At 38.2% G+C, this 71,839-nt stretch overlaps 4 protein-coding genes and 1 long non-coding RNA gene across 5 annotated transcripts; 1 reads left to right on the plus strand and 4 right to left on the minus strand.

The window, feature by feature from the left end:
* Positions 1–867: 867 nt before the first annotated feature.
* LOC137402478 (mucin-2-like) lies at positions 868–20,377 on the minus strand. Its single transcript, XM_068088979.1, has 10 exons — positions 19,959–20,377; positions 14,527–17,560; positions 7,720–8,039; positions 6,558–6,641; positions 5,660–5,808; positions 4,206–4,329; positions 2,652–2,799; positions 1,487–1,539; positions 1,059–1,214; positions 868–907 (listed from the first exon to the last, which is right to left on the minus strand). Exons 1-10 carry the CDS (start codon positions 20,375–20,377, stop codon positions 868–870), a joined length of 4,527 nt encoding a protein of 1,508 aa, XP_067945080.1.
* Positions 20,378–20,397: 20 nt separating this feature from the next.
* Positions 20,398–23,025, minus strand: LOC137402479 (mucin-2-like). The gene has a single exon (XM_068088980.1). It carries the CDS (start codon positions 23,023–23,025, stop codon positions 20,398–20,400), a length of 2,628 nt encoding a protein of 875 aa, XP_067945081.1.
* A 3,088-nt stretch (positions 23,026–26,113) lies between these two features.
* Positions 26,114–30,048, minus strand: LOC137402480 (mucin-2-like). The gene is made up of 2 exons (XM_068088981.1): positions 27,425–30,048; positions 26,114–27,299 (listed from the first exon to the last, which is right to left on the minus strand). The coding sequence occupies exons 1-2, from the start codon at positions 30,046–30,048 to the stop codon at positions 26,114–26,116; spliced, it is 3,810 nt and encodes a 1,269-aa protein (XP_067945082.1).
* Positions 30,049–33,566: 3,518 nt separating this feature from the next.
* LOC137402481 (mucin-2-like) lies at positions 33,567–35,438 on the minus strand. Its single transcript, XM_068088983.1, has one exon. It carries the CDS (start codon positions 35,436–35,438, stop codon positions 33,567–33,569), a length of 1,872 nt encoding a protein of 623 aa, XP_067945084.1.
* A 19,636-nt stretch (positions 35,439–55,074) lies between these two features.
* LOC137401680 (uncharacterized) lies at positions 55,075–58,876 on the plus strand. Its single transcript, XR_010979372.1, has 3 exons — positions 55,075–55,103; positions 55,652–55,725; positions 58,555–58,876. It is a non-coding gene; the product is annotated as an uncharacterized lncRNA (long non-coding RNA).
* Positions 58,877–71,839: the final 12,963 nt, after the last annotated feature.

Consider the following 71,839-nt stretch of genomic DNA (forward strand, 5'->3'; position numbering starts at 1 on the left):
ATGCTTTCTCACCCTGACCGACATGACTGCTGGCTCTTAATGGACAGCAGGTAGCCACAGTCAGTGCAGCAGCACAAGGCTTCATTGGAAGGGAAGTCGACTATCCCATAACCTACAGAGGCAGAAGTCACTTGGCTTCGTCTATTAGAAAGACAAAATCTCCACATTTGCCATCATCGCATGTCCTCTGGCATGTCATCACCTGGTCACGGGGAAGGTGTTGCCAGTAGTAGTACAAGTACAGGCACATGTGAATGGGAATTGTAGAAAAACAGCTTTTTTTTGTGGGGGCCAGTGGTCACTCTATGCAAGCAACAGTTGCTGGGCCTGTGCATCGCCTCGATTACTTTCAACCAGGTATCGCCACTGACATATCGCTCTCACTAGACTGTTTATTTCTTTGACTCGGCAGGCAGCTTTTATATTTTGAATCATAACCTCAGCCTCAGCGCTTCTGTCGGGATCAGTTTCGTAACGGGCTCAGTCTCAGATATACAAAAGACCCGGTCCTGCTCTCTTGGACTCTTCCGCCCAATCCAGATGTTTTTGAATTTTGGGGAATGCTTCACTCAATTCTTCACTTAGTCGGCTGTTTGGCATTTCTTTTCAGGAGTGGTTCTAAGAAGGTCTCGACTGCTCGCATGGAAATAAAATACCAATTTGAGGTGACTTTACACGAGTTATTTTGTGTGAAACAGATTTGCCCATGGAAGCAGCCTAGCTAGAACACTCACTTTCTAATAATATTAGCAAATATTAAACATATTATGTTTAAGGTCCCACTACCTCACTCGAGTTAGCCGAGCCCATGCTTTTAAAAGCAGAGCAAGACTCTTGGTTTGAGTTTAGCAGCCAGCCAAGCATATTTCATGTCCTGTTTCTATTGACTCTGGCAGGCCCAACATATCTGTAAGAGAGTTTACTGTCTCACTTAATTGAGTCAGATTGACAGGTTTGTTAGAAGTTAGATTAGTGTTCATAGTGTGCATACCGGCATATTTCAGAGAATGTTTTTGCTCACTTTAAGGTGCTGAAGCAAATGACCCTGTTCCACTAACCTCCCGAGATTGTGGTATTTTCTCGGCCCCTGTAGTTCTGTGCCAGAGTTGTTCAGGTTTGTCTGCCATTGTCGATAGCTATACCTACTCTCCATGCCGACCTGGTTGCTGAGTGATCTGAGCAGGTCGGGGTTGGGCTGAGTTTCACCAGTTTCCCTTCAACACAGGCTCAAAGGCAGGACCCGAACTGGCTTTTCTGGAACATCGCATTTCTGCCTATTCAACTGGCTCCAGATTTCCTTTAGTTGGGCCTTGTGTTCTTGGCTAACCTTTATATCCTTTGTAGCTTCAGCCATGTTGTTTGCCAGCTTCAACTTAGCCCTCAACTTAATTTGAGCTTTGTACTTTCTGGTTCTGGCCCCTTTTATGTTAGGGCCTCTACAAGCTTCAATAGTAGCTAGCATTCATCCTAGCTCCTTTGGCCAGACCTGAAAGGGTTCAAGCTGGCTGTCACTTTGCGCAGAGGGTTTCTCTTGGAACTCTAATATGCAAGCGTGGGAGACTTTAATGACCTCGTGTAACCCACCAATTTTGCATAAAGTTTTGGGTTATCTCCTTGCTTTCGCCTTCTATTCATGTGCCAAACTCAGGTTCCCGAAGTGTATAGTGAGTGTTTTAATCAGTCTTTCTTGTGGAGGGTTGCATGCACTTCCTTCAGATTATTCAGTGTTTCTACCACATATTTGTATAAGAGCTAGTCTCTGTGGGTGGTGCGCCAAACTTCAGCTGGTCTGTCAGGTGAAACTTTGAGCTGGGCATCAAAAGATTAGTCGTCTCTTCGGTGCCCGAGTGAGGTGTACTCAGGTACACTTTCATCAACTGGGGAAGTAACCTGTCTCACTCCGCTTAACCTCAGGTCAGCAGTAGTGCTCGCGAAAATTCATTCAGCTGTATTGTAATTACATTTAACCATATCATTAGCTTGAAGGTGCTAGAGAGTGGTCTGACCTTTTGGACTTGCTAGAGCTGGCAGAGCTTCATCATTAGTTGACTTTCGAACACTGTCATGTAGTCGTCGTAAATTGTTTTATGGGCCTCTAGCAGGTCCGTAAAACAGAATTAAAGTGATGGTCCATATTAAAGTGACATGCTAATAACAGGACCTACTTACTGTCTCTCTGCGTTACCAACATTGGTCTCACCAGCTCCATGGAACTAACTTCTGCCAGGAGCATCCACTATAAAGCCTATGCCTATCCCCGGCTGTTTTGGTGCCACCACGATATCCTCGTTGGCAGTATTCACAGTTTTTAATTAGTCTCCTTATTGTGGCTGTCATTCCTGACCAGTACCAGGTCAGTAGCAGCTGGCTGGTTGATTTATCTACTCCAGAGTGAGACAGGATGTAAGGCTTCCAAAATATTGGTTCCTTTATGGCCGGCAGCAAGACATCATTGACGTGGGCCATATGAAGATATTCAAATCTGAAAAATGGTCGGATCCGGTATAGTGGTCAGAGTTCCTGACTTCTCAACAGCTGATGTCGAGTCAATTTTTCTGCTGGAGTGATTGCGTCATTTCAATGACAGCTAGACGCTGGCCAGCCGTTTGTATCTGGACCAGCTTCTTGTCACCATGCCCTCAAGTCATTACCAGAGCGGTGTCACAGAGTCCTAGGACAGCCTCGGTCAATTCTGGGTTGGCTCCCCAGCTGTCGTAGTGGCAGCAAATGAGTCCATGCAACGGACTGTTGTGCGCGGCCTTGGTGACCCCTGAGATAGCTGTTGAGCTTTCCTCAAGTCTTTATGACAAGATTTTTTTTCTATGACAAGTTCCTTGTGAGCTAGTTTTTTGTCTCTTAGCTTGATGAGCTTGCATCCTGGCAGGTTTGCCTGCTGAGCCAATCAGTGTTCTTGAGACGTGTCAGTGTTCGTGTTCAGGTTTCGGCTCAGTATTTCAGAGTATAGTGAAACACTGCTAGGATTTATAGACACCAGCCTATCTGGTCTGAAGATTCATTCTTATTGCATTGGATAGATTAGCCATTTGAGAGATTAGCCATTAGAAAGAAGCGTGGTCTTGGAAGAAAAAATCTGCCATCCAAAAAATAGAACCGAAAATGTTTCACAGTTTTTCCTACAGCCAACAGCTTTTTCCGGGTAGCACAGTAGCTCTTCCATGTCGGTGCTAAAATCCTACTGAAAAAAATGTTGACTCTTTTGGTCCTGCACTTGTGGGAAATGCAGGAGACTGCCATGACCTCTGCTCTCTTGTCTCTCCAGTTCTTCTTTTATATCATTGTGTCTTCTGCTGGCTTCTTTCCATTGGTCGCTCAGTCTTCTCTCAGCCTCGGCTACCTTCTCTCAGCCAACCGGGTTCTTATTGATGATCCTGTCTTTTGCTGAGCCGTCGCTTGGTCCAGTCATATCGTCAGCCTTGGATTCGACTAGGCAGATGGCCTATGAACACTATATATACTGTCTGTAAGTGTGTTACTAACATTGTTAGTAGCATATGTCTAATAACACTATAATTGTTGTCTGTATGTTACTAAAATTGCTAGTAACGCATGTGTACTAACACTATATATACTGTATTTAACTATGTTACTAACATTGCTATTAATACATGTCTACTAACACTATACAGGGTGTCTGTCAATCACAGCTACTCTAACAATTAAATGAATCAGTTTGTACATTAGGATATGCACTGCATGACAAATTGTAGTATTTATATGTCTGAATAGCATTTGTGTGCAGAAAGCCATTTATTTTTAGGTAGGTTTATGAACTATATATGTACAACTCCAATCTGCCTGTTACTTCAATCTCACGTCTTTAAAGGAAGTCATGAGTTTCTGCGATTATTAAGGGTTGCAAGTAGTTGATTGAATACAGCTTGTCATTTCATTGTCTCTCAGCTGTTGAACACATATTAATTGAAACTGTTGCGATATCTCTGTCTACCCAAATTAGGTTTTATTAAAAACTTTGCTATTATATGTCAAAGTTACACACAAGATCTCCAACAGCAAGTGCTTTCTTTAGTAAACTAGACTGTTTAACTATTGTCACCTTTAAGTATGAAGACTTATATTAGGTGTATGCTTTACAGTCTCAAGTTCAAGTTGTATTCATTTAACTGACATTCCCATTGAACATATCATTCGAAGATGCCACTGTTGATATAATTATAGTAAGTCACCTTACCACATCAAGGTCAGAAGGAAACATCATGCTGATCCTTTTAGCATTTGCAGCCTCTGCTTCATCAGCTTCTGTACGTTCGAACAAGCTTTTTGATCCAACTTCTGCATCCGTACTCTTTTCTAAAGAAGGTACACAAGTCTTAAATTTTTTGGCTAACCAATAAGCAAGCTGCAAGATTGGCCTATTTCTAATACTGCTCCAATCCTTTTTTGACTAATTTGTTTTAATTTTGTTTTGCATTCAACTCATCTTTTTATATCACTTTTACATTTATCACATCAAGTTCAAATGTTGTTTTAGCTTTTAGACCAGATGTTATTCAACTAAAATATACCAATATTCATTAATGCATTGAAACAGATTAAACATATTTCAAGTTTAGAGTGACACATTTTTTATCTATTGCAGCACTAAAAAGTTACGAAAAAATTTGAGCAAGTTATTAACCGGTCTGGATATTATCGCAAAATATCCCGAAAAATGCTCAAAAATTAGAATAGAATCTTTCAGTGGTAAAGCGAGTTATATCTTTAGATATAAATTTAGCACAATTGGACATAAGCATTGCATGTTTATGTTTATATCAGTATTTTAGGGAAATAATTGTGCTATACAATCATCTACTAAGAAAGGTTGGTGTGATAAAAAAAGTAAATTGTTTTTTGTAGCTTAAATTCAGGCACCTAAATTCTTGAAAAGTGAGTAAGTGAATTTCTAATTATTTTGTATAACTGAAATCAAATTACTTGCAGTATGATTATTTTCTTTCAATCTTATTAATTGCATGTTCATATACTTGTGACTTGTGACCGATATATAGTTATTTTAGAGCACCTTCGTTAAATGCTGTTACTTGAGTAAGTTTCTAAAGGTAGAACAGGGTAAACCATGTTTCAAGACATAGAAGACACTCTTTGTAAGTATTTAACTATTTCTCCTTACAACGCAATCCAATATCCCATCTACTGTTTTCAGGTTACCACATTTGATTTGAGGTACCCTCTCCACCTCTTCAATCCTTTTCACTTTGTGCTTATCAAACCTTTATTTTTGATAATTTTTGAATAAAATGTTGTACTATGCAAATATTTTACATAGCTCCATGAATTAATTTTGAACTGGCTTTTATAATACCAAAGAATACATTATTTGAGCTAATGTCGATGTGAAAGCATTTTTAATTTGAAAGTAAAATTTAACCACCCAACATAATGTTATGCATCGTCAGTACAGCAATTTGAGAGCTTTATAACTGTCAAGCAAGTCATTTGGAAAAACTACTATATAACGATCTCACAACCTTAACTGGCTACAGGAATATTAGACACACTTGCAAAAATGTTTAAAAATCACAAGAACCTGTTGCATGGTTGTACTAGCCCTTGATCAGAAAGAATTATAATTTGTCTTAGCTACAAAAGCAACAAGATATGTTTTATTTCATCCTACCATTTGATTTTCCTTTGTTGCATTGATAGGCATATATGATAGCACTTGCTATGAGTAGAACTGCCACTCCGCCACCTACAATGGTTCCAATGACCTCGGGGGTATTATTCAGCTGGTTGCACTCAGGTCCTTTAAGCCCCCAAGCGCACCTGAAACATGATACAATCAGTACTACATAGAGTCAAAGCAGTCTTGTTTTGCAACTATATAACCTAAATACCGCTAGAAGAAAGGCTGTAGAGGTCACTGTGTAGTAGTGAATCAGTTGCTACTTGTTTCTTAGAGCAGCCAAACAAGCTCAATGGTGCTTATGCTTTGTTTGAAGGCTTTTGTACTGTCCATGGTTTATTGGGCAGTAGTTATGCATGAATTGTTTTTAGTGGTTGAGACCAGTGTCGCTTTTGTAAAATGTTGGTAAAAATATTAATTTATGGATGTAGTTTTTATGTAGCTAACAACAATAAAACTATAGATTGATATGTAGTCTAAAACAATGTCTATGCCTTATCAGTCACACTCAACTACCTTTTATAGTAGTACAGCTTTGAAATATATATTGAAATAAACTTTGAAGATACAGCTTTGAAATAAACATATTTAGCCACTACTTATAGCTCTGATGCAGTTTTGCCATGAAATACTTTAAATAAGCATATGAATGGTTATCATGACATAGAGCTCTGCTGATTTTACAAAAAACTGGCCAGTTGACAACTTAACATAATATTTTCAAATGCACCAAGGTTACTGATTTCAAAACCTACTGAAGTGCAGTAGGGTTGCTAGTGCCACTGAAACCTGACCTTGATATTTTTCTAAAATATTTTTTACAAAAACCGGCTCTTTTTGGTTTCAAATACTGATTTATTATATGTTTCCACATAGTGCAGAAATATACCAGTGGTGGTCTTGTTGGTTGGTGGCTGTAGTGAAGGTGATGGCAACGTCCTGAGTAGTAGGGCTAGCTGTTGCTGTCATAGCCCTGCAATACATATAACAATTACTTACATGTATTTTCGTGCAAAAACAAACCAAAAAGCTCAATTTCGGTATTTAAGTTGAACCAATGATATACAGCCCCACAAGGATAGCCGACGGCTGTCATATGGGCGGGGTTTAAGGATGGAGCTCTGTTAGGATTATGCTAGCCTGGGTTTCGGAGCTAACACAACTCTTGCGGGGCGATCGCATTGCCTTGTTAGGTTTTGAAAAACGTGACTCGCTGTTATCGTTTCATTAGCTCATTCAGTCAGGAGACCCGCGGTTCACAATAGCAAACCTTGAATTTCTACAATATAGGGGTGATACCTAACCAAAATAATACATCCATACAAAATAAGACATTTCAAATTACCTACTTTTAGTAATTTTAAAATTTGTAAAGGTTGTAGTATATGCCTAAAGTTGAATATAATTTACCCGAACAACGGCTTTTTTTCCTAGTATTTGATTAATATTTTGCCACCCCTAATAAAAAATGACAAAGTCTTTCATCGTTTTCACATTGTTTTACCTGACCAATGAGATAGGACAGCAGGCAAAGCTGTGCAGTGTAGTTTTCATACTCAAAATCTAAATAAAAAACCGAATTTGAGCTATTTTACCATAGTGACTATTAATATTACGAATGCTTGCAAATGGCAACTGACTGATCATAATGGTGACAATATTGGGATACTATATTTATTTGACAACAAAGTGAATTCACCAGATAAGTAAAATAATCACTATAGTTCATAATATTTGTAAATTTACAAGGGGCTTTATTCAGCATATTTGTTTGTTCGGGTGCCGTGTTCGGATTCATCCCAATAGAGCTCCATCATTAAACCCCGCCCATATGAGGGCCATCGGCTATCCTTGGGGGCAGTATACCATTGGTTGAACCAAGTCAATATGTTTTTTTCAAGCAGACTGTATTATCTGATCTCAAGCAAAGCTCCAACTTTAATCTTGAAATACAAAGTAAAACTTGTAATTTTGATCATAGAACAGACTGACCAATTACAACCATAAAACCTTCAATAAATAATTATGCTTTTAAATTATATGGTTCTCACCGCTTAGAGTTATATTCAAATTTGCTCAAATCTGTGAAAGACTGAGTGTTCAAAATGATATTAGGTATGTCTGTGACATTGACAGAAATGCTGGTTTTCCATCCCTCTATACGATCCTTGTATGCACTAATTTCGCCAAAAGTAGTAGAGTTGAGCTGGTCTGCCAAATCGGTTTGCAGTGCTATAGCCATATAGCTCTTCATGCTGTGGTCATTTTTGCCAATCAAAGTGGAATTAGTTTTACATTCATACTTGGTTCCGGTAAGTGAGCAGCAAGTCACATTGCTCATAGCAGAAAAGTTGTTAAATGCTAATTCCATCTATAAAAAGTGAGATAAATCATAAAAATCATTATTTATATAGAAGGTACCTGTATACAGTGACAAGAAAGCAAAATATGATATAAAATTTATATATATATATATATATATATATATATATTTCATATTATATGCTATAGAAATAATATGTACACGTGTATACGTGTATACTTATATACAGTGAAACATGGATAACTCGCCCTCGGATATAGCGAACACATGGTTAACTCGACTGGATTTGCTTGGTCCGTTCCCACGTAATGATAAATGGCTCTATATAACTCGAATTCAACACTGTTATAACGAACTGTTTTTTGCCCAAAGGCTACCGAAACGGTTGCTATCGCTTTAGAAAATCACTTTATTCCAAGCCATAGAGGTAAACCTCAACTTTTCGTAATTCATAAGCGTCGTTATTACCTCCATCAGCAAAATATTTTTGTCAACGACTGTTCTAAAGGTTTGGTGAAATTTGATTTATACTGCTATACGATGAATAGAATGGGCTAGCCGGGTCACGGGCGCAAGGATTTTCGCCATGCACATACAAAACAAAAACAGCATGTTGTTTTTGTTTTGTATTTGCGTGGCGAAAATCCTTCGAGTGCGTGACCCGGCTAGCCCGTGATGAATAGTTTTCCGACGTTGATTCCGTGTTGAATTAACGTCGGAATGTTGAATGTTTAAAACGTCTTAAGAATTGTTGTAGTCAAACGTATACGTTGTCTTAGCTAAAAAAACTATTCACCATTTGACCTAAACACAAAATACGTGTGTACATTCAATAAGTATCCATTCAAAAAGCGTGAGTGATATACAATGTACCGTAAAACCTCGTAAAACTTTTAATTGAACTGCCTCGGAGTGTTGCTCTTAACGAATCCCACGTAAAGTAAGGTAATCTTTCCATCAACTTCAAGAAAGATCGGCAAAATTGATCGTGGGTAAAACGCTCAAAAGAAAAAGATGTCTTTTTTTTGAGCATTTCAGCAACGATCAAGTTTTGCCAATGTCAATCTAAAAAACGTCCTGGCAATAACATCACCTCAAACAACAAACCAATCTCAAGTGATAGAAAAATCTCTATACTTTTTGATAAAAACGTTTTAAACTTTACATTAGAAGCATTTAATTTGAAACAAGCCATTTGTGCTTTTGATTGATATTATAGTTTGTATATGTTCATGTATCTACTAATAAATAAGTAAATACATGGACTTGTGACAGTGCTCTGATAACTTGAACACTCTGATAATTCAAACACTTTTGCTCGGTCCCTTGAAGTTTGAGTTATCCGAGTTTCACTGTATATATATATATATATATATATATATATATATATATATATGCATATATATATGTATATATATACTTGTCAAAGTAAGCCGTTTGTTTGGCGTTGTAGATGTCTAGCTATAGCTATTACAATCTTGAAATAAAGAATCTGCAAAGCAAAAGATTTCACCTCTATAACTTTCATTCACCAGCCCGACACCTGATGATTTGAAATTGATATTTTTGCTAGGCAATATATGTCGGTATATGGGAGCAAATAGGTACAGCTTTCGGTCATGACGCAAAGTGGTGGCGCAACATCATGAGGTAGGTCTTAGTAGTAAGGTTACTGAGGTTATTCATTGGCAAAGGCTAGGCTAATAGCAAGTGGCAGACAACTCTCATTACCTCTCATTGTTTACAAGTTAGTTTTTAATACCTGGCAACGTCGGGTAGCACCGCTAGTATATGTATATTTATATGTATATATGTATATGTGTATAAACGTATATACGTATATACGTATCTACGTATCTACGTATCTACGTATACACGTATACACGTATACAAATATACACGTATACATGTATATATGTATATATGAGTATAGGTGTATATATCTATACATATAAATGTCAAAGTTTGTCTGTCTGTATGTTCATAGCTAATAAAATCTTAGAATTGAAAGCTCACATCCTGCTGAATTGGAACTCTCAAAAATTGAAACCACAACTTTCGAACCATGCGCCTAGCCACCAAGCTGTTATGTTCTTATGATTCAATCACTTTTAGCTTACACCGTATACCCTGTGAACTTTTTTAGCTCAATGAAATATGTTGCTTTTTTGTTGTCACCGTACTAGGGCTAACTTGTTTTCCGCAAAATGGTATTAACAACAATTTCTCTCAAAATTAAAATTTGGCGATTTTATCTCAGTTAAGCGTCCTCCGATATGGTAAAACCGACTTTGCAAACAGATAATTAATAAAATTTTTGGTAAATGTTTAGAGAAATGCACACTGAAACTTCTTTCCTGTACATTTTAGTATGTAAGCTAAATCCATATAATATAGATTCAGCACCTTATGATACACATCTGTCTTGAAGATAAGAACTCTGCATGTGGTACATGGTAGTGTTACATTTTCTTGCAGATCATGGTCACAAAATGCACTAAAGTTATTATCGGTAACTATAGTTACTGGGTAGTTACTACGGTTAACATATTATTTTGTTACTATTATTTATGATGATTTTGATGATTTTTATCCGGCAGGGAATGCATTAGAAAATTATTATGGATTTCTATACCACTTTATACGTATATATAATATTTTAGCTCTATGATGCCAACACTAAAAAAAATAAATTAAATATAATCAAATACCAAGTAGTTTTTCATATTATCGTAGCGATACATACATTTATATGCATACATTTGTTTAGGTATATATTAATATACACATAAATACAAAAAGATAAATAAGTATAAATATTTATATTTTTATAAATATATATATTTATGTTTATAAATATATACTGTATATATTTATATATATATATCTACATAAACATATATGTATACATGTATAATACATGTATATAGATATATATATATATATATATATATATATATATATATATATATATATATATATATATATATATATATATATGCACGCCGGGTGGCACAGCTAGTATGTATATATGTATATATATATATATATAAATATATATATGCTGTATATACTAGCTGTGCCACCCGGCGTTGCCCATGTAATAGAAGAGTCTTTGGACAGAAAATTTATTTGTATTTAACATATAACAACATTTGTCATTATAAGTTTCAAAGTACATATCATGAGAGAAGTGTGTCGTGTAGTTGAAATAAACTAAGAGAAAAATAAAAACAACTGTAAAGGTTTTAAAACTTAGTCAAACAACTGTACCTTTCAAGCTAGTGGCCTGGCATATTGCCAATGGAAACTCCACTAAGTTAGTTAATTAGGTTAGGCTTACAATGATAGTAAGAAATCATTTCCATAAAATTCCATGAATTTGAGTCTTTATTTTTGTCAAGCTCAGCTGTTCTAATAATAGCTATAGCCATACATACAGACATATGGACTTTGAGAAATATATATATAGATATATATATATATGTATATATCTATATATATCGTATTGGTATTGGGATTTGGGTCCCTTGCCTAAGCTCTGAGCCGCACTGATGAGGCTTCAATAGCCGAAACAGAGCTGTTTCTAGCATGAGTATATGCTCCCTCACTTCGGTTTGGTTGAGCACTCTGTGAGAGGTGTGGCACTATTAGCCTTTGTGTAAACCTCATCACCTTTGTGATTTGAGCACTCTGGTGTAAGCAGATTGACTTTTTAAAAGTCTGTGAGACAACTTAGTTGTTTCATGGCAGGAAGTCAACGCTCACCTTTTAATAGGATTTGTGTTCATTGCCCAAGCTCTGAGCTGCGCTGATGAGGCTTCAATGGCCGAAACAGTACTGCCTGTAGCACAAGTGTATATATACATGTATATATATATAGATATCTATATATACCTATATATATACATATATGTATATACATATATGTATATACATATATATATACATATACATACATATACATATATATACATATATATACATATATATATATACATATATATATACATATATATATACATATATATATATATATATATATATATATATATATATATATATATATATATATATATATATATATATATATATATACATAAATATAGTAATGTATATATATATATATATACATATATGATCTCAACATTTTTTACTTTTGTATGTATATATCTAGTCTAAAAAGCTATTTTTCCTTACCGATTTTACGATTGCCACACGAAGTATTACCCATGATTCCTCAGTCAATTGTGAGGCGTCAGTTATAGGTGGTGGTATGGTGATACTGTGATATTTTATTTCAGGAAAATTTGGTCTGGCAGTTATAGCAACATTAGAGGTCGGTATGATAGGTGTTAGCGTGATATTCTCCACTGTTGCTGCTTTCTGGATATTTAATTTTAACTGTTCATTCCAGTACTGGATGAAGCTGTTAGAGGTTGTGGTTGGTCGAAATCTAGTTGTGGGACTCAATTCTGAAGCACTTCTCAGTGTTGAAACAACTTTGCATTCAAAATTTTCGACAGTTAGGCTGATGCAATCAACTTTTTGAAAACTAGGAGCTGTGTTCAATCGAGCAAGATAGTCGTGAAGCTAAAACACAGAAATACAGCATTGCATGTAATCCGTGAAAGCTTTAATGTCTGATATAATAAGTTGCAATCAGAATGAATGTAGTAGTTAGCATTCCACAAAATCTTTAAATTAATTAGAAACCGAAAACGTTTGAGCGTTTTGTTATTAAGAGAACCTCAGAGACAATGATAGTGGGCTTCTTTAGGCTGCTGTGCTCAATGGTAAAAGAAGTAAGTGGAGTAACGATATAAAAGCTGAGCAACTGTTCTAACAAACATTTTACTAGCAAGTGAACTCTTTCATACAGTTGGATAACACTGGTACCACAGATGTAGCTTAATCGTCATTGAAAACTGCAAAATTGAGTTCGTTTCACTTTAGAGAAGCCATATAACTTTGGTTTTTCTCTTTATATCTTCAAACTGAAAAGTGCAAACTTTTACATACTTTCACGATAATTTGGTTTTATTTTGTATCATTTTAAAAACAAATTAATCAAGGTTCACATGACGCAATAACTGACTAAGTTGGTTCCCAAAAAACTGATGTTTATTTTAGATAAAGTAAAATATTGTGAAAAACTGTTTTCTTTTTGAGTGGTAGTGTTTTCATTTAGTCATTTGATTTAGTAAAAGAGCAGTATCTCACAGGTCTAGTTCCTATCATTTTTAGATCCTGTCACTACAATTTTATCCATATGGTTAATATATATTCTACCAAGATGCATTTTGCATTATATTACCGCCATGACCTAGCTGGTTACCTATTCTATTGCTGCACTGACATAGCTTGGTATCTTGGGTTGCACAGCCCTCACCCAGATGAGTATTTTTGTTCCCATAACTAATAACTACTCTGTTCACTTTTCCTGCACAATCACAAAATTGTGATAAACAAAAATTAGTTAAAAAATTTGTTTAGCTGATTACTCAAAAATATCTTGAATTTCAGCGACTTTGAAATATTGAATGCAAATTTTGAAACGCGAAAACTTAATCATTCAATTTTGCAAACATTATTTTACTGAAACTGAATAAGATCAATGTAACAATTACGCAAACAAAACTTTATTTTATCACAATCAGTTATATTTATTCGTTTAATTGTAAACAGTTTTAAAATTTAAGGTATTGAAAAAATATGTTCCAAAATTATTAAACATTTTTTTATGGAAAAAAACCTTTCCAAAGTAAGTTTTGGAGATCGTATCAGACATTCTCCAACACACTTCTTGATAAATACAACATGCCGAAGTTGGCTGTTACACCAACCCAAACATAAAAATGAAGAACAGCATCCATGAAACAAACAATACTTTATAAAGATGTTGAAATCATACTGAAATATTATTACTATATTATATATTACTATATTCCTGATTAAGTTCTTTGCAGTAAATTCACTGTTAAAACACAGAAACTATTTTTTAAGCCAAAATAAAATACGAAACTTTTTTATTGATTTCATATTGTGATAAAACAATTCTTTACTACACAAGCTTATGACACCAATTGAAATCAAGGAGAAAATATTAAATATAGAGCAAATCACCAGGACGGTTGCTCAAATGTTAATACATAGCAACAGTCTCTGATCCAAAAGAAATTTTTAAGTATGAGAAAAACTCTACAACCACCAGACCAAGTATTGCCAGACAAGAACTAAGAGACAGAGTTCATTCGTGACCTGCTGACCACTTTTAACAACTGTTTTATACTATGATTGGCAGACTAAATGAAAAAATGGCTCAACAAAGGGTATTGCGTGTGCAACTTATCACATGCATTATTGCGTTAAACTTTGCCATATGATTTTGATATTTGATAAAGAGATCACAAAAACTTACAGCATAAAAAGCAACTCAAATGCAACTCCTTAAACATAAATAAAATCAATTTTGTATGTATGAGATGTTGGGTAATATAAAAGAAAAATCATACCTTACAGTTAGCTGACTTACGGTTTTTAGAATAACGTTGACATAGACTTTGGTAGCAATATCATTGTTCTCTGCTAATGACAGTGGAATGTTGAATGTGAAGATTTCCGATGCTACTTCTGAGGTTGTTATTGTTGTAGTAGTTGCTGTCGCTGTTGTTTTAACTGTAGTAAAAATTGGCTTAGCAGTTGTGTTATTATTTGAGATAGATGTTGCTGTTGCGGTTGGGGCAGTGAATTGGGTTGGAACATTCACTGAATTGACTTCAGTTGATCTTGGCACAGTTGCAGCAGATCGCCAAAAAAGAGAGTTGGACGGTTTAACTGTATTTGTAGTAAGGTCTACAGCAATGGGTAAAGTAATTTTTGTGGCTGTGTTGGCGGTAAAGGCTGAGTTGGTGGGGAATTTAGTCAAATAGGCAGTCTTTTTAGTCAAAACTTTGGTGGTAGTTTGCGGAGTTGTTGTAATAGGATTGGTAGTGGCTTTGGATTTACGAGAAGCTTTACTTGTAAGTATTGTTGTAATTGGAGTATTTGTTCTTCTCAGTTTAGTTGTTGCTGCTGGTTCAGTAGATGTCATCGTAGAAGTCATTGTAGTCGAGTCAGATGCTAGTGCTTGTTTAGTAGTGACTCCTTTTTTAGGAAGGGTTACACTTGATGGTGATGTTTTTGTCGGATAAGCTGCATTCGTTGATAGGCTAACATTTGTAGGTTGAGGTGAGGTTAAAGTAGTTGTTTCAGCTGGTTCAGTTGTGGTTGTTGGATTAGCATTGGTTTTCGATTTAATTTTGCTCGTGACTGCTGTTGTAGTGTCTGTTATAGTGAAGGTTGTACGTTTAGTATCAGGTGTTAGATTAGCAGTCTTTGTAGTCAAAAATCCAGTGGTAGTTTGAGAAATTGTCGTAATCGGATCAGTAGTGGCTTTGAATTTAGGAGGAGCTTTACTTGAAAGCATGGCTGTAGTTGGAGTTGTTCTTGTTGGTTTAGTAGTAGTTGCTGGTGCTGTAGATGTCATTGCAAAAGTCATTGTAGTCGAGTCAGATGCTATTAATTGTTTAGTAGTGACTCCTTTCTTAGGTAGGGTTACGCTTGATGGTGATGTTTTTGTCGGATTAGCTGCGGTCGTTAATAGGCTAGCATTTGTAGATTGAGGTGAGGTTGAAGTAGTTGTTTTAGCTGGTTCAGTTGTGGTTGTTGGATTAGCATTGGTTTGCGATTTAATGCTGTTTGCGACTGTAGGTGTAGTGTTTGTTATAGTGGTTGTTGTACGTTTAGTATTGGGTGTTAAATTTGCAGTCTTTGTAGTCAAAAATCCAGTGGTAGTTAGCGGAATTGTCATAATCAGATTGGTAGTGGCTTTGGATTTGGGAAGAGTTTTACTTGAAAGCATGGTTGTAGTGGGAGAAGTTGTTCTTGTTGGTTTAGTAGTTGCTGCTGGTGCTGTAGATGTCATCATAAAAGTCATTGTAGTCGAGTCAGATGCTATTGCTTGATTAGTAGTGGCTCTTTTTTTAGGTAGGGCTACACTTGATGGTGATGTATTTGTCGGTTTTGCTGCAGTCGTTGATAGGTTAGCATTTGTTGATTGAGGTGTGGTTAAAGTTGAAGTAGTGATTTCAGCTGGTTCAGTTGTGGTAGCATTGGTTTTCGATTTAATGCTGCTTGTGACTGTTGTTGTAGTGTCTGTTATAGTGGTTGTTGTAAGTTCAGTATCGGGTGTTAGTCTATCAGTCCTTGTAGTCAAAAACCCAGTGGTAGTTAGCGGAATTGTCGTAATCGGATCGGTAGTGACTTTGGACCTAGGAGGAGTTTTACTTGAAAGCATGGTTGTAGTTGGAGTAGTTGTTCTTGTTGGTTTAGTAGTTGTTGCTGGTGCTGTAGATGTCATCATAAAAGTCATTGTAGTCGAGTCAGATGCTATTGATTGATTAGTAGTGGCTCTTTTTTTAGGTAGGGCTACACTTGATGGTGATGTTTTTGTCGGATTAGCTGCAGTTGTAGATAGGCTAGCATTTGTAGATTGAGGTGTGGTTAAAGTTGAAGTAGTGGTTTCAGCTGGTTCAGTTGTGGTAGATGGAATAGCATTGGTTTGCGATTTTATGCTGTTTGTGACTGTTGTTGTAGTGTCTGTTATAGTGGTTGTTGTAAGTTTAGTATCGGGTGTTAGATTAGCAGTCTTTGTTGTCAAAAATCCAGTGGTAGTAGGCGGAAATGTTGTAATCGGATGAGTAATGGCTTTGATTTTAGGGGGAGCTTTACTTGAAAGCATGGTTGTAGTTGGAGTAGTTGTTCTTGTCGGTTTAGTAGTTGCTGCTGGTGCTGTAGATGTCATCATAAAAGTCATTGTAGTCCAGTCAGATGCTATTGCTTGATTAGTGGTGGCACTCTTTTTAGGTAGGGCTACACTTGATGGTGATGTATTTGTCGGTTTTGCTGCAGTCGTTGATAGGTTAGCATTTGTAGATTGAGGTGTGGTTAAGGTTGAAATAGTGATTTCAGCTGGTTCAGTTGTGGTAGCATTGGTTTTCGATTTAATGCTGCTTGTGACTGTTGTTGTAGTGTCTGTTATAGTGGTTGTTGTAAGTTTAGTATCGGGTGTTAAATTAGCAGTCTTTGTTGTCAAAAACCCAGTGGTAGTTAGCGAAATTGTCGTAATCGGATCGGTAGTGGCTTTGGACCTAGGAGGAGTTTTACTTGAAAGCATGATTGTAGTTGGAGTAGTTGTTCTTGTCGGTTTAGTAGTTGCTGCTGGTGCTGTAGATGTCATCATAAAAGTCATTGTAGTCGAGTCAGATGCTATTGCTTGGTTAGTAGTGGCTCTTTTTTTAGGTAGGGCTACACTTGATGGTGATGTATTTGTCGGTTTTGCTGCAGTCGTTGATAGGCTAGCATTTGTAGGTTGAGGTGTGGTTAAAGTTGAAGTAGTGGTTTCAGCTGGTTCAGTTGCGGTTGTTGGACTAGCATTGGTTTTCGATTTAATGCTGCTTGTGACTGTTGTTGTAGTGTCTGTTATAGTGGTTGTTGTAAGTTTAGTATCGGGTGTTAGTCTATCAGTCCTTGTAGTCAAAAACCCAGTGGTAGTTAGCGGAATTGTCGTAATCGGATTGGTAGTGGCTTTGGACCTAGGAGGAGTTTTGCTTGAAAGCGTGGTTGTAGTTGGAGCAGTTGTTCTTGTTGGTTTAGTAGTTGTTGCCGGTGCTGTAGATGTCATCATAAAAGTCATTGTAGTCCAGTCAGATGCTATTACTTGATTAGTAGTGTTTTTTTTTTAGGTAGGGCTACGCTTGATGGTGATGTATTTGTCGGTTTTGCTGCAGTTGTTGATAGGTTAGCATTTGTTGATTGAGGTGTGGTTAAAGTTGAAGTAGTGATTTCAGCTGGTTCAGTTGTGGTAGCATTGGTTTTCGATTTAATGCTGCTTGTGACTGTTGTTGTAGTGTCTGTTATAGTGGTTGTTGTAAGTTTAGTATCGGGTGTTAAATTAGCAGTCTTTGTTGTCAAAAACCCAGTGGTAGTTAGCGAAATTGTCGTAATCGGATCGGTAGTGGCTTTGGACCTAGGAGGAGTTTTGCTTGAAAGCATGGTTGTAGTTGGAGCAGTTGTTCTTGATGGTTTAATAGTTGTTGCCGGTGCTGTAGATGTCATCATAAAAGTCATTGTAGTCGAGTCAGATGCTTTTACTTGATTAGTAGTGGCTCTCTTTTTAGGTAGGGCTACACTTGATGGTGATGTTTTTGTCGGATTAGCTGCAGTTGTTGATAGGTTAGCATTTGTAGATTGAGGTGTGGTTAAAGTTGAAGTAGTGATTTCAGCTGGTTCAGTTGTGGTAGATGGAATAGCATTGGTTTGCGATTCAATGCTGTTTGTGACTGTTGTTGTAGTGTCTGTTATAGTGGTTGTTGTAAGTTTAGTATCGGGTGTTAGATTAGCAGTCTTTGTTGTCAAAAACCCAGTGGTAGTTAGCGGAATTGTCGTAATCGGATCGGTAGTGGCTTTGGACCTAGGAGGAGTTTTGCTTGAAAGCATGGTTGTAGTTGGAGCAGTTGTTCTTGTTGGTTTAATAGTTGTTGCCGGTGCTGTAGATGTCATCATAGAAGTCATTGTAGTCGAGTCAGATGCTTTTACTTGATTAGTAGTTGCCCTCTTTTTAGGTAGGGCTACACTTGATGGTGATGTTTTTGTCGGATTAGCTGCAGTTGTTGATAGGTTAGCATTTGTAGATTGAGGTGTGGTTAAAGTTGAAGTAGTGATTTCAGCTGGTTCAGTTGTGGTAGATGGAATAGCTTTGGTTTGCGATTCAATGCTGTTTGTGACTGTTGTCGTAGTGTCTGTTATAGTGGTTGTTGTAAGTTCAGTATCGGGTGTTAGTCTATCAGTCCTTGTAATCAAAAACCCATTGGTAGTTAGCGGAATTGTCGTAATCGGATTGGTAGTGGCTTTGGACCTAGGATGAGTTTTACTTGAAAGCATGGTTGTAGTTGGAGTAGTTGTTCTTGTTGGTTTAGTAGTTGTTGCCGATGCTGTAGATGTCATCATAAAAGTCATTGTAGTCGAGTCAGATGTTTTTACTTGATTAGTAGTGGCTCTCTTTTTAGGTAGGGCTACACTTGATGGTGATGTTTTTGTCGGATTAGCTGCAGTTGTTGATAGGTTAGCATTTGTAGGTTGAGGTGTGGTTAAAGTTGAAGTAGTGATTTCAGCTGGTTCAGTTGTTGTAGATGGAATAGCATTGGTTTGCGATTTAATGCTGTTTGTGAATGTTGTTGTAGTGTTTGTTATAGTGGTTGTTGTAAGTTTAGTATCGGGCGTTAGATTAGCAGTTTTTGTTGTCAAAAATCCAGTGGTAGTTAGCGAAATTGTCGTAATCGGATCAGTAGTGGCTTTGAATTTAGGAGGAGTTTTACTTGAAAGCATGGTTGTAGTTGGAGTAGTTGTTCTTGTTGGTTAAGTAGTTGTTGCTGGTGCTGTAGATGTCATCATAAAAGTCATTGTAGACCAGTCAGATGCTATTACTTGATTAGTAGTGGTTTTTTTTAGGTAGGGCTACGCTTGATGGTGATGTATTTGTCGGTTTTGCTGCAGTCGTTGATAGGCTAGCATTTGTAGATTGAGGTGTGGTTAAAGTTGAAGTAGTGGTTTCAGCTGGTTCAGTTGTGGTTGTTGGACTAGCATTGGTTTTCGAGTTAATGTTGTTTGTGACTGTTGTTGTAGTGTCTGTTATAGTGGTTGTTTTAAGTTTAGTATCGGGTGTTAGTCTATCAGTCCTTGTAGTCAAAAACCCAGTGGTAGTTAGCGGAATTGCCGTAATCGGATTGGTAGTGGCTTGGGACCTAGGAGGAGTTTTACTTGAAAGCATGGTTGTAGTTGGAGTAGTTGTTCTTGTTGGTTTAGTAGTTGTTGCTGGTGCTGTAGATGTCATCATAAATTCATTGTAGTCCAGTCAGATGCTATTACTTGATTAGTAGTGGTTTTTTTTTAGGTAGGGCTACGCTTGATGGTGATGTATTTGTCGGTTTTGCTGCAGTCGTTGATAGGTTAGCATTTGTAGATTGAGGTGTGGTTAAAGTTGAAGTAGTGGTTTCAGCTGGTTCAGTTGTGGTTGTTGGACTAGCATTGGTTTTCGATTTAATGCTGCTTGTGACTGTTGTTGTAGTGTCTGTTATAGTGGTTGTTGTAAGTTTAGTATCGGGTGTTAGTCTATCAGTCCTTGTAGTCCAAAACCCAGTGGTAGTTAGCGGAATTGTCGTAATCGGAATGGTAGTGGCTTTGGACCTAGGAGGAGTTTTGCTTGAAAGCGTGGTTGTAGTTGGAGCAGTTGTTCTTGTCGGTTTAATAGTTGTTGCCGGTGCTGTAGATGTCATCATAAAAGTCATTGTAGTCCAGTCAGATGGTATTACTTGATTAGTAGTGGGTTATTTTTAGGTAGGGCTACGCTTGATGGTGATGTATTTGTCGGTTTTGCTGCAGTCGTTGATAGGTTAGCATTTGTAGATTGAGGTGTGGTTAAAGTTGAAGTAGTGGTTTCAGCTGGTTCAGTTGTGGTTGTTGGACTAGCATTGGTTTTCGATTTAATGCTGTTTGTGACTGTTGTTGTAGTGTCTGTTATAGTGGTTGTTGTAAGTTTAGTATCGGGTGTTAGTCTATCAGTCCTTGTAGTCAAAACCCCATTGGTAGTTAGCGGCATTGTCATAATCGGATTGGTAGTGGCTTTGGACCTAGGAGGAGTTTTGCTTGAAAGCATGGTTGTAGTTGGAGCAGTTGTTCTTGTTGGTTTAATAGTTGTTGCCGGTGCTGTAGATGTCATCATAAAAGTCATTGTAGTCGAGTCAGATGTTTTTACTTGATTAGTAGTGGCTCTCTTTTTAGGTAGGGCTACACTTGATGGTGATGTTTTTGTCGGATTAGCTGCAGTTGTTGATAGGTTAGCATTTGTAGATTGAGGTGTGGTTAAAGTTGAAGTAGTGATTTCAGCTGGTTCAGTTGTGGTAGATGGAATAGCATTGGTTTGCAATTCAATGCTGTTTGTGACTGTTGTTGTAGTGTCTGTTATAGTGGTTGTTGTAAGTTTAGTATCGGGTGTTAGATTAGCAGTCTTTGTTGTCAAAAACCCAGTGGTAGTTAGCGGAATTGTCGTAATCGGATCGGTAGTGGCTTTGGACCTAGGAGGAGTTTTACTTGAAAGCATGGTTGTAGTTGGAGTAGTTGTTCTTGTTGGTTTAGTAGTTGCTGCTGGTGCTGTAGATGTCATCATAAAAGTCATTGTAGTCGAGTCAGATGCTATTGCTTGATTAGTAGTGTCTCTCTCTTTAGGTAGGGCTACACTTGATGGTGATGTATTTGTCGGTTTTGCTGCAGTCGTTGATAGGTTAGCATTTGTAGATTGAGGTGTGGTTAAAGTTGAAGTAGTGATTTCAGCTGGTTCAGTTGTGGTAGATGGAATAGCATTGGTTTGCGATTCAATGCTGTTTGTGACTGTTGTTGTAGTGTCTGTTATAGTGGTTGTTGTAAGTTTAGTATCGGGTGTTAGATTAGCAGTCTTTGTTGTCAAAAACCCAGTGGTAGTTAGCGGAATTGTCGTAATCGGATCGGTAGTGGCTTTGGACCTAGGAGGAGTTTTACTTGAAAGCATGGTTGTAGTTGGAGTAGTTGTTCTTGTTGGTTTAGTAGTTGCTGCTGGTGCTGTAGATGTCATCATAAAAGTCATTGTAGTCGAGTCAGATGATATTGCTTGATTAGTAGTGTCTCTCTCTTTAGGTAGGGCTACACTTGATGGTGATGTATTTGTCGGTTTTGCTGCAGTCGTTGATAGGTTAGCATTTGTAGATTGAGGTGTGGTTAAAGTTGAAGTAGTGATTTCAGCTGGTTCAGTCGTGGTAGATGGTATAGCATTGGTTTGCGATTTAATGCTGTTTGTGACTGTTGTTGTAGTGTTTGTTATAGTGGTTGTTGTAAGTTTAGTATCGGGCGTTAGATTAGCAGTCTTTGTTGTCAAAAATCCAGTGGTAGTTAGCGGAATTGTTGTAATCGGATCAGTAGTGGCTTTGAGTTTAGGAGGAGCTTTACTTGAAAGCATGGTTGTATTTGGAGTAGTTGTTCTTGTCAGTTTAGTGTTTGCTGGTGCTGTAGATGTCATCATAAAAGTCATTGTAGTCGAGTCAGATGCTATTGTGTGATTAGTAGTGGCTCTTTTTTTAGCTAGGGCTACACTTGATGGTGATGTATTTGTCGGTTTTGCTGCAGTCGTTGATAGGCTAGCATTTGTAGATTGAGGTGTGGTAAAAGTTGAAGTAGTGATTTCAGCTGGTTCAGTTGTTGTAGATGGAATAGCATTGGTTTGCGATTTAATGCTGTTTGTGACTGTTGTTGTAGTGTCTGTTATAGTGTTTGTTGTAAGTTTAGTATCGGGTGTTAGTCTATCAGTCCTTGTAGTCAAAAACCCAGTGGTAGTTAGCGGAATTGTCGTAATCGGATTGGTAGTGGCTTTGGACCTAGGAGGAGTTTTACTTGAAAGCATGGTTGTAGTTGGAGTAGTTGTCCTTGTTGGTTTAGTAGTTGCTGGTGCTGTAGATGTCATCATAAAAGTCATTGTAGTCCAGTCAGATGCTATTACTTGATTAGTAGTGGTTTTTTTTTTAGGTAGGGCTACGCTTGATGGTGATGTATTTGTTGGTTTTGCTGCAGTCGTTGATAGGTTAGCATTTGTAGATTGAGGTGTGGTTAAAGTTGAAGTAGTGATTTCAGCTGGTTCAGTTGTGGTAGCATTGGTTTTCGATTTAATGCTGCTTGTGACTGTTGTTGTAGTGTCTGTTATAGTGGTTGTTGTAAGTTTAGTATCGGGTGTTAGTCTATCAGTCCTTGTAGTCCAAAACCCAGTGGTAGTTAGCGGAATTGTCGTAATCGGAATGGTAGTGGCTTTGGACCTAGGAGGAGTTTTGCTTGAAAGCGTGGTTGTAGTTGGAGCAGTTGTTCTTGTCGGTTTAATAGTTGTTGCCGGTGCTGTAGATGTCATCATAAAAGTCATTGTAGTCCAGTCAGATGGTATTACTTGATTAGTAGTGGGTTATTTTTAGGTAGGGCTACGCTTGATGGTGATGTATTTGTCGGTTTTGCTGCAGTCGTTGATAGGTTAGCATTTGTAGATTGAGGTGTGGTTAAAGTTGAAGTAGTGATTTCAGCTGGTTCAGTTGTGGTAGCATTGGTTTTCGATTTAATGCTGCTTGTGACTGTTGTTGTAGTGTCTGTTATAGTGGTTGTTGTAAGTTTAGTATCGGGTGTTAGTCTATCAGTCCTTGTAGTCCAAAACCCAGTGGTAGTTAGCGGAATTGTCGTAATCGGAATGGTAGTGGCTTTGGACCTAGGAGGAGTTTTGCTTGAAAGCGTGGTTGTAGTTGGAGCAGTTGTTCTTGTCGGTTTAATAGTTGTTGCCGGTGCTGTAGATGTCATCATAAAAGTCATTGTAGTCCAGTCAGATGGTATTACTTGATTAGTAGTGGGTTATTTTTAGGTAGGGCTACGCTTGATGGTGATGTATTTGTCGGTTTTGCTGCAGTCGTTGATAGGTTAGCATTTGTAGATTGAGGTGTGGTTAAAGTTGAAGTAGTGGTTTCAGCTGGTTCAGTTGTGGTTGTTGGACTAGCATTGGTTTTCGAGTTAATGTTGTTTGTGACTGTTGTTGTAGTGTCTGTTATAGTGGTTGTTTTAAGTTTAGTATTGGGTGTTAGATTAGCAGTCCTTGTAGTCAAAAACCCAGTGGTAGTTAGCGGAATTGCCGTAATCGGATTGGTAGTGGCTTTGGACCTAGGAGGAGTTTTACTTGAAAGCATGGTTGTAGTTGGAGCAGTTGTTCTTGTTGGTTTAGTAGTTGTTGCTGGTGCTGTAGATGTCATCATAAAAGTCATTGTAGCCCAGTCAGATGCTATTACTTGATTAGTAGTGGTTTTTTTTTAGGTAGGGCTACGCTTGATGGTGATGTATTTGTCGGTTTTGCTGCAGTCGTTGATAGGCTAGCATTTGTATATTGAGGTGTGGTTAAAATTGAAGTAGTGGTTTTAGCTGGTTCAGTTGTGGTAGCATTGGTTTTCGATTTAATGCTGCTTGCGACTGTAGGTGTAGTGTCTGTTATAGTGGTTCTTTTACGTTTAGTATCGGGTGTTATTCTAGCGGTCTTTGTAGTCAAAAACCCAGTGGTAGTTAGCGAAATTGTCCTAATCGGATTGCTAGTGGCTTTGGACCTACGAGGAGTTTTACTTGAAAGCATGGTTGTAGTTGGAGTAGTTGTTCTTGTTGGTTTAGTAGTTGCTGGTGCTGCAGATGTCATCACAAAATTCATTGTAGTCGAGTCAGATGCTATTGCTTGATTAGTAGTGGCTCTTTTTTTAGGTAGGGCTACACTTGATGGTGAAGTATTTGTCGGTTTTGCTGCAGTCGTTGATAGGTTAGCATTTGTATATTGAGGTGTGGTTAAAGTAGAAGTAGTGATTTCAGCTGGTTCAGTTGTGGTAGCATTGGTTTTCGATTTAATGCTGCTTGTGACTGTTGTCGTAGTGTCTGTTATAGTGGTTGTTGTAAGTTCAGTATCGGGTGTTAGTCTATCAGTCCTTGTAGTCAAAAACCCAGTGGTAGTTAGCGGAATTGTCGTAATCGGATTGGTACTGGCTTTGGACCTAGGATGAGTTTTACTTGAAAGCATGGTTGTAGTTGGAGTAGTTGTTCTTATTGGTTTATTAGTTGCTGGTGCTGTAGATGTCATCATAAAAGTCATTGTAGTCCAGTCAGATGCTATTGCTTGATTAGTAGTGGCTCTTTTTTTAGGTAGGGCTACACTTGATGGTGATGTATTTGTCGGTTTTGCTGCAGTCGTTGATAGGCTAGCATTTGTAGGTTGAGGTGTGGTTAAAGTTGAAGTAGTGATTTCAGCTGGTTCAGTTGTTGTAGATGGAATAGCATTGGTTTGCGATTTAATGCTGTTTGTGAATGTTGTTGTAGTGTCTGTTATAGTGGTTGTTGTAAGCTCAGTATCGGGTGTTAGTCTATCAGTCCTTGTAGTCAAAAACCCAGTGGTAGTTAGCGAAATTGTCGTAATCGGATCGGTAGTGGCTTTGGACCTACGAGGAGTTTTACTTGAAAGCATGGTTGTAGTTGGAGTAGTTGTTCTTGTTGGTTTAGTAGTTGTTTCTGGTGCTGTAGATGTCATCATAAAAGTCATTGTAGTCCAGTCAGATGCTATTACTTGATTAGTAGTGGTTTTTTTTTAGGTAGGGCTACGCTTGATGGTGATGTATTTGTCGGTTTTGCTGCAGTCGTTGATAGGCTAGCATTTGTAGATTGAGGTGTGGTTAAAGTTGAAGTAGTGGTTTCAGCTGGTTCAGTTGTGGTTGTTGGACTAGCATTGGTTTTCGAGTTCATGTTGTTTGTGACTGTTGTTGTAGTGTCTGTTATAGTGGTTGTTTTAAGTTTAGTATCGGGTGTTAGTCTATCAGTCCTTGTAGTCAAAAACCCAGTGGTAGTTAGCGGAATTGTCGTAATCGGATCGGTAGTGGCTTTGGACCTAGGATGAGTTTTACTTGAAAGCATGGTTGTAGTTGGAGTAGCTGTTCTTGTCGGTTTAGTAGTTGTTGCTGGTGCTGTAGATGTCATCATAAAAGTCATTGTAGTCGAGTCAGATGCTTTTACTTGTTTAGTAGTGGCTCTTATTTTAGGTAGGGCTACACTTGATGGTGATGTTTTTGTCGGATTAGCTGCAGTTGTTGATAGGTTAGCATTTGTAGATTGAGGTGTGGTTAAAGTTGAAGTAGTGATTTCAGCTGGTTCAGTTGTGGTAGATGGAATAGCATTGGTTTGCGATTTAATTTTGTTTGTGACTGTTGTTGTAGTGTCTGTTATAGTGGTTGTTGTACGTTTAGTATCGGGCGTTAGATTAGCAGTCTTTGTTGTCAAAAATCCAGTGGTAGTTAGCGGAATTGTCGTAATCAGATCAGTAGTGGCTTTGAATTTAGGAGGAGCTTTACTTGAAAGCATGGTTGTAGTTGGAGTAGTTGTTCTTGTCGGTTTAGTGTTTGCTGGTGCTGTAGATGTCATCAAAAAAGTCATTGTAGCCCAGTCAGATGCTATTACTTGATTAGTAGTGGTTTTTTTTTAGGTAGGGCTACGCTTGATGGTGATGTATTTGTCGGTTTTGCTGCAGTCGTTGATAGGCTAGCATTTGTATATTGAGGTGTGGTTAAAATTGAAGTAGTGGTTTTAGCTGGTTCAGTTGTGGTAGCATTGGTTTTCGATTTAATGCTGCTTGCGACTGTAGGTGTAGTGTCTGTTATAGTGGTTCTTTTACGTTTAGTATCGGGTGTTATTCTAGCGGTCTTTGTAGTCAAAAACCCAGTGGTAGTTAGCGAAATTGTCCTAATCGGATTGCTAGTGGCTTTGGACCTACAAGGAGTTTTACTTGAAAGCATGGTTGTAGTTGGAGTAGTTGTTCTTGTTGGTTTAGTAGTTGCTGGTGCTGCAGATGTCATCACAAAATTCATTGTAGTCGAGTCAGATGCTATTGCTTGATTAGTAGTGGCTCTTTTTTTAGGTAGGGCTACACTTGATGGTGAAGTATTTGTCGGTTTTGCTGCAGTCGTTGATAGGTTAGCATTTGTATATTGAGGTGTGGTTAAAGTAGAAGTAGTGATTTCAGCTGGTTCAGTTGTGGTAGCATTGGTTTTCGATTTAATGCTGCTTGTGACTGTTGTTGTAGTGTCTGTTATAGTGGTTGTTGTAAGTTCAGTATCGGGTGTTAGTCTATCAGTCCTTGTAGTCAAAAACCCAGTGGTAGTTAGCGGAATTGTCGTAATCGGATTGGTACTGGCTTTGGACCTAGGATGAGTTTTACTTGAAAGCATGGTTGTAGTTGGAGTAGTTGTTCTTGTTGGTTTATTAGTTGCTGGTGCTGTAGATGTCATCATAAAAGTCATTGTAGTCCAGTCAGATGCTATTGCTTGATTAGTAGTGGCTCTTTTTTTAGGTAGGGCTACACTTGATGGTGATGTATTTGTCGGTTTTGCTGCAGTCGTTGATAGGCTAGCATTTGTAGGTTGAGGTGTGGTTAAAGTTGAAGTAGTGATTTCAGCTGGTTCAGTTGTTGTAGATGGAATAGCATTGGTTTGCGATTTAATGCTGTTTGTGAATGTTGTTGTAGTGTCTGTTATAGTGGTTGTTGTAAGCTCAGTATCGGGTGTTAGTCTATCAGTCCTTGTAGTCAAAAACCCAGTGGTAGTTAGCGAAATTGTCGTAATCGGATCGGTAGTGGCTTTGGACCTACGAGGAGTTTTACTTGAAAGCATGGTTGTAGTTGGAGTAGTTGTTCTTGTTGGTTTAGTAGTTGTTTCTGGTGCTGTAGATGTCATCATAAAAGTCATTGTAGTCCAGTCAGATGCTATTACTTGATTAGTAGTGGTTTTTTTTTAGGTAGGGCTACGCTTGATGGTGATGTATTTGTCGGTTTTGCTGCAGTCGTTGATAGGCTAGCATTTGTAGATTGAGGTGTGGTTAAAGTTGAAGTAGTGGTTTCAGCTGGTTCAGTTGTGGTTGTTGGACTAGCATTGGTTTTCGAGTTCATGTTGTTTGTGACTGTTGTTGTAGTGTCTGTTATAGTGGTTGTTGTAAGTTTAGTATCGGGTGTTAGATTAGCAGTCTTTGTTGTCAAAAACCCAGTGGTAGTTAGCGGAATTGTCGTAATCGGATCGGTAGTGGCTTTGGACCTAGGAGGAGTTTTACTTGAAAGCATGGTTGTAGTTGGAGTAGTTGTTCTTGTTGGTTTAGTAGTTGCTGCTGGTGCTGTAGATGTCATCATAAAAGTCATTGTAGTCGAGTCAGATGCTATTGCTTGATTAGTAGTGTCTCTCTCTTTAGGTAGGGCTACACTTGATGGTGATGTATTTGTCGGTTTTGCTGCAGTCGTTGATAGGTTAGCATTTGTAGATTGAGGTGTGGTTAAAGTTGAAGTAGTGATTTCAGCTGGTTCAGTTGTGGTAGATGGAATAGCATTGGTTTGCGATTCAATGCTGTTTGTGACTGTTGTTGTAGTGTCTGTTATAGTGGTTGTTGTAAGTTTAGTATCGGGTGTTAGATTAGCAGTCTTTGTTGTCAAAAACCCAGTGGTAGTTAGCGGAATTGTCGTAATCGGATCGGTAGTGGCTTTGGACCTAGGAGGAGTTTTACTTGAAAGCATGGTTGTAGTTGGAGTAGTTGTTCTTGTTGGTTTAGTAGTTGCTGCTGGTGCTGTAGATGTCATCATAAAAGTCATTGTAGTCGAGTCAGATGATATTGCTTGATTAGTAGTGTCTCTCTCTTTAGGTAGGGCTACACTTGATGGTGATGTATTTGTCGGTTTTGCTGCAGTCGTTGATAGGTTAGCATTTGTAGATTGAGGTGTGGTTAAAGTTGAAGTAGTGATTTCAGCTGGTTCAGTCGTGGTAGATGGTATAGCATTGGTTTGCGATTTAATGCTGTTTGTGACTGTTGTTGTAGTGTTTGTTATAGTGGTTGTTGTAAGTTTAGTATCGGGCGTTAGATTAGCAGTCTTTGTTGTCAAAAATCCAGTGGTAGTTAGCGGAATTGTTGTAATCGGATCAGTAGTGGCTTTGAGTTTAGGAGGAGCTTTACTTGAAAGCATGGTTGTATTTGGAGTAGTTGTTCTTGTCAGTTTAGTGTTTGCTGGTGCTGTAGATGTCATCATAAAAGTCATTGTAGTCGAGTCAGATGCTATTGTGTGATTAGTAGTGGCTCTTTTTTTAGCTAGGGCTACACTTGATGGTGATGTATTTGTCGGTTTTGCTGCAGTCGTTGATAGGCTAGCATTTGTAGATTGAGGTGTGGTAAAAGTTGAAGTAGTGATTTCAGCTGGTTCAGTTGTTGTAGATGGAATAGCATTGGTTTGCGATTTAATGCTGTTTGTGACTGTTGTTGTAGTGTCTGTTATAGTGTTTGTTGTAAGTTTAGTATCGGGTGTTAGTCTATCAGTCCTTGTAGTCAAAAACCCAGTGGTAGTTAGCGGAATTGTCGTAATCGGATTGGTAGTGGCTTTGGACCTAGGAGGAGTTTTACTTGAAAGCATGGTTGTAGTTGGAGTAGTTGTCCTTGTTGGTTTAGTAGTTGCTGGTGCTGTAGATGTCATCATAAAAGTCATTGTAGTCCAGTCAGATGCTATTACTTGATTAGTAGTGGTTTTTTTTTTAGGTAGGGCTACGCTTGATGGTGATGTATTTGTTGGTTTTGCTGCAGTCGTTGATAGGTTAGCATTTGTAGATTGAGGTGTGGTTAAAGTTGAAGTAGTGATTTCAGCTGGTTCAGTTGTGGTAGCATTGGTTTTCGATTTAATGCTGCTTGTGACTGTTGTTGTAGTGTCTGTTATAGTGGTTGTTGTAAGTTCAGTATCGGGTGTTAGTCTATCAGTCCTTGTAGTCAAAAACCCAGTGGTAGTTAGCGAAATTGTCGTAATCGGATCGGTAGTGGCTTTGGACCTACGAGGAGTTTTACTTGAAAGCATGGTTGTAGTTGGAGTAGTTGTTCTTGTCGGTTTAGTAGTTGTTGCTGGTGCTGTAGATGTCATCATAAAAGTCATTGTAGTCCAGTCAGATGCTATTACTTGATTAGTAGTGGTTTTTTTTTTAGGTAGGGCTACGCTTGATGGTGATGTATTTGTCGGTTTTGCTGCAGTCGTTGATAGGCTAGCATTTGTAGATTGAGGTGTGGTTAAAGTTGAAGTAGTGGTTTCAGCTGGTTCAGTTGTGGTTGTTGGACTAGCATTGGTTTTCGAGTTAATGTTGTTTGTGACTGTTGTTGTAGTGTCTGTTATAGTGGTTGTTTTAAGTTTAGTATTGGGTGTTAGATTAGCAGTCCTTGTAGTCAAAAACCCAGTGGTAGTTAGCGGAATTGCCGTAATCGGATTGGTAGTGGCTTTGGACCTAGGAGGAGTTTTACTTGAAAGCATGGTTGTAGTTGGAGCAGTTGTTCTTGTTGGTTTAGTAGTTGTTGCTGGTGCTGTAGATGTCATCATAAAAGTCATTGTAGCCCAGTCAGATGCTATTACTTGATTAGTAGTGGTTTTTTTTTAGGTAGGGCTACGCTTGATGGTGATGTATTTGTCGGTTTTGCTGCAGTCGTTGATAGGCTAGCATTTGTATATTGAGGTGTGGTTAAAATTGAAGTAGTGGTTTTAGCTGGTTCAGTTGTGGTAGCATTGGTTTTCGATTTAATGCTGCTTGCGACTGTAGGTGTAGTGTCTGTTATAGTGGTTCTTTTACGTTTAGTATCGGGTGTTATTCTAGCGGTCTTTGTAGTCAAAAACCCAGTGGTAGTTAGCGAAATTGTCCTAATCGGATTGCTAGTGGCTTTGGACCTACGAGGAGTTTTACTTGAAAGCATGGTTGTAGTTGGAGTAGTTGTTCTTGTTGGTTTAGTAGTTGCTGGTGCTGCAGATGTCATCACAAAATTCATTGTAGTCGAGTCAGATGCTATTGCTTGATTAGTAGTGGCTCTTTTTTTAGGTAGGGCTACACTTGATGGTGAAGTATTTGTCGGTTTTGCTGCAGTCGTTGATAGGTTAGCATTTGTATATTGAGGTGTGGTTAAAGTAGAAGTAGTGATTTCAGCTGGTTCAGTTGTGGTAGCATTGGTTTTCGATTTAATGCTGCTTGTGACTGTTGTCGTAGTGTCTGTTATAGTGGTTGTTGTAAGTTCAGTATCGGGTGTTAGTCTATCAGTCCTTGTAGTCAAAAACCCAGTGGTAGTTAGCGGAATTGTCGTAATCGGATTGGTACTGGCTTTGGACCTAGGATGAGTTTTACTTGAAAGCATGGTTGTAGTTGGAGTAGTTGTTCTTATTGGTTTATTAGTTGCTGGTGCTGTAGATGTCATCATAAAAGTCATTGTAGTCCAGTCAGATGCTATTGCTTGATTAGTAGTGGCTCTTTTTTTAGGTAGGGCTACACTTGATGGTGATGTATTTGTCGGTTTTGCTGCAGTCGTTGATAGGCTAGCATTTGTAGGTTGAGGTGTGGTTAAAGTTGAAGTAGTGATTTCAGCTGGTTCAGTTGTTGTAGATGGAATAGCATTGGTTTGCGATTTAATGCTGTTTGTGAATGTTGTTGTAGTGTCTGTTATAGTGGTTGTTGTAAGCTCAGTATCGGGTGTTAGTCTATCAGTCCTTGTAGTCAAAAACCCAGTGGTAGTTAGCGAAATTGTCGTAATCGGATCGGTAGTGGCTTTGGACCTACGAGGAGTTTTACTTGAAAGCATGGTTGTAGTTGGAGTAGTTGTTCTTGTTGGTTTAGTAGTTGTTTCTGGTGCTGTAGATGTCATCATAAAAGTCATTGTAGTCCAGTCAGATGCTATTACTTGATTAGTAGTGGTTTTTTTTTAGGTAGGGCTACGCTTGATGGTGATGTATTTGTCGGTTTTGCTGCAGTCGTTGATAGGCTAGCATTTGTAGATTGAGGTGTGGTTAAAGTTGAAGTAGTGGTTTCAGCTGGTTCAGTTGTGGTTGTTGGACTAGCATTGGTTTTCGAGTTCATGTTGTTTGTGACTGTTGTTGTAGTGTCTGTTATAGTGGTTGTTTTAAGTTTAGTATCGGGTGTTAGTCTATCAGTCCTTGTAGTCAAAAACCCAGTGGTAGTTAGCGGAATTGTCGTAATCGGATCGGTAGTGGCTTTGGACCTAGGATGAGTTTTACTTGAAAGCATGGTTGTAGTTGGAGTAGCTGTTCTTGTCGGTTTAGTAGTTGTTGCTGGTGCTGTAGATGTCATCATAAAAGTCATTGTAGTCGAGTCAGATGCTTTTACTTGTTTAGTAGTGGCTCTTATTTTAGGTAGGGCTACACTTGATGGTGATGTTTTTGTCGGATTAGCTGCAGTTGTTGATAGGTTAGCATTTGTAGATTGAGGTGTGGTTAAAGTTGAAGTAGTGATTTCAGCTGGTTCAGTTGTGGTAGATGGAATAGCATTGGTTTGCGATTTAATTTTGTTTGTGACTGTTGTTGTAGTGTCTGTTATAGTGGTTGTTGTACGTTTAGTATCGGGCGTTAGATTAGCAGTCTTTGTTGTCAAAAATCCAGTGGTAGTTAGCGGAATTGTCGTAATCAGATCAGTAGTGGCTTTGAATTTAGGAGGAGCTTTACTTGAAAGCATGGTTGTAGTTGGAGTAGTTGTTCTTGTCGGTTTAGTGTTTGCTGGTGCTGTAGATGTCATCAAAAAAGTCATTGTAGCCCAGTCAGATGCTATTACTTGATTAGTAGTGGTTTTTTTTTAGGTAGGGCTACGCTTGATGGTGATGTATTTGTCGGTTTTGCTGCAGTCGTTGATAGGCTAGCATTTGTATATTGAGGTGTGGTTAAAATTGAAGTAGTGGTTTTAGCTGGTTCAGTTGTGGTAGCATTGGTTTTCGATTTAATGCTGCTTGCGACTGTAGGTGTAGTGTCTGTTATAGTGGTTCTTTTACGTTTAGTATCGGGTGTTATTCTAGCGGTCTTTGTAGTCAAAAACCCAGTGGTAGTTAGCGAAATTGTCCTAATCGGATTGCTAGTGGCTTTGGACCTACGAGGAGTTTTACTTGAAAGCATGGTTGTAGTTGGAGTAGTTGTTCTTGTTGGTTTAGTAGTTGCTGGTGCTGCAGATGTCATCACAAAATTCATTGTAGTCGAGTCAGATGCTATTGCTTGATTAGTAGTGGCTCTTTTTTTAGGTAGGGCTACACTTGATGGTGAAGTATTTGTCGGTTTTGCTGCAGTCGTTGATAGGTTAGCATTTGTATATTGAGGTGTGGTTAAAGTAGAAGTAGTGATTTCAGCTGGTTCAGTTGTGGTAGCATTGGTTTTCGATTTAATGCTGCTTGTGACTGTTGTTGTAGTGTCTGTTATAGTGGTTGTTGTAAGTTCAGTATCGGGTGTTAGTCTATCAGTCCTTGTAGTCAAAAACCCAGTGGTAGTTAGCGGAATTGTCGTAATCGGATTGGTACTGGCTTTGGACCTAGGATGAGTTTTACTTGAAAGCATGGTTGTAGTTGGAGTAGTTGTTCTTGTTGGTTTATTAGTTGCTGGTGCTGTAGATGTCATCATAAAAGTCATTGTAGTCCAGTCAGATGCTATTGCTTGATTAGTAGTGGCTCTTTTTTTAGGTAGGGCTACACTTGATGGTGATGTATTTGTCGGTTTTGCTGCAGTCGTTGATAGGCTAGCATTTGTAGGTTGAGGTGTGGTTAAAGTTGAAGTAGTGATTTCAGCTGGTTCAGTTGTTGTAGATGGAATAGCATTGGTTTGCGATTTAATGCTGTTTGTGAATGTTGTTGTAGTGTCTGTTATAGTGGTTGTTGTAAGCTCAGTATCGGGTGTTAGTCTATCAGTCCTTGTAGTCAAAAACCCAGTGGTAGTTAGCGAAATTGTCGTAATCGGATCGGTAGTGGCTTTGGACCTACGAGGAGTTTTACTTGAAAGCATGGTTGTAGTTGGAGTAGTTGTTCTTGTTGGTTTAGTAGTTGTTTCTGGTGCTGTAGATGTCATCATAAAAGTCATTGTAGTCCAGTCAGATGCTATTACTTGATTAGTAGTGGTTTTTTTTTAGGTAGGGCTACGCTTGATGGTGATGTATTTGTCGGTTTTGCTGCAGTCGTTGATAGGCTAGCATTTGTAGATTGAGGTGTGGTTAAAGTTGAAGTAGTGGTTTCAGCTGGTTCAGTTGTGGTTGTTGGACTAGCATTGGTTTTCGAGTTCATGTTGTTTGTGACTGTTGTTGTAGTGTCTGTTATAGTGGTTGTTTTAAGTTTAGTATCGGGTGTTAGTCTATCAGTCCTTGTAGTCAAAAACCCAGTGGTAGTTAGCGGAATTGTCGTAATCGGATCGGTAGTGGCTTTGGACCTAGGATGAGTTTTACTTGAAAGCATGGTTGTAGTTGGAGTAGCTGTTCTTGTCGGTTTAGTAGTTGTTGCTGGTGCTGTAGATGTCATCATAAAAGTCATTGTAGTCGAGTCAGATGCTTTTACTTGTTTAGTAGTGGCTCTTATTTTAGGTAGGGCTACACTTGATGGTGATGTTTTTGTCGGATTAGCTGCAGTTGTTGATAGGTTAGCATTTGTAGATTGAGGTGTGGTTAAAGTTGAAGTAGTGATTTCAGCTGGTTCAGTTGTGGTAGATGGAATAGCATTGGTTTGCGATTTAATTTTGTTTGTGACTGTTGTTGTAGTGTCTGTTATAGTGGTTGTTGTACGTTTAGTATCGGGCGTTAGATTAGCAGTCTTTGTTGTCAAAAATCCAGTGGTAGTTAGCGGAATTGTCGTAATCAGATCAGTAGTGGCTTTGAATTTAGGAGGAGCTTTACTTGAAAGCATGGTTGTAGTTGGAGTAGTTGTTCTTGTCGGTTTAGTGTTTGCTGGTGCTGTAGATGTCATCAAAAAAGTCATTGTAGTCGAGTCAGATGCTATTGGGTGATTAGTAGTGGCTCCTTTTTTAGCTAGGGCTACACTTGATGGTGATGTATTTGTCGGTTTTGCTGCAGTCGTTGATAGGCTAGCATTTGTAGATTGAGGTGTGGTTAAAGTTGAAGTAGTGATTTCAGCTGGTTCAGTTGTTGTAGATGGAATAGCATTGGTTTGCGATTTAATGCTGTTTGTGACTGTTGTTGTAGTGTCTGTTATATTGGTTGTTGTAAGTTTAGTATCGGGTGTTAGATTAGCAGTCTTTGTTGTCAAAAATCCAGTGGTAGTTAGCGGAATTGTCGTAATTGGATCAGTAGTAGCTTTGATTATAGGAGGAGCGATACTTGAAAGCATGGCTGTAGTTGGAATAGTTCTTGTTGGTTTAGTAGTTGCTGCTGGTGCTGTAGATGTCACCATAAAAGTCATTGTAGTCGAGTCAGATCCTATTGCTTGATTAGTAGTGGCTCTTTTTTTAGGAAGGGCTACACTTGATGGTGATGTATTTGTCGGATTAGCTGTCGTCGTTGATAGGTTAGCATCTGTAGGTTGAGGTGAGGTTAAAGTTGAAGCAGGGGTTTTAACTGGTTCAGTTGTGGTAGATGGATTAGCATTGGTTTTCGATTTAATGCTTCTTGCCGCTGTTGATGTATTGTCTGGTATACTGGAAGTCGTAAGGTTAGTATCGGGCGTTAGATTACCAGTTTTTGTAGTCAAAAATCCAGTGGTAGTTAGTGGAGTATAAAGGCTAGAATTTTTCGGTTGAGTTGAAAAGAAAGTGTAACTAGTGGTTCGAGCTTGTTCAGTAGTGGTAGTTAATTTAGCTGCTGTGGCTTGGTTATTGATGACTCCTGACGTACCATAAACTGCTGTTGGCTTGGCTTTGCTTGTTTGTTTTTCCGCCACAGTTTTTGAAGAACATTTGGTTGAGGCTAATCCACATGAACTTAGATTAGTTGACCTTGCTTGTCCTGTAATTATTGTTATATTAGTCATGATTTCCAATTCAATGTTTGGTATAGGGCTAATTATATAGACTGTTAATTTAGAGATCGTACGTCTAATTTCATTCTCAAGGTTCAAACTGAAATGGAGAATTTAGGGTGACTACACTCCTACATATAACATAAATTCTTACATAAAACGATGCAAATTTAGCTTGAATTTTTTTTTCTCATGAATTTCTGTGAATGCATGTTCAAATTTATAGATTTTACATTAGATGTGACATGCTGGCACTGTAAACCTTTTATTACCTAACAGAGATTATTTGCAAAGTCAAGCTAGCAAACCTGACACGCAGATTAATTTGATTCGCACGACACTTATATAAAACATTCATGTTTTTTGAGATAGCATTATCAGAGATAGATAAATAGTTAACCTGTAAGTCAAAGGTTTTTGTGAAAAATCTGTTTTAAAGTCACGGTGCGAAACCTTTTTAGGCATTGTGTTGGTAAATACTTTTAGGTTTTTTCAGTCTGCAGTTAATCCGCATCTAGCCATACTGTCAGTCAAAAAAAAGTGAATAATCAATAGCCACAAATATTCAACAATATTATCAAAGAATCATAAACCCTCGCAACTATGACATTAGACATAAAAAGCAACTGGGTCCAGCATTTGATAAACACTGTTAACTTTGCCAGCTACCAAAACATTTCACGGTAATCTGCAAGAGTATAACTAGACCAAACCATTGTGTGTACAAGTAAAACTAACCATTTAAATGACATACTTCAAAATTGGGACAACCGCAAGAAATGCATTGCAAATGTTTTGATTAACAAGATTAACCAGATCATCTATGGCAAAAACATAACTTTGATCTGTCTATTCAATCAATTCTATGATTATTCTCTCAATTGTGGCGTAACTGATTGTAAATCCAACTTTTTTATTGGAGAGCAAAGTTAAGCATAAGGTAATCATCAGTTTTGTAAGTGGTTCTGTCAGCTATAGCCATATTTTGTTTGATTAATACTTTAAAAAATATGGTACCGTAATTTCGGTCAACGCTGTATCTTGGTGAGTGACAAAGGAACTTGTTTTAATAGTATATAGCTTTCATATCGTATATAGTGTATAGTTCGCAATCAATAAACTGAACAGAATTTACAAAAAAGAAACTCCAAATGTTGCCATAGTAAATAATCCGAAATAGCTATCCGAAGTTACTACAAAGTCTTAAATGAACTGAAACCCAGATGTGCAGAAGACATCACAGACATAGAAACATCATCCAGACCACATCAAATCCCGTCAGACTGTTTAGCCAAGAGTGAGCTTGGGAGTCAGCCAGATGCACCTCGGACGGCACATTGTTGGAAGCCTGGCTTAAAAGTGGCAGGGCCGGCATGGATAACCCCTCCTTCTGAGTTGAACCTACTCAGCAGGAGCTTGCTCGAGGCTTGTTTTCCGCAAGGTGACTCTTGATACCAAGTCTAAAAGGCCCTGACAAGTTCATAGACAAAAAATTGCTTTAACCCTTTTACTGCCATCCATGTTCACATTTAGCTATCATTCTACTGCCAGTCATTTAATCGAAAATTGCCGATATTGCTTCATGATATGTATACAATGTTTTTTCAATTTAAAACTTTATCTAGAACATTTTCGTTACATATTTTATTTTGCCAACATTTTAACCAACACTGCTGTGCAAAAGACTCAATGTATGTATACTTTGTGCAATGATCAAACTATGTAAGTTTACAATTGCTACGAAGCAAAAACGATCCTCCACAATGTTCCTTACTCTTACATAACTGTTACTTTCACCACTATCAGAGTTAGTGCTGCTACTTTAATTACCTGTATAGTTACGAAAATCTAAATCTGACTTGACTACAATGTCATCAACATAAGTAACTGCATGTTTTCTGACTCGCACAGTACTTAACAGAGCTTGCACACAAAATGCTCGTTTTTGGTTGGGAAACTCTCAAACAAAAATTTTAAACTCTGTTAATTTAGGCTAATTCTATAAATAAATTTTTGGACAACACTGTCAATAGCATAAAAGTCTTAAAACCGTGGGTTATGTTGTCAACAAATACTACAATTCAGTTACTACGCAATTGCTGGCAAAGTCGCAAAAATGCGTCTACAGCAGTCGACCATAGAAAACGCATAAATGCATCTACGACAGCGAAAAGGTTAAAGGCAGCACAGTCGACTTTATGCCACCCTTTAATCTTGGAAGACACTTGAGAAAGCGGCACTGACAGATTCAGAAATGTTTGGCTTTGATGATCTTGTTTTGCTAGGTAAGAGAGGTACAAAAACAATCCAGCACAAGCTTTGGAACGTCCCCACTCTAAAAGATGTTTATTTTCTAGAAAGCTAGAAGAGCAGCCTATGTAGTTTCTGATCAACACACTATGTACCACAAACTTGCTGAGCAAGCAAGTGTTTGACAAGCTCCCTCAAAGCATGAGGGGCTTGCTTGAGAAATTGACAGTCATGGTAAAATGGCCACTGAGACCCAACTGCCATTCTACTGAGCTGTGCGTTTGCCTGTGCATCCATGATGTGAAGACCGATAAGGTCTCTATAGTGAGCCAAATTTGGAAAAACACTATCCTACAAAGCTTTTCTTGATGGCACACCAATGTGCTATGAAGTTTCAGCCGTCTGTGTTTTGTCATCGGTACAGATAGAGACAGGCGGCTGCTAAGCAAAGTGCATGTAGTGTGGGATACAAAGGTGCTGGCTCAGAGCAAGATGGCTCCTTTATGTCGAATCCCTATAAGGAACTACTGCCCATTGGAGTTGATAGAAGGTTGTCCGAGAGGCGCACCACTGGTTACAAGCTTGCACAAGCCTAGATCAAACATAAGTGCAGTCACACTGTGCCTGAGCAGCACAGACTAATCTCCACAAATTGAAGCCGGTGCAACGGTCAGACGTGCACACCATTGTAAGACCATCTCTCAATGTGTGAAAATGTTGGAGGTTGGAGCGCCAGCCTGCTCCTGGAGGCAAGAGTGCCAGCCCAGGAGTGGCAGTTCCATCAAAAGCTGCCACAAACGGGTCCAGAGGACCTGGACGTGGCAGCTCGAAGAAGCTGCACAAGGTCTGGACAGACTAAGCAACTGGCAAAGGTGCTTATGCACTACTAAAGCATGTTCAGCGTCGGTGATGAGATGTGGTACAAATCTCAAAGGTAGAGCATTCAACTGCTCGGTGACGGCATTCAGCCGTCATCAAGCAGGATGTCTAGTCCCTTTCCAGGATCAATGATGGCATCAACACCCTCGCTGGCAACAAGTTTTAGCACACTAGACCTGGTCAATGGCTATTGGAAGGTGCCTTTGTGCACCTATGCACAAAACAAGTGAGTGCTAAGTCAATCACTTTGGTTTGTGAAAATTGAAGGTCTTGCCCTTTGGAATCCTCGCTGCACTGGCTACGTTCCAAAGGCTGATGGAGCATGAACTACACAGCTTGTATTGAATGATGCTGCTACTCTATCTAGATGACGTTATTGACAACGCTCCTGACGTTGATACTCACCTACATCGGTTGAAGAGAGTGTTCCAGCAACTGAAGGGAGCTGTACTAAACTGAAGCTAAAACCGTTCAAGCATTAGGTAATCTAGACACAGGTCTGCTACTTGAGCAATGTGGTTAGCTCCGAAGGTGTATCTACTAACCCAGAAATAATAAGACTTCTCAGAATTATTTGACCCTAAGGGGCCTCAAAGAGCCACTAAGCTTTTCAGGTATGGTAGAATACAACCAGCAGGATGTCCCAAGCTCTGCTACTACAGCACGGCATTTGTGCTAGTTGACAGCAGGAGAAAAGTTGACATCAGATGAGGAGCAAACAGCTTTGAGGAGCTGACAAAGCACCAATCCTCAGTGCCTGTACTTGGCCACTTCAAACCATGCTGGCCTTACATTCTGGATATGGGCGCCAGTGTCTGTGAAGTAAGTGCAGTGTTGTCACAGTACATGATAGAACCAGAAGGGCTTTGCTTTTTTTAGCAAGACCATGGCGCTAACAAAGTAGAAATAATGTGTCATTCAAAGGATGCTGTTGGCCATGATCAAGGTCGTGAAACACTTTAGGTTCTACTACCACAAATGACAGTTTCTTCTCTAATTCTCCTTTTCTCATTTTTTTCCAATGACTTTGCAAAAGGAAGAAACCCTCAAATCAGGTGGCTAAAAGTTCTCGCTGAGTTTCAGTACCTTTTAGAACATTGAGCTGAACTATGTTATGAAAACGCCCGTGAGCTAAGCAGACAGACCAGAGAGGATTGCCGACGATGCGAGCTCATCAAGCAGAGAGATTAAGGACTGACTCAGAAAGATGCTTTGTTAGATAGACACAAAGAAAGCCATTCAGCTGTGTCAGGGCTCGCCAGAGCCATGCACAAAATGGTTAGTTCAATGGGTAAGCCTACTACCAGCATGGCAGCTGGTGGTTGACCCAAGACCAACCAAGGTCACACTGGGATTCTGCAACATAGCTCAAATGATGAGCCGAGGTGACACAAACAATGACATGGCCCGGATACGGGCAACTGGAACTACTGGCCTCCAAGTACCAAGCCATCACTTGAGCGGAGGAACTAAAAAAAGATCAGCCACCAGGGAAACAACCGTTTGACAAATTCACAGCTTTGCTCATTCTTGTGTAGGTTGGGCAATCAGCCGAATGGGACTGACTCGATATTGGCCAATAATGACAGATACGGTGAGAAAACTGTTCAAGATATGTGAAATATGCCAGGCAGCAAAGCACGAAGGCACAAAAATAGCCGGCTGCAAGTGAGGGCTACTCAAAAAACGTTCCATGCAGAAGGTGGTCATTGATTCAGTGGGACCGATGCCAACGACACAGAGAGAGAAAAATGAATTCTGGTAATGACAGATCACTTTACCAGATTGCAGAATGCTTTGCCCTCCCAAAAGCCAAGGATTTAATGGTGCTTAATTCCCTGGATGAGACAGTGTTGTGCTATAAAGGCATGTCAGAGCAAATCCACAGTAACCAGGGGACATAGTTGAATGCCAGCTATTGACCGAGCTGGGTCAGCTCTGACGAATAGAAAAGACTTACACCATTCTCTATTACCCTCAAACCAAGGATACAGTAGAAAGCAACAACAAATAATTTTTTGATTCCCTTCAAGCACTCCTGCTGCTGGCTCAATGTCAGAAGAAGTGAGATACGGTGTTTCTTCACCTGATGAGAGCAAGCTGAAGCACGCCCCTTTGACGACAGGAGAAATCTCTAACTTACTGATGCTCGGCCAAGAGTTGTGGTTGCCAGATCAGCCGGAATATAACCCACTACTCACGGAGGACTGGCAGATGTACGAGTACGTGGTGGAGACGCTGAATAAGCTTGCGGAAGTACATGCAGCCCTCAGGGAGGAACGAGTGGTCATCTAGAAAAAAGATAAAAAGGAGCCTGCACTCTGTTCCCAAGGAAACTGGATTTAGCTCTTGAATAAAAAACCTAAACAAGGAAAGAACTATAGCTCCAGGGAAACATTGCGGTGCCTTACCCGATTTTAAAGGGTTGGCCTAACTATACCTGCCTGATTGAGTAAATAGGGCAGCTTTGATGCCGACCGAAAACCAGCTTATGCCATTCCATGCTTGCTCAGAGGAGCTCGGTCGAGCACCAGTCATGAGAAAACGTTGCAGAAGCTCTCACTTGAAAGGGACTAGGATCAAGAAACAAAGATTTTAAGTTGAGTTTGAAGATGAGCTTGAAATGGCAAGCCAAAAGCTAAGGCTACCAAAGGCCCTGAGGTTAACCAAGAGGTCGAGGTTTAGTTAAAAGAACTCCAGAGGCAAACAAGGCAACAAGCTGATACCACAGGAGATTAAGTCTAATTCCTAAATATAGAGCCAATGGCACCTGGTGTCACTCGACACAACTCTCGGCCAGCTCAGACCGCTCAGTAACCAGACCGATATGGAGAGTGATAATGGTTATCAGCAGTGGCAGCCAATCTCGAGTAATTTTCATGTAAAAATACAAGAGCTAAAAAGGGTGGCAATATTGGGAGGTTAGTAGGCCAGAGTCATTTGCTTTTGCACCCTACAGCAAAAAATTAATTTCTTGGAGACACTAATATCCATGCATCGAACACTATTTTACATTTTGACAAAACTGTCAACATGGCTCGACTGGGTGAGACTTTAAATTCTTTTTCAGATATGTTGAGCCGCTTAGAGCCATTGAAGGCAGAGGCAGAATAATGCTTGGTGGGCCTCCAAGATTCGAATGAACAATCTGCATTTGTGTGTGAGAGCATGGGCAAGTCAGACTCAAACAATGCAGCAAGACATCCCAGAACATTGGAAGGAGAGTGTCTTGGCCAGGGTGCCTTCAGGGGCAATTTTGTTTCAGACAGAGATGCTCATGTTGAGTCAAGCCTAGATGGCACTAAGCCTTCAAGTGGCCAGTCAAAGTCTGCTTGGATCATTCTCTTTAAGGTCAAACCACCAACCAAGGGAGGAAATGAGTGAAGAACCCTTTGGGATTTATAAACGACTCAATAGAGGAAAATAGGTCAAACCACACAAAAAATTTTGTAAGATGGCCCAAATCTTTTGCTTGACTAAGAATAAATGACTGGATGACTGACCCTGACAGGAACAGTGGTTCATCTCAGAGGCTACGAGTTAAACTTTAAATGGTCCCTACCGTGCCAGCCAAAAATGAGATTATTTAGACAGAGTGTTATATAAGTGGCACTATCTGGTCAAAAACGACCGAGGCGATGCACGAGCTCAGCACTTGTGGCTTGTATGGAGTCACCACAAGCTCCTGGAGGTATAGACAGCACCTGCTGCAAATTTTGTCATCTATATGTGCCCCTGCAGCTGGTAGCACATTTCTTGTGACCAGTTGATGTCACACCTGAGGGCACGCAGGGATGACAATTGTAGTAGTGTTGTTGATCTTGTAGACAAAGCCAAGTAGCCTGCATTCTCGCAGGTTAAAGGAAGGCCAACTAAACTCTCAATAAAGCCATGCACCATCAAACTAGCCAGGACTCACCGGCCTCAAAAGAGCCAAGAGTGAATTCAGTCTGTTTGGACAGGCACATCCGTAAGGGAGGGCTACATAAGCAATGAGCTGAGTCACTGAAGCCAAAGCCAACTCAGCAATTACAGGCTACCTCTCCTCAGCCAAGCCACCCAACCCGGGATGACTAAACCAACAATTGATAGCCTGCTTGCAAGGAAGAAACAGACTGAGGAATAATCTGGCAGCCCACTTACTTACCACAAAGACCTAGCTGAAGAGACTTTAACATGGACTAAATGACTTGCCGAAGTCTATAGTAAATGAGCTTCTTTATCACTGGAAAATTAAAATAGTCCACCAGCTGCTTGCTGACAGCCACCGCTGAAAAGAAAAGGCTCTTTGGACCACCAGCCTGATCCAGGCCCGGAGGTTCTCTAGAGAAAACTGGGCAATTGAAGAAACAAAGTTCTAGCTCCTAAAGAATAGCGCACCACAGCACAGGCTCTAGTTTCAGGTGATCTCTATTCTTAATGCTGAGTAAACATTCCAAGGCCTCAACTATAGGGGAAAGTGTGGTGGAAGATCATCCAGGCCAGAGCAGGCTACCTAGCCAATTTTAGGGTGGACTTCACTAGTGAGCCGAGCCAGAACTGAGCAAAAGACACAACCACCTGTGAGACTGTCAGTTGGCCAAGTCAAAGGTTGGCTGTCACAATCAACATTATACCAACCTACTGATGAAGGGGAGACAATCAAGGTCAAAAAGGTACAAAATTAGCACTTCAATCGAAGATGTGCAGAGATCCTTGGCTGATATTTCCTGGTGTGCACTGAAGGCACAGTTTAAATTTTGTGTATGCTAATACATATAGCCAAGTATGTTTTTCTTATCTCTGTGCACTCAGTGGAGCAGTAAAGGGAACACAGCAGATCTCTTGACCAATTTGAATGTTGGATATCAGCAGCCAGGGTATCATGGATCAGAGGTAGGAGGTATGTGTCCTGCTCGGTAACTGAGTTTAGGCGCCTCTAGTCGCTACAGAAATTTGACTTTTCATCCTTCTTATTTGACAGTACTATAATGGAGAGTTTGAGGCCCATTAACCAGCTAAATGTCCTACTCGCCTCTCTGCATCTACCTCCTTCTTTGGCCCCATCCTTTAAGAACATTGTCAAATGGGTCGTGTCGCTTCTTTAAACGGGATAGAATGATCAATTTCCGAGGTCCTTTCTAGATATTGAAGATTTAACGGGTTAGTAATGCACCCAACCCCATTCCCTGGCCTGATTCTTAGCAGCAAGGTTAGGATGTGGTAAAAAAGTTCTCTTGCCGGGTCAATACTCCTTATGTTGGCATCTGGTGGGGCTCCCATGGCAAGGGCATCTCAACATCAATCTGTGATGTCTCTACCCTAGTACGTATATGTGTCAAGGTTGGCCGTGAGTTTGAGAGTCAGTAGCTGTTTTGTTGAATTAAGACATTTGGCTCCTTGGAAGCCATCAATCAGTTTCATGGGACAATAGTCCTTAGTAGTGATTTAACAATGGAGAACCATCTCTGTTCATGCAAGTACCACCACATTCTTTAGCACCAGCAGCTTGCTCTGAATCAATTCCTATTCATGTAATTACAGATCAGTGGCTTGCCATTGACTTGAATGACAGATGGGTCAATTTCAAAATATCACTGGTGAACCACCAAAAATGACGTGCCCAGAAAGGGGTCTTCACTCAGGGCGCTGACCACAAAGACTTTTTCCAATTTTGCATCTTTTAGCTGGATGGGAAGTATGATGATTCCAAAAAAGGCATCCTTGTTTTGTCTGCCAACAGCCCAAGGCCGTTGCTTTCCTCATATAGTTTCTGGCAACGAGTCGAACAATTGTTAACTCAACAAGTTTGTGGTACAACCCGTGTCCAACAGAATCTGAATGGGCCAAAATTAAGGTGTAAGGATGCATTTTCCATTCAGTGATTGACATCAGCCACTTCCTGTAAGCAAGTGATAATAAATTGGACATCCCCAGTCTAAGTGTACTGTAAGGTTTTGAACCGATGTAAATGCTTCTGAGGCCGCGCATCAACAGCACTCATTCCAGTGCTTTAACAAATTTGTCTCTGCCCGAGTCAGTGCTCCTTGTGCATCTGTTAGTCATGTTATGAGGGAATTCGGAGTAGGCTTTTGCCACTTTTAAGGCAGGCATCTAATGTTCCTCGCTGTTTGTTGGACTGCTATTTTTAACCCTCTAAAGCCTGATGAACGATATTTCGGCATTGCGTATGGTTTGTCAGAAACCCTAATGACCGGAATACCAACATCAACATGGCTCAGTTTACAAATGCTTTATTCTAAGTAACCACGTAAACCAATCAAATTAATTCTTGCACAAAGCATTACGTTAAAATTTTTACATCCATTTCTATCAATTTTTAAATATCTTCATTTCATTCCTTTATTATAATAACAAATTTGCCGATAATAAAATCGATATGACTCATTTGTTGGTATGTCATGGATAATTATGCAAATAAAGAATTACATAATACTAGTCATAAATTTGCAGATTATTTTTAATCATAAAACATTGATAAACATGTGCTCGATAAATATGATGCTACTGTAACAAATATAAAATAAAAATTAAATTGCATGAGTTTTGACGGTTTTAACCCGAAGCATTGTCAAACGCATTATTTTGCGGTACCTAGTGTGTGTTGATGGACTATTTTATCGGTGTTTTACCAAATATAATAGGATTTACGTCATATTTAGATATATTTAAAAAAAGTTTCAAATCTTCCTATCATTAGATAAATTTCCAGGGATGCCGACACACATTGATGAGGGCGGTCAGAGTTCAAAGGGTTAAAGCAGCCTGTGTTGTACTTTAACCTTATTGGCAGTGTCCGTCGGAGCAGCCACTTTCAAGGCAGCCTTTTGGGGCCTATTTTCTGGCGAGCCTTACTCCAAGATGTCTGGGTTTGTTACCGCTGTAATTCTAAAGACAGGGAGAAGTGCTTCCAGTTGAGTCTTGATGGGGAGTTTGGAGATCAACCAATCTCATTACCGCCACCAATGTAAAACGTTTTGCCACTTTTACTAGCTCTACAAGAACTTGCATGCATGACTCACTCTACTCTGAGTTTCATACATATATTTGCTGACCTTATGACAGCAGTATAGAAACATGCAATGATAAGCAAGCGCAAATAAGGCTCTATCTTGTCAAATCTATAGGGGTGTCCTATTAAGGCAATAGGGCTCGCCGCTCGGAAGGTCTGCGCTGAGTCAGGTGGGCCAGAGCTAAACTAAATCAGTTTGGCATGCCTTGGTGCGAGTTTGTCACTGCCCGTTACAACTCTATCCCACGCTGCTAATCTCCAAAGATTTATTGAAAAGCTACCAGCACGAGTAAAACATTATATCCTCTTTTTAAATTAGGATAATCAGCTACTAACAACACCCTACCCCACTTCACTAGTACCTAATGATCTACCGACAAGGTACCAGTGTGAGTATAATATATAGTATATCAACTCTTTAACTTAGTAGACTCAGCTACTAACAACTGCTTACCCTTACCAAATAAATCCTAAAGTTCTACTCACAAGCTACTGGGCAAGCTAAGTACTGTATATTGTATTAGATTTAGTAAACACAGTTATTAACAGCAGCCTATCCCAAGTTGCTAATACTCAAAATTTTATGTAAACGCAACCATAGTGAGCCATTTAGCTTTTCTTCATTTTAACCTATATGAATCAGCTACTAACAACTCCCTATCTCCCTTTGGTAATTCCAAATAATCTATCGGTAGCTATGAAGGTGATCCAAATAGCTTTTTATTAAAGTTCTGTGGCAAATAGTCCTGCACAAAATGGTAAACAAACGTGCTAGTTTCTATACAAACAAACCATTTTTATAATCATTGATGAAGAGACCCAACATACTCAAACAAATATAACTTTCTTTTCCAGCAGCTCTAAAAATGGTTGCGGCATTATAGACCATTTCAGAATATACAAAATTATGTACAAGCTGATGCCAATCATTTTATAACTTAAGACAAAATAACCATTTTATGCTTAAGTCACAAGTTTTACCTCAAAATATATTTCTAGATCAAAATATATAGCTCCTTTAGAAATACGAACCAGAAACTGGTTGCAGACACAAAACCTATCGATTTTTGAGCTACATGCCAATAACGGTGAGACTTAATGTTGTGGTTTCTCAACATTTTATGTAATTTTAGCTTACATAAAATTAGTGGTTGTGACCTGGTTGTTTGGAAACTAGCAATCTCTCATATATGCTTTCAATGATCATGCAGCTCTGCGCTATACGGCTGTGTGTTAACCTAGCATATTTATGTACTAACAAAACCCTTCTCCATCTTCTAATCCTTAAATATCTACCAAAATGCAAACTAGCTGAGCCATATAATGCATGCATATCTTCTCTTTAACTTCGCTGACTCAGCTACCGTCGGCACGTTAACTCACCCTGCTAGTACTTAAAGATCTTATGACATGCTACTAGGATGAACCGTTTAGCTTATTTTCTCTTTTGCTCTGTAGGCTTTGCTACCACTAATTTACCACCCCACCCTGCTAATTCCAAAGATCTACTGACATTCTAGCAGAGTCTGCTATTCTACATGTTTTTGTTTAACTTGGCAGACTCTGCTACTAACAATTTCTAAAAAGCTGCCAAGAGTAGCCATGTAGCTTATATTTTACTTTACTCAGTTGCTAACAACTAATTACCACTACTCACTATGTTTTACCAGTGTCAGCCATTTTTATATATGCTATTTACCTTAGCAGACTCAACCAGTAGTATCCCACTACCAAACAATAAAAATAAAGCTAATAGGGTTAGCTACATAGCATATCTTTTTTTTTAGTTTTGCAAGCACAGCTACTAACAACTTTCTGTATGACCTTGCTACTCTCCAAATATCTACCAACATGCTGAGAAGGTGATAAATGCGGTATATCTAATTTTTGCCTTAAAATACTTGGCTAGTATCAACACCCTATCTCTTCTTGCCAATCTCTAAAGATTTGCCAACATGATACCAGGGTGAGCCACTTAGCATATCTTATCTTTTACCTAAAATATTTTGCTTTTAACAACTGTTTACTCATTCTACTAATCTTCAAAAATCTACCATTAAGCTACCAGGGTGAGGAATGCAGCATATTTTCTCTAACTTAATCGATTCAGCCACTATCAGAATCTCGCCTCGCCCTGCTAATACCAAAGTATTTACCGACTCGCTACTAGATTGAGCCATATAGTATTTTTTTATTCACCTTAGTAGAACCAGCTACTAACAACTCTCTGATTCAACCTGGCGATTCACAACTATACTGTATCTATCGACTAGATATGAATATGAGCCATTTAGTATATCAATTCTCCTTAACTTAGCAAACTTGGCTACTAACAACACCATTCCGCCTTGCCACTTCCAAAGATCAGCTGACATGCTGATAGAATGCTTTTTACTTTAGTAGACTCTACTACTAACAATTCCCTATCCCACCTTTAAAAGCCTGAAATATAAACCATCAAGCTACCAGGGTGAGCAATGTAGTATACTTTCTCTTTAATTCAGCAGATTTAGCTACTAGCAACTCCTAACCTTATACCTATTTACCAAATACCAAAGTTTTATTGACATGCTAGCAGAGAAAGACATGTAGTATATCCTCTTTTTATATCAAGATAATCAGCTAGTAACAACACCCTACCCCACCTCACTATTACCCAGTGATTTACTGACATGATAGCAGTGTGAGAAATATAGTATATCTTATCTTTATTTTAGAAGACTACTTAGCTACTGCCAATATCCTACCTAACTGCTGATACTAAATAATAACAATATTGGACACTTTTATCATTTGTTGTGGTTTTTTGATGTTTAAGGTAATTTGGCTGGCAGGATATTTTAAGATTACCTGTGCCAAACTTGATTACGCGCAGTTATGCATTCTAGAAATGTAGAGAAGCTGACAGAACAGAGAGGCGTAACAGTGCAACTTGTACTCAAGAGCCGATGTCAACTATTACCCTGACAGCATCTACTTGCATCATTTAGCATGTATCGTCCTTCTGAGCATTTTAACCACAATCAAGTCTTTTTCCCATTTTAGTCTTGAAACAATCTGGCCGTCAAATCACCTCAATCCTTAAAAAACCATTGCAAATGATAGAAAAATACTTATAATTTTTGACAAAGTTTACTAAGGTTTTACGTAAGTTTAAAAAAAAACAAAGTAATAATTAAAATGGCTTAAGTTTCAGCAGAAATTTATTTTTATGTGAAGTTGTTTTTTTAAGATAGCAGCAATAATTTACTGGTATTATTATAATGAACACAGTTCACTATATTCTCCTTTTATAGGTCCTTCATTTTTAGCTTGTAAGACATTTTATTCACCTGGTATTCACCTGCCATTCGACAAAACCAAAAACCTTAGAATTTACAAGCTGTTATGTCATCTTTAATAAAAAATTCAGATATGATTTATTCTATGGCTGAGATGCTTTGCTAATGATCATCAGGGTTACTTACCTAACAAGTTACAATGTTATCACCCTCTAACTGAATGGGCAGCCATTTCCTGTTATCTATCACAAGACCCCCTGCCTGCCTAGCCATCTCATGTTATCTATTAAAAGGTAGCCTGCATGTCTTGTCATTTCATGCTATTTATCATGAGGTCACCTGCATTCTTTGTCAGCCCCCCCTAGATTACACAATATCTGAGTTTGTGAGCTGCTCACTGGTTTACTTTTTACCAATGTTGACTGTATAAGGTGTTGGCTTTACTCCACAAAAAATAACTATGCCATTTTGAAATTCAAATTTATTAATAGATTTAATAGGTTTTAAATGCTTCATTTCATCCATACTGGTAATAAAATGTAAAATTCATTCACGTACGGAGATTCCTTGAGTAGCTGTAACGTAATTATTTGTAATTGAGAACAAAGTTGTTTTCAGTCTTTGTCTGTTCTAGTTAACTATTCTATGACATGACACATTGAATAACAAATGACTTTTTTATTTGTAATAAACTGGTAACAATAAAGTGAATGATGGAACAAGAATTGACAAAAATGCTACCTAATGTAGCTCTGAAAGTATGTTATTACTCTAGACTTTAATGTTTAACTTGTGTCTAAATTGGCAATATATAAATATTTCTGCTTGTTTTGAATATTATTGTAAATATTTGCTAAAAGCCAATTAATGACAGATCAGTAATTGTGTGAAAGTTTTGAATATATATTAGTAGAATCTACTTATATCTAAGTAGAATTAATTTCAATATATATATATATATATATATATATATATAAATTGTTTCCTCACCCCGGATACCCCGTATGGGTGGTAAATTCTGCTTTAACTCGGGTCTCCTACCAGAGACCTGGGAGTTTGAGCACTCACCTCAAGATCTTACCTGTTCCCAATAGCGCACTTTTCTGCAACTCACTTGAGTTGATTGTTGTTGGTATTTGGGCAAGCCACATTTTATGCGCCGGTGTTATTGCGCCCAGTGCCCCAATGACTACTGGGATTACAGTTGTTCTTACATTCCAGCACTTTTCAATTTCTTCTCCAAGATGGAAATATTTCTCTACCTTTTCTTTTTCTTTGCTGGCTATATTGTAGTCATTGGGTACTGCTATATTTATTATAGTAGCCCTCTTGTTCTCCTTGTCTACCACCACTATATCTGGTTGGTTTGCTAGGACATGCTTGTCAGTTTGGATGTAGAAGTCCCAGAGGATCTTAGCGCGGTCATTTTCATTGACCTTACCAGGAGCTTCCCACCAGTGTTGTGGTTTATTAAGGCCATACTCATCGCATAGACTTTTATACACAATACCCAATACATACACATATATACAATACCACAATATGTACAATATATATATATATATATATATATATATATATATATATATATATATATATATATATATATATATATATATAGACATCCTGCAGTGGAGCAAACATGTCAGTACAGTCAGACCTCAACATGCACCTGAGAATATCCAACACATCATCAGTGGATGCAAGAAACTAGCAGGAAACGCATACACTGAACGGCATAATCATGTAGCAGGTGTTGTGTATAGAAGTCTATGTGATAAGTGTGGCTTTGCTAAACCACAACACTGGTGGGAAGCTACTGGTAATGTTAATAAAAATGACCGCGGTAAGATCCTCTGGGACTTCTACAACCGGACTACATGTCCTAGCAAACCAACCAGATATAGTGATGGTGAACAAAGAGAACAAGTGGGCTACTATAATATATATAACAGTACCCGATGACTAAAATATAGCCAGCAAAGAAAAAAAAGGTAGAGAAATATCTCCTTCTTTGAGAAGAGATTTAAAAGTGTTGCGATGTAAGAACAACTGTGATCCCAGTAATCATTGGGGCACTGGGCGCAATAACACCGGCGCATAAAATGTGGCTTGCCCAAATACCGACGGCAATCAACTGAGGTGAGTTGCAGAAAAGTGAGCTATTTGGAACAGCTAAGATCTTGATGCGACTGCTCAAACTTCCTGGTCTCCAGTTGGAGACCCAAGTTAGAGCAGAAATTACCACCTATACGCGTTAACTGGAATGAGGAAACAATGTTACATATATATATATTTATATATGTTTCATGTACAGTACAGTAAAGATGTCAGAACAGTCAGACCTCAACATGCAAGTGTCGCGACGTACGAGAAAAACGACATATAAGCCAGATTTCTAACAAGTTTCGTCCTTTTCCAAAACCAGTATATGGTAAAGTATGTTAGAGGCCAATTTCAAATTCAGTATCGCTTGATCTTTCTCCTTGAATCACTTTCGTGAATTTTTTAAAAAGTTATTTGAAAATTTCAGAGAGCTGTTGGAAAAAACCAAAAAAGAACCAAATAATAAAACTCAAGGAGACAAAATTGAAGTAAGTTTGATGAAAGATTGAAACTTAGCCTTGAGTGTTTGTTCAGTAAGCTAAACTCATTTACCTTAAATTCATAATTTCTGTTACATAGAATCACGAAAGTCACATCATAAACTTCATGCATTTGTGCACATCCTAATGTTACACATTTTTGCAGATCATAACAACTAAGTAGATATTTGTTACTTTGATATTGTAGGCACCAAATTACAACAATTAAATACATGTTTTTTTGGTAATAGTTTTCCGGTTCAGTTAGTTTCTTCATAGTATGATGACAAATTAGGTTGTAATTAGTCATCTAAATTATGAACTAGTGTTTTGATTCACAAGTAAGTTGGACGTATGAACTCACTCCCAGAGAGCATTAAGCTGGTATGTCAAAGTATGCAGTTCACAGTTTAAGAACACAAATGAGCTCAGGTGTTATACATAGGAAATGATTGAATAATTGCTAATAGTAGCAGCAAATAAAAGGAAATAATAGGAGTCTTTGCCAGAAAGGTCCTAAATTAATTCAGCAAACTTCGATGACTGAACCTGAGTAGTTCTTTAGTGGTTAGTAATATGAAGTTTACTCAGCTCCAGACGCGCAGAACTTTTATTCTGTGTAGTTGTTTTTGTTTTCTTTTATTTGTGATCGGTGAATGTGTAATCTAAACGCTAAAAGTAGCCTATCATAGTGGTTGCAAAAGGAATAATAAATGTTGCTTAATATCTGTCAATGAAAGCAACAAAAAAATGTAGACGCCACCTTACCATATTGCTGCCACCTGAAACTAGACTAAAGGTAAGGCCACACGTACCGTGTAATTTCAACTAATCTGGGAAATTCCATTCGTACGAAATTTCTGACCTGCCACACGGAGTTTTCCCACCACGGATTCGTGCGAAACTAACTTTCAACTAGCCAATCATAACGCGGTGATAAATTGAAGCCGATTCCGTTTCAATCATTTGCTTCAGTACAAACATGCGGGTCAGATCTAAAAAAAGATAACGTTTTGTGAGTTTCTAGTCGCAATTCCTAATTCCTAATATCGGTTGCGGAATGTACACGTAAATTAATTTCGGCGCCTACAATATAACTGCGCGTTAATAAGGTCGTTTCTACGCAACTACAAAACTGCTAATGCTAGTTGCACTGAGTAGTTGTAGTAGGCTGTTGTTGTAAATGGTTTTTAGTATACTTTTGAATAGAGCTTGTACATTGATAATCTTTTTACGAACTATTACGAATGTACTACATTGCAAAACGGTTCTTTTGTATGACTACAGCAGGTTTTGGCTTGCCCACAAAACCGTTTTACTTTTTCTTCTAATTACAATACTGTTATATGTGTTATCGAAGTATTTGACTTACTTGACAGCACAATAACATCAATGATTAATCACTGTTAGCTCTTCTCCAATCTAGACTAATTTTACTATGGTTGATCAAGTGTAGGCAAGCCGCCTGGTTTGTTCAATGATTGATTGAAGTGTGAGTTCAATTTATGGGACTTGACCCAGATCTTTTAGTGCAAGCCTCAACTAGCTAAGCTCCGATGTTGATTGTTAGCAAATAGCAACACTTTATTTCATGAACCAAAACCTAGTGTACAAGTAGTAAAGTTCTAGAATATGAGAAAGATAACAAATAGTGAGAAAGAACTAAGTAGTATATAAATCTCTTACGCCAACGTCAAGCATGCGTCTGCCCTTAAAGCTCAGTCTTACACGTCTGTAAGTGTCACTGCCAAAGAGGCTGAGCTATTAAAAAACACTAGCTTTTATAGGCATTTAGGATAGCCTGAGGACGGGTATATAATGTTCGTATCATATACTATGTTGTAGGAGTAAGTCCATTGGAAGGAACACTGTCTTTGGATACGTCACAGGGGGTGCGCTGAGATTGTGGCTGGATGCTAGGATTGCGTAATATTGTCTCCGTCAGCACCGTAACGTGTCATGGAAAAGTACTGGCTTAGGGTGATGGTAAGTTCAGTTATTTTTGGTAGTGCTTGGTGATGGGTGGATAGATATAATTACTCCCAAATTCCTTGGCGGTTTCCATAGGCGGTGTTGACTCATCAGTTTCCAGATTGATGTATTATAATTTTGACATTTCCAATTATGGGATCTTTTGATGTCTCTTAGGCGTTTCGATGCTTGTACGGCGGTTTGGCTACATTCCCTGCTGTTATCATGTTTTCGGAGTATTTCCATACAACATTTCTCCCGTTGTTAAAGAACGATATGTCCTCATGTCGTATTTCGTGGTAGCGTTGCTGTTGGCATAACAGTAGTAAAATAAACAGAATATATAAAATGAAATGAAGTTATAAAGTTGTGGTTAGAATAAAGATATTTAAAACCCATGTACCCGAGTTAAAAAAAATTATACAATAATTCGTAAAACCAAAACCATGAATAAAATCCAAAAACATAAAGATGTTGAAAGTGGAAATAAAAGTTTTTTTTTTTTTGATTTTCTCAAAGCAATAAGATTTAGGTTAGTAGTAGAAGTATATGGTTGTTAGTTTGCCATGTGGTCTAGGTGAGTGTCAATTGTCCTTTCGGTGTCGCGTATTATTGTCCTGGTTTTTGTATTGCGTCTCCCTTGGCAAAGTAAACGGGTCCTCCCGTATGTCGGTATGTATGGGTGGTTGTATGCGGCGAGTAGTCATTGGTCTTATGGTCAGGAAAGAAAACTAAATCTTGAAATAGAAACTTCACACAACATTATAGCAAAAACTGGCGTGTCTTTTTAGAATTCTAAAATCACAAAATAAATGTTATAACATGCATGACTCAGTTGTGTGTAAGATATTTTCACTTTCCACTGCTGGAGCTACCTACAGAAAGAAAAATTGTCCAAGCATCTGCTTTCATCACTAACCTGTCTTATCCTAAAAAATAGAAAGTCACAATAAAAGTTAACAGTTTTAAACGAGTTCGTTTTCTGATATGTGCCGTGTCTATTTCATAATAAAGTCTATCCTAAAAATTCAAAAGTCAATTTTTGTTACATGAGTGAGACACGCCATTTATTCCATAGTGGCTACGTCTAGTTTTTTTTAAGGTTAAATGAACCATGAATGCTGTGTTTGATCAAATTTGGTAATCAATCAGCCACTATCTGAGATTAGAAAATGATACGGCACGCTGTACCTGTCAAGGAAATATAGATGTTAGCATGTGGTGAGCATTATGACAAGTTACTAGTGATAAATGGACAGTTACTAGTAGCGTTAGAGCATGAATAATTGTCATAGCAAGTGCTACTAGGCAAATACCAGTCTGTCAAGCGAAGAGGCAACAATTTAGCTCATACATACGTTACTGTCATGGTCTGTTGGTTCAGGCTTCGGGTTGATTATAGGCGCACTGCAAATGGATAATATTTGATCTTGTCTGGTAGTTGCCTGTGGAACTTGCGTAGCTGTTGAATTTGGAGGATGGGCGGAGCTTGTATATCGTCTTGAGCTGTTAGTTTGGCTGGCTAGTTTCAATGATAGGATCTTCGGTATCGCTTGACTGCACGTGGTGTCTATTTGATGTTTGACTTTCGCATTCCGTAAGCACTCTTAGACAGCGAGCTAACGATAAGCATGCCATCTTAAGCACGTCATTACTTTATCTGTTGTTTCTTATTCTGATCGCTGTTATTTCTGATGTGGTGAGTTAAATTCTTCCTAGTTATGCTGTCTAGAAATGATTAGTATGTGATGGTTAGTCGTGTTGATGAATGATGTACTCCTATTTTCGTGAACATTTTCTTACTTCTTCCTTTAGCCTTGTCAAATGTCCGGTATATGTGTCGTGTTGTTTAAAAAAATTTATCGTGAAATTTCGTCTAGTCTTGGTCTATTTAATCGTAGTCCGAGTGGAGTTAATTCTTGAAAAAAGAATCCGTTTTAGTCCAAAATTTTGTTCCATTTGTGTAGGTGAGAACTGTGGCTATTCGTAATATTCAAAATCTTCTACCCTGTAGTTCCTTGATGGCTCATCTCTTCTCAAAAATTCCGCTCCATTTTCTTCTATTTGTCTTGCTTGATCGTTTACTATCATGGTCAATCCTTGTAATTGTCTTGTCAATGGTGCGAGTGAGTCAGTGTCTACTTGGTTAACACTCATCGTCTTATTTTTTGTTAATGCTTTATCTATAGCTTCTAGGTTTCTTGCTTCTTTTAGAGCTTCTTGTAAAGTGATGTTTTCTTGTTTCAGGATCGATCTCTGATAACTCTCCTTTAGGCCTCCTATGAATGCGGATTTTATTACCTGATCGCGATTCACTTCCGGTAAGTCTTTAAATACTGATCGGCCTGCAGCCATGATCTCGGAATAGAAATCGTTAATCGACTTCTTCCCTTGGCTGATGTTCCATAGGTTCTTCTCTCGGAGTGGTTGGTCGACTCGGAAAGCCGATATCAATTCCTTCTTTAGGGAGCTGTAGCTCCTCGCGCAATTAGGGTTCAGCTTTATAACATTTCTGTAGGTCTCCCATGCTGGTCCAACAAGTTTAGCAGGTAGGGCTTGTGCTAGTCGTCTGTTGTCATAGTTGTATTGAGCCATCAGTATTTCCCATCGATCAAGGTAGTCTTCGAAGTTATCTCCTTCTTTGAATGGTTCTATGTTATCGACGTTCGGCACTACGCTGATGATGGGTGGTCCCGTCTTGGGTGGGAAGAATAGATCTCCATTTGATGTTCTCGGTGCTACACCAGATCCTGTGTAGCTTCCGGAGTCGTCCACGGTTGGTTTTTCACCTTGTGGGCTTTTTTCTTGGGCTTCGACATCTTCCGGGCTGAGTTGTTCACCACATGGACTCTGGTCCTCAATCATGATTCGGTTTCTCAGTGCTCTCCTTACCACAGAAGTTGTTTTCTTAACTCTCTTTTTTTACCATCTCGTAGTCGGGTTGTTGTGCCTTGGGTCAGTCTATCCGGTTTATGGGAGTAGCTCAATGCCGGCTTTGGCTGCTCCTTTCGGATATTCTTTTGTCACTGCTGGTTTGGCTCCTGGGTGTGTGACTAGGCTGTGTAGGTTCTGGTCTGCTATAACAAACTTAGTTAACATGCAACCTACGAGTAACGTGCTCTAAATTATATATAGGCACTGCTATATGTATATAGTTGACAGAATATATATGTATATATATATATATATTTTTTTTTTTAAATTGTAATTATGTTAAGACGATTATTGAATAAGTGACAAAGACTAGGTAGTCTATTATGTCTGTCAACGAGAAAGTTATTCTATATAGGGAGGGTTGTTTTCCAAATGGTTGAAGTTCAACCGCAAGTATGAGTCTGTAACGTTTATATATCAGTAAACAGCGTAATAATATATACAGGATTAGTGGAATTAGCATATAAATGCAGTCAGTCGCTGTTATAGGTTAGCAGTTGTCAGTTCAGTATCTTGTCTGAGATATGTCTAAAGTTATGTGTAGTCTGTGCACTATATTAGTATCTAATTGAAAGTTTATACTCGAGTTTTAAGTTTCCTATATTAGTGTGCTTGTCTATGAGTCAAGCTGATGTAACTTGTTTTATAACCGGTGTATTATTATTATTAGGCCTTATACGTATGTAAATGTTAGGTGTAATAACCTAGAGCTCCGTGTATCTACAGTCACTAATAGAATGAGTGTGAGCGTGTGACTGGATGAATCTGCAGAATTGCACGTACATAAGAAGTTGCCAATGTATAAATAGATCTATGCTTTCCCTGCAAACCGAAACAGTCAGAAAGGTAGATCAAGGTAGTGAGTGTCCTAAGAAATTTGTGAATTTGTACGTGTATCAAGTTCTGATCTATGTTTGCCCTGGAGCGAAACAGTCAGAAAGCATATAGTATAGTGATAACAGTGCTCAGCTGTGAACTATGTATGTATAACTTTCCTGCAAACCGAAACAGTCAAAAGTTATAGACACTATAGTAAGGCACGCGGCTATAAAATTGTAATTTCCCTGCAAACCGAAACAGTCAGAAATTATGAAAGGCACGCGGCTATGCAATTGTAATTTCCCTGCAAACCGAAACAGTCAGAAATTATGGACACTATGGCAATGTAAAGTGAAGGCACGCGGCTATTAAATTGTTTATGTATAATTTCCCTGCAAACCGAAACAGTCAGAAATTATGAAATAATTGTTTTCTCCTAGGCAAATGTAAATCTGACCTCAGATTTTCTTAAAATAGATTAGGATCCTCAAGCCTATAAGTAGTATGCAAGTGGGTGATCAATCCCAATATAGGCTGCAATTACGCGTTATGAAAGTATGAATTACGAAAGGTCTAGGCGTCAGGGGATTATTTGCCTAGCTATGTGGTTATGCTTTAGCTAAACGGTACACCTAGATAAGTCACTAGATCTCAGCTAACATAGACTTTTTAATGAGTCCCACAATAGATATGTGAATATCTACCTGCCCAGTAGAATATAGCGATCAAATTAGGTATTGTAAATAGCTTAAGCAACCAGATATGAATGAAGATGAAGATGTCAGTTCTATGGTAAGCGCTATGAATAATATTACGAAAGATTTAAGCGTTCAGGGATTACCCACTTAGCTATGTGAAAGGTTGATGACCGATAAGGCACCTCCACCAAAAATGTTATATGTGTTATCGAAGTATTTGACTTACTTGACAGCACAATAACATCAATGATTAATCACTGTTAGCTCTTCTCCAATCTAGACTAATTTTACTATGGTTGATCAAGTGTAGGCAAGCCGCCTGGTTTGTTCAATGATTGATTGAAGTGTGAGTTCAATTTATGGGACTTGACCCAGATCTTTTAGTGCAAGCCTCAACTAGCTAAGCTCCGATGTTGATTGTTAGCAAATAGCAACACTTTATTTCATGAACCAAAACCTAGTGTACAAGTAGTAAAGTTCTAGAATATGAGAAAGATAACAAATAGTGAGAAAGAACTAAGTAGTATATAAATCTCTTACGCCAACGTCAAGCATGCGTCTGCCCTTAAAGCTCAGTCTTACACGTCTGTAAGTGTCACTGCCAAAGAGGCTGAGCTATTAAAAAACACTAGCTTTTATAGGCATTTAGGATAGCCTGAGGACGGGTATATAATGTTCGTATCATATACTATGTTGTAGGAGTAAGTCCATTGGAAGGAACACTGTCTTTGGATACGTCACAGGGGGTGCGCTGAGATTGTGGCTGGATGCTAGGATTGCGTAATATTGTCTCCGTCAGCACCGTAACGTGTCATGGAAAAGTACTGGCTTAGGGTGATGGTAAGTTCAGTTATTTTTGGTAGTGCTTGGTGATGGGTGGATAGATATAATTACTCCCAAATTCCTTGGCGGTTTCCATAGGCGGTGTTGACTCATCAGTTTCCAGATTGATGTATTATAATTTTGACATTTCCAATTATGGGATCTTTTGATGTCTCTTAGGCGTTTCGATGCTTGTACGGCGGTTTGGCTACATTCCCTGCTGTTATCATGTTTTCGGAGTATTTCCATACAACAATACAAATTTGAACCTGACTTTTCAGCAATTATTAGCCTAACTACAAAGCAGTTTTATTTCTATTAAATACATATTGGAACCTGACTTTTCAGCAAATATTAGTCTAGCTACAAAACAGTTATATTTCTATTAAATAAATCCATTACGTCCATGGTACTACTGATTACATATAATCGCCAACACAGTACACAGTTTTCAAACCGAGTTAGGAACTGCGGGCTAGAAACTCGCAAATCGTTATCTTTTTTAGATCTGACCAAACATGTGCAAAAGAAAACGGCCTTCAACATTCAACTAACCTTTTCAACCGACCAATCAAACAGCGTTACGTAGGAATTTCTTACGTTTCGTCCAATTCAGGATTCGTACATCGTGTGCAACCAACGATGGACGAATTCGTTTAAATGTCAACTCGTACGAATCGTTTCGTCCAAATTTCGCCGATTTCGTGAAAATTTTGTCTCGTGTGGCCTTACCTTAAAAACAGTTGATTAACAATTAGACTAACCTAAGAATACTCCATTGATGATGACGCAGATGGCTAAGCAACTTGCCAGCTGAGAAGTGGCTTGTCTCCCAGCCATTTTCAACATTAAATAAATTAATGTTTGTAAATATGTAGAACACAGGCTAACTAGAAGTTAGGCTAATGACCTTCTTCTTTTAACCCTGATTTGAAGTCTTCAGTTTTAAAATGTCAGTACTCAAAAAGCTGTTTGCAATCGGTCAGTCGAATAACAAGTGACAAATTTAAAAACACAAAGCGATGTTTTATGATGATCCAATGTTTACTTTTTTATCTTTTTTGATGCAAGCAGGCTATTATCAGCTATTATCAGGTTTTCTATTAGCTTATCTGACAGGCTTTTAGCTATTAACTGGCAGGTGTGCGATGGTGATATGCCAAACATCGACATGTATTCATTAGCCAAAATATGATACCTATTATTCTATTGTTTATATTAGCTAAATATATGAAGCAATGTAGTCTTTGAAAAAAATTACCAACATTTTCAAAATAAAAGACAATATTTTCTTATTATCTGTATTTATGTTCTTTATTCATTGTATTTCTTATATTTATTCAAGACGGTCGGTTGCTATCTTTTGGCAAAAAAACTATTTTGCAACCTTTTTAAAAAAATTAGATATTATCTGTATATACTATAATGCTGTATATGCATATAAAAGGTGTAGCCTATATACTATATATTACGTGTATATTTATATTATATAACATACTACGCTGTAATATATACATATATTAAAAATATATTACCCAGTTGGAGGTAATAAGTATTATGTTCAATCATTTGTGGCATGTACATATAGCATAAAGAACAATGTAAATTGCTATAACATAGTGTCAACATATGTCTTATAAGTTTTAATTAAATGATTTGCAATATATCTTACTTTTGACATGTAAATGAGGGTGACATTAAACTATTCACATTATGAGACTAAAAGGTCCTGACAAGAAATGGCACGTCAGTATATTTTTTTCATATCCTGGTTAATAATTGCTTGGTATGCTCATACCAAATAGTTATTTTATACATAAGTGTTTTTTTCTAGCAATAAACATAGCAATTCAATTCTTAGTGTTTAATATCATCAAATCATACCACAATTAAAAAGGGTTTCGTGACCAGTAAAGAAAATCAAAGCAGTAAACGTTTGTCTTATACTGCTAGCAGAAAGCAAGGCAATTATTGGGATGTCAGTGATTTCCAAGCAGGCAGCTTGTATGTGTTCAAAAGGTAGGTTCCCAGAAAACAGGCAGGAAGGGCATGCGGGTGAAGTTTGGAGGAGAGAGGCTAAACAATTTTGTTTAATGCATAGACTTGACACTGCTTAACAGACAGACAAACATATGCTCTTATGTGCTCACACACACACACACGCACACACATAGACACACATGCACTCACACACAATCAGTCGCACAAACACACAAGTGGGCACACGCACAAGCATGCATGCACACACACTTTCATGGAAAATCCTTAGCACAGAGGCCAGTGTTTAAACTCGAAAAATCTTTTTTTCAAGTTTCATTCATAGAGTTTGTACATGCCGCTATGTTTTTAAAACAGTTTATGATAAAGTCTGTATATTAATCTTTACTATAAAAGGTTGTGTCTATCTATCTGAACGTCTGTTTAAAGCTACACATAAAGGTTAAAACAAAATTTGTTGACAACAGGGTTAGAATTTTTACTTACAACTAGTTATATCAACACTATACCAACTTAGCTAATCGAACACTTTGCCACGTTCTGGAATAATTTTGCAATCAGTTATAACACTTGGTGATCACTGACAGTCCTCTGAACTGCCGTCTCCTTGTCAGTCCAAAGTCATGATTGATGATTGGGAAAATATATAGCATTATACAGGATTTAAAGGCCCAACTGTTAGCATGATAGACAGACTCTCTGACATAGGCACAACTCAACTGCTCACTGGTAATTACTATTAATGCTACATATAATTATTACACCTGATGATCTTTCTTGATGCTAGACGGCCAGAGTACTAGTAGTACTAATAACAATAGCAATAGATTAAAAAGAAAATGATTTTAACTTGTACATGCGTTCTTACAACTACTTCAAGGGTGAGTACTGGTAGATATATCTACACCTGGTTGAAAAGCTAAATTATTAGTATTTTTTGTTTGTTTAACAAATAGTAAGCTGAAGGTCAGAGTTAAATTGAAAAAAGGGCATTTCCACTGGAACATGTTCAAAAATGTCTAATTTTACATCATATTAGAACATTCTTCTAAAACAACATTACTAAAATTAACATCTAAATCAAATTTGCTGCCATCACTTTCAGTAGAAACTATTAATATGCAACTAGTGCAGCCTGTTGTCAACCACAATGTGTTCTTGAGCGGCCATATAAGAGAATTGAAAGCTCACCTACAAAAGAGGCTAGCACCTAATTGCCACACTTAAAATATTTTGATCAGATTAAAAACCTTTGCAACAGATTATTCTAACATACAAACCTTTTTAAAAAAGTGGCTGGCATAAAGTTTAATGTAATTTTACATACAGGTACATTCTTCACTTCCATAAAATATAAATTAGAAATTTTGTCTCTAAAAGTGTCATATCTACTTACAAATAACTATTCAAGAACTTCAACTAAAAGACTTCAGCTTTTAGGACTACCTGAAAGGACTTCAGCTTCAATATTTTAATGCATGATGTTAGTTTGCTGCTAGCCTACTGCCGCATATCTTGCAGTTCTTTAGAATTCTTGTATGTCTTTTTCCGCAGAGCATATTGTTTAATTAAAAGAAAGTTACCAAAGTAATGACATTGTAACAGTGCTAATTCTGCTGCCAGCAAGTTATAAAAGAGCTTCAGACCTAATATGTCACTCCAAACAATGTTTTTGAAGTGTACATGGCTTGAAATAGACAGGCAGTAAACACATTGACTAATTTGATGGTTTAAAAAAAGGATTTTAAACCAGCTTTTAATGATAGATTACGGCAACCCTAAGTCGCAGGGTGACGAAAAAACTTTAAGCTGCTTCAACTCACTGTGATGTTTTAGCTCAACAAACCTCAAACACTGATAAGTAGTTTACCTGATTTTCTTATCAGTTGACAAACAGCCATAGATGTAAGTGATAGCTAGCCAGTAAAAAGACAACATGTTAATTATATATTTGTGATTGTAGAAATGAGATCAACTTGTTAAAAACAATGCAAAAACTCACACAATTACTAACATTTTGCATTACAGAGGTGCTAGTCAATATCTCGTTAGCTTTAAACTACAATAATAAAATATATATTATATAATAAATATGTATAATAAAATATTGTATAATAAAATCTATAATGAATTGAAGTTGGCTGACTACGGAAGATAATAAAGCACGAATGGTTTAAGCTTAGAAATGTTATATGTTTTAGTACAACTGTGTCTGAAGAGTACATAACATGAAACAAACTTATTTTATTAATAAGTTTTTAATTAAGCGCAATTACTATAAGTTTACTATTTCTTAATATTTTTTCAAATATTTTATACTCCACTAATTACCTGTATCTCTTAGGTTTTTAGTGTGGAGTTCTCTTTTTGTATGCTTTTGCACCTGCTTTTTGCTACTACAGTATATATGTATCTATATATATACATATATATATATATAAAAAAATTGTTTCCTCACCCCGGATACCCCGTATGGGTGGTAAATTCTGCTTTAACTCGGGTCTCCTACCAGATACCTGGGAGTTTGAGCACTCACCTCAAGATCTTACCTGTTCCCAATAGCGCACTTTTCTGCAACTCACCTGAGTTGATTGTTGTTGGTATTTGGGCAAGCCACATTTTATGCGCCGGTGTTATTGCACCCAGTGCCCCAATGACTACTGGGATTACAGTTGTTCTTACGTTCCAGCATTTTTCAATTTCTTCTCCAAGAGGGAGATATTTCACTACCTTTTCGTTTTTTTTGCTGGCTATATATTGCAGGCATTGGGTACTGCTATATCTATTATAGTAGCCCTCTTGTTCTCCTTGTCTACCACCACTATATCTGGTTGGTTTGCTAGGACATGCTTGTCAGTTTGGATGTAGAAGTCCCAGAGGATCTTAGCGCGGTCATTTTCATTGACCTTACCAGGAGCTTCCCACCAGTGTTGTGGTTTATTAAGGCCATACTCATCACATAGACTTCTATACACAACACCTGTGACATGATTATGTCGCTCAGTGTATGCGTTCCATGCTAGCTGCTCGCATCCACTGATGATGTGTTGGATGGTCTCAGGTGCATCTTTGCACAGTCTGCATCTAGGATCGTCTCTAGTGTGATAGATTTTCGTTTGGAGTTGCCTTGTTGGAAGCACTTGCTCCTGGGCTGCCATGATTAGCAACTCTGTATTGGTCGTTAGGTTTCCTTTGTTCAGCAACATATATGTCTGCTGAAGATCGCCAACCTTAGATATTTGTTGGTGGTAAGCACCATGAAGAGGTTTCGTGTGCCATTCAATTTCCTCATCATCAGGGCGTAGGTTAGCAAGCTAGCAACAGCTAGCAACTTATCTGAGATGGCCATGGAAGCTGCATATGCTTTGATGCTTTGCTCCTCCTCTTTCACTGTCTGCTGTACACTTTTGAGTCCCCTACCGCCATCTTTCCTATCAAGATACAATCTAGTAGTATCAGAATTTGGGTGGAGTGCTCTATGCATGGTCAGCAGTTTACGAGCTGCTATATATGTTTCTTTGATGGCTTCCTCAGTCCATTTCATTATGCCTGATGGATATCTTATTACTGGCAGTGCGTAGGTTTTATTGCCATGATTTGGTTCTTGGCATTGAGCTGGCTCCGTAAGACCTGCCGAAGGCGTTTTTTGTATTCGGTAATGGCTTTGTGACGTACCTTGGCTTCGTGGTTGATGTTGCTTTGCATAATCCCCAAGTACTTGTACCCTTCTTCTATATCTTTGATGGTATCATTTGGCATTCTTAGGCCATCTGTGAGCATAGAATGGCCTTTCTTATGAATTAGCCTTCCACATTTCTCAATACCGAAGGTCATTCCGATGTCCTTGCTGTATACCTGAGTGAGGTGTATTAGCGAATCAATGTTCCTTTTTTTGTTAGCGTACAGCTTGACATCATCCATGTGAAAGAGGTGGTTTATCTTGGTGTCACTCTTAAACTGGTACCCATATTGAGTCTCCTCCAGCACATTGCTTAGAGGGTTTAAGCATATGCAGAAAAGATGATATGGATATTATATATATCGATGTCTTTATAGATGTCTCGCTTAATTTTTACACTCGCCAGCTTTTTGCCATTAGCCTCCAGTTCCGTCTTCCATTTGGTCATTGACATCTTGATGAATGCCACAAGAGCAGGATGAACATTGTACATACTGAGGCACTCAAGTATCCAACTATGGAGAATTGAATCATAGGCCTTTTTGTAGTCAATCCAAGCCCTTGCAAGATTGGTTTGCCTTCTCCTTCTGTCTTGACAGACCGTTCGATTCACCAGTAACTGATGTTTAGCTTCTCGGTCGTTGCGCCCAGTTCATTTTTGAGCACTGGTCATATAGTGACTCATGTGCTGTTCCAGTTTGTCTGTTACTATTCCTGAGAGCAGTTTCCAAGTGATGGGCAAGCATGTTGTTTGTCAATAGTTTTTTGGGAATCGGCCCCTGCTTTGGATCTTTTATCAGAAGTACAGTTCGTCCTTTGGTCAGCCATTCTGGATGTTCACCTTGTTCTATTAGGCATTCCATCTGCTTAGCCATTCTAGTGTGAAGTGATGTACATTTCTTTAACCAGAAGGCTTGAATCATGTCATGGCATGGTGCTGCCCAGTTCTTCATACGCTGCACTCTGCATTTGATGTCTTCTTTGCTGATGGTGAGTCCTTGCTGAGCCACAGTGTGTTGATGGCTCTCTATAAGCCTCTTCAGCCAATTTGCAGTGGTGTTATGAGTAGTCTCTTTCTCCCAGATGTCCTTCCAGAACTTTGAAGTGTTAGATCGGGGAGGCTCAGACATTGGCCTCTGCAGTTCACCTTTGAAGTGGGAATACACTCTAGATGGATTATTGATGAACAGTTTGTTCATTCTCTTGTTATCCCGCTCTTTGGTGTACCGCTTCACTCATGCCGAGAGTGCTGCTAGCTGCTGTTTGGCAGATTCTAGAGCTTCTATTGTGGCTTCCCTTTTTGGACGCTCCAAACTGTCATTAGATCTCTCACTGAGCCTACTAACTTTCTTGCACAAGTCCTTGATCTTATTTTGTAGCCTCAGCTGCCAGGATGGAATGGCTTGAAGTCTTGTTGGCAGTGGCTTAATATCCTTCTCCTCCAAGATGACGGATGCTGTACTGTAGATTAAGGCATTAGTCTCACTGATTGATCCAGTTGAGATTGACTCCAGTGCCAAGTTAACGTTTGCTAACAGGTGTAACTTTGAGATACGATTACCCTGATGCACGATTTTTTCACCTTACGAAGTCAAACATTGTGAGATCTTCACCTCGCTATACAAATTTTATTTCACCATACGATTGTGAGAAAAGTTTTGCCCGAGTTAAAATTTGGCGATCGGGGTGCTCATAACGCACGTGAAAATAAAAAAAGACACCCAAACATAGTGTGCCAAAAACCTTTTCAGAACGTTTAGAAGAGACACAATGATCGACTTCTCTCATGTCAGAATTCCGCGTGGAAAATTTTGTGTAAAATACTCATGGCAGAGGAAATATTCATTTGTAGCGTTATAATATGTTTTATGATAAACTTCTAGTCAGCGTACGTATATAACTACAAGTATCTACATTTAATTTGTTAGCTATGAAATCTGAGACTGATACAAAATGAAGGAAAAATGATTTCTATGTCAACAAAGTTGGATGTCGTATATAAGAAGGCACCCATATTATTAACATTGTCAAGGAATATGATTGCAATCAATCAGCATTTGCAATTATTATTAAAACAAGAACTGCATTAAAGCAAGCACAAAAAGAAGCTTATGACTGAAGATTTGAAGGAGTTAGAAGGCCATGCACGGAATCAGCATTCAAAAGGAGCAACCAATTAGTAAGGGCGAGGAGGTGGAAGATACAAAAACCCCCACATTGGCAGAAATGTTTCAAGTGTTTAATTTACTGATGTGGAATGGTACATGAACAATAAATGTATAATATATATTATTTATTTCTTGAGTTGCACGTTTTTCATATTTTATTCATTTTATTTGTTTCCTTTTGATTTTGTTTTATTTTCTTGTTTAACCATTTCTTTGCAGATGGGCTTGTTATCTCCTATGTGAATGAATACACTACATCGTATGTATGTAACTCATATAACTAGCAACTCAAGATAGTTGATGCATTCACATTATTTTCTAAAACTTGTTAAAGCCTTGTCCTCTAGTGTATAAATACGTACAAACTTTGTACGTATGGTTACATTGATTCTTGTGCACGTTTCATACAAGAAAAACTACTGTAGCACTTTCTCTGGATTCTTCTACAAGCGTTAGCTAGCTAGCAGTTTTCTGCGTTGCACCAGCATTTTTTCTTTTAAATCAGAAGAAAAATTGGACAGGACTAGAGAACTTTCTTTCGCCTGCTAAAAATTCCATTTCATTACGTATTAAATTACCCTTTAAGTGTACAGCAACATAATTAATATTGATACGTTTTACCTCCTCTCTGCTTTATTCGCTATATGTACCAGCTAAAGTCACTTTACTCCGAAGGTATGTACGTCCTGAATAGTAAATAAAATTTCATTTTTCTTTTCGGTAGCCATTAAATGGTCAAGTGTGTGAGAGGTCAGTTTTGATAACTGCATCACTCGGCCTTTCTTATTGAATTGCGTTTAAAAAGGTTTCAACCAGACACGCTAAATTTTATAATGAAAGTGAAAACAGAAATTTATGAAGGATAAAATTTTGTGATAATAAGTTGAAATTCAGTAACCTAATTCAAAATACATACTAAAACATAAATTAATATACTATTTTGTTACTAATTTTCGATATGTACCACATTTTTATAAAACTTTGGACGATTTTTACCTTGCATTTTTCCCTTGTGTAATTACAATGGGTGCTATACCCCGACATACGATTTTTTCACCATACGATGCCAGCCTTGGAACGGATTAACATCGTATCTCGAGGGTCCACTGTAAATAGTAACTAAAAGCAGGTGCAAAAGCATACAAAAAGAGAATTACATACAATACAGTAAAAAACTAAGAGATAATTAGTGGAGTATGAAATATTTGAAGAAATATATATATATATATACGTATATATATATATATATATATATTATACAATATATAATATATTATATAATATATATATTAATATATAACATATATTTTATATATAATAATATATAATATATATTATATAATATATACATATCTATATAATATATATAAATATTATATATATTATATAATATATACATATCTATATAATATATATAAATATTATATATATTATATAATATATATGTATCTATGTATATTATAGATACGTGTTTATAGATATATAGATTTACTAGCTGTGCTACCTGGCGTTGCTCGGGTTACAGAAAAGTCTTTGGACAGGAAATTGGTTTAAAATTAACATATAACAGCATTTGCATCTCTAACTTTCAAACTACATTTCATGAGAGAAGTGTTATGTGTAGTAACAAATGAAGAGAGAAAATAAAAGCCGCTGTAAAGGTTTTTAAACTTTGCCAAACAACGGTAACTTTCAAACTTCATATCATGCGGAAAATGTTTCGTGCAGGACAACTAAATTAAAAATAAATAAAACAACTGTAAAGGTTTTCAAACAACTGTAGTTTGAAAATTTCATAACTTGAGAGAAGTGCTTCATTTATATAGATTAGAAAGAAAAATAAAAATGTAAAAGTGTATAAGTGTAAATGTGCACTCATTAAAGAGTAATGGCTAAATAAAGTCTTTTTTGCTATGATTACAACCAAAAATTGTTTGGCATACAATTATAGGATTTCAGTTTGTTTCAGTGATAGTTTGCAAAAAATGGCACTTTTTGTATGCCAGTGTTGCCACGCCAAAATATCGTAGGATATAGTCGTACATAGAGGGGTGTAAAACCCATAGTCATTATTTAATGCAATCAGCTCCTGGTAAAAATCATCAATGGTACCAAAATACTATGTTAACCTCAGTAACTATAGGTACCTACAATGACATTAATAAATTTTGTGATTATGATTTGCAATATGATATAATATTACGATGTACTATGTAGAGAGTTCCTACCTTTGAAATGGACGTGTAACATAAACCCTGAATGTAAATTAAATAAATTTAGTTTACTAAGCACATACTTGAAGGAAGTTTTAGAATGTATTAAATTTTTAGTAAACTTTAAACTTTTAACTTAAATTATATCATTTATTTGTTTGAGATGTTTTTACTATTTTAATAAACGGATGTATATATAGATATATAGATAGATATAGATATATATGTGACAGTGCATATCATTTTCAATACAAACGCGGCATTAGCAAATAACACCCAAATTAGTGAGTCATGCAAATAGCGCACAATAGGCTCTCAAAGTGAAACTTGTCCATGCGCTTAAACTTTTTTAATTTGAGGTCATGACTTTTCTCGGGCAAATCATCTGTCAGGAATCAATTTCTGAGGTGTCTGATTAGCTAGGATGCTGTATTAGACTCTTTGGCAGACTTTGAAGTGGTTGCTAAGGACGACGAAAATGGCGATATTTCATTTTCGGTTATTCAGTCTACATATCGTGTTTTTAAACGTCGTACTGCTTTGTCGTTGGTGGTGACTTTTGGAAAGAATATAGTGGCAAGTAAGATATATTTGGCAAGTAATAGTGATTTTCAATGAAGTAAGATTGATTTAGATCTTGAGAATAATAGATTAGATGGAAATTTTCAGCCAAGTTTTACTGATAACAGTCGTAGTTTATAGATCACTAGCTGCATTACCCACCTACAGTAACAGATTCACGGGCAGCATAAGGTTTATTGAGAGTTGGCTTTCATACTGTAAAACAACTCCAAATATGCAGTTACATCTCCCTCTCTCCATCTCTCCTGCTCTCCCTCTTTCCCTTCTCTCCATCTTTCCCCTCTCTCTCTCTCTCTCCCCTCTCTCTCACTCTCCCCTCTCCCTCTCTCCCCTCTCTCTCTCCCTCCCTCTTCCCCCTCTCCCTCCCTCTTCCCCCTCTCCCTCTCTCTCTCCCTCTCCCCCTCTCTCTCTCCCTCTCTCTCCCCCTCTCTCTCCCCCTCTCTCTCCCCCCGTCTCCTCCTCGCTCTCCCTCTCTCTCCCCTTCTCTCCCTCCCTCTCCCCCCTCTCCCTCTCTCTCTCCCTCTCTCTCTCCCTCTCTCCCCCCTCTCCCTCTCTTTCCCTTTCTCTCTCTCTCCCTTTCTCTCTCTCTCCCTCTCTCTCCCTTTGTCTCCATCTCTCTCTCTCTCTCCCTTAGTTCAACGCAACACTTGCGGATAGACAACATTTTTGGTTTTTCTGTTGGGCGTATGAAGTAACCGTTTTCGGCGTGTGCCTACTTTTGAGCAGGCAACGTATAGCTGGTCATGGCTAATGCAGGGTGACAGTAAGTCGATAGCAGCTGCTCTCACTCTTTTCACAATAGCGTATTGCAACCCTCGGAGTACTCGTGAAAGTTCTGTAATAGTAAGTTACAGTAGGCCTACTCGTAGCTGGAAAAAAATTAGTAACTCGGCTGCTGAAAGAAATGAACATGACCCACTATCACGAACAGCGGCAAATCCAACGTTATTAAGTAGTGGAGATGTGGCAATTCATATACAATACAACATCTTATAAGAAACACTTACCTTTTTGATGTGGAAATTTAGTAGGTGAGAAATGCGTTTTTCCAGTGGCTCCAAGAAACAAACGTTTACGTGACCTTCTCGGTACACGTTGGCAGTAAATATTAATTGCATGGAAATAACTACTCGTTAATTTATTTTATTTAATAAATAGTACATTTGTATAGCTGTATAGACACCTTTGTATAGGCCGCAGAACTCAGGAAGGCACTTTTTAACACGGCAGAAAATTTGCTGTTTAAAAAGCGTGCTAACCAGGGATTTCGGTTAATGCGCCCGAGCGGTGAAAGAAAAACAACAGAATCGCCACACCTTTATATAAGCCGCTTGGCTCAAATCGTCAGAGAAAAGTAGCAGCTAAAAGTCCATATTACGAAATTACGATATTTAGTATTCATATTAGTTCGGTTGGCTTCGTTCGACCGAATGGAAAAAGAAAAACCGCTCTATAATTTATTTACTGTTACTACACATATTAATTCAGTTCGCTTCGTATGACCGAAATTCGTACGATGATAAAAGGAAAGACCGCTCTATAAGGCGGACAATCAATCAATCAGATACACAGACAATAATTGCCGTTTATATAGTAGATATTGTCACGTCAATATCTAATAGAAGGTTCAAAGCTTGGTACCAACACTCCTTTGACTGGACCTCCTGTTGCTCACTACAGATTTGATTATGCCCAGCAGGTAGGTCAAAACATTTTTTGAAACATTTCCTGTTGCTTGTTACAAACGCAAATATTATTTTATGTTTTCGTCAATAACGCACACACAGCCCAAAATCTAACAATAATTACTTAACTATTACAAGGTATAAGGCTATGAACTTAGTGTTTTAAGTTGAAACATTGCTGAATTTTAAAAATTGGCAATTAGCAATTGCAAATGCTAATTAAGAATTCTAAAAACAATCAAATTTATAAATAAAAATATACATTTAAAAAATACAATTAGTAAATGTACAATGTACTTGCATGTCTATAGAAAACAAAAAATGTTTGTTTTGTTTAATTCTTCGGTCCACTACCCTGCGAACCCACAGCAACCTGGGCCACTCTATTTCAAAACCCCTCGGAAGTGTGCGTTATTTGTAATAAATGTAATACTAATAGACAGTGTGCAGTTATCGTTGTTTTGCTGCAGGCAGTGTCCAAGTAAAAAAGCATGCCAATAGCGTGGAGAGTGAAGATATACAGCTTATGTCTGCAGAGTCAGCCAGGTCAGGGTGGCCTGAAATCATTTTGTCACTTTGTCTGAGTGTTGAGCGTCAGCAATATATTTTCAAAGAAATCGGAGAGTTATGTGATGAGAGCAAAATAGATCTTGTGTGCCCAGCGCCTATTCAACAGCCATCACAGCTCAATACGTCAGTTCAATACATCACAGCTCAACCGCCGCAGAATCCAAAAAGCCTACTAAAAAGTCTACTAAGGCTAGCTCTATCGCCCTGATACGGAAACGTAAACGTCAATCATTGACAGTAGCAGCAGTGCTATTAGTTTATTTTTTT

Source organism: Watersipora subatra, chromosome 8, assembly GCF_963576615.1.
Source record: "Watersipora subatra chromosome 8, tzWatSuba1.1, whole genome shotgun sequence".
Taxonomy (NCBI): domain Eukaryota; kingdom Metazoa; phylum Bryozoa; class Gymnolaemata; order Cheilostomatida; family Watersiporidae; genus Watersipora; species Watersipora subatra.

Coding starts and splice junctions, on each gene's coding strand:
- LOC137402479 (XM_068088980.1), bottom strand. CDS start 23,025: ATGACTTTTATGATGACATCTACAGCACCGGCAACAACTATTAAACCG.
- LOC137402481 (XM_068088983.1), bottom strand. CDS start 35,438: ATGACTAATATAACAATAATTACAGGACAAGCAAGGTCAACTAATCTA.
- LOC137402480 (XM_068088981.1), bottom strand. CDS start 30,048: ATGACTTTTATGATGACATCTACAGCACCAGCAACAACTACTAAACCA. Junction 27,300..27,424: donor AAAAAACCACTACTAATCAA/GTAATAGCATCT, acceptor AACTCCTCGTAG/GTCCAAAGCCACTACCGATC.
- LOC137402478 (XM_068088979.1), bottom strand. CDS start 20,377: ATGACTTTTATGATGACATCTACAGCACCGGCAACAACTATTAAACCG. Junction 8,040..14,526: donor TCAACGTTATTCTAAAAACC/GTAAGTCAGCTA, acceptor CACTTTTTATAG/ATGGAATTAGCATTTAACAA. Junction 2,800..4,205: donor TCTGACCTTGATGTGGTAAG/GTGACTTACTAT, acceptor CTTGTCATAAAG/ACTTGAGGAAAGCTCAACAG.